The 60,948-nt window shown below is 37.4% G+C and overlaps 2 protein-coding genes and 3 gene segments (V, D, J or C); 3 read left to right on the top strand and 2 right to left on the bottom strand.

The window, feature by feature from the left end:
• Positions 1-6,518: 6,518 nt before the first annotated feature.
• Positions 6,519-7,557, bottom strand: LOC129411081 (immunoglobulin kappa variable 6D-21-like). The segment is given in 2 exon segments: positions 6,519-7,151; positions 7,235-7,557. Coding segments are annotated over 2 exon segments (408 nt in total).
• Positions 7,495-9,155, top strand: LOC110154997 (Ig kappa-b4 chain C region-like). The segment is given in 3 exon segments: positions 7,495-7,527; positions 7,922-8,021; positions 8,696-9,155. Coding segments are annotated over 3 exon segments (447 nt in total).
• A 595-nt stretch (positions 9,156-9,750) lies between these two features.
• On the bottom strand, positions 9,751-10,339 carry LOC110154968 (immunoglobulin kappa variable 6D-21-like). The segment is given in 2 exon segments: positions 9,751-10,102; positions 10,186-10,339. Coding segments are annotated over 2 exon segments (348 nt in total).
• A 2,908-nt stretch (positions 10,340-13,247) lies between these two features.
• Positions 13,248-22,902, top strand: zgc:101744 (Receptor expression-enhancing protein 6-like). Of its 2 annotated transcripts, XM_055159487.1 has the most exons (7): positions 13,248-13,394; positions 13,476-13,607; positions 19,129-19,222; positions 20,747-20,885; positions 21,721-21,889; positions 22,359-22,411; positions 22,630-22,902. In XM_055159487.1, exons 2-6 carry the CDS (start codon positions 13,493-13,495, stop codon positions 22,394-22,396), a joined length of 555 nt encoding a protein of 184 aa, XP_055015462.1. In that variant the 5' UTR covers positions 13,248-13,394; positions 13,476-13,492; the 3' UTR covers positions 22,397-22,411; positions 22,630-22,902. The 2 variants fall into 2 exon arrangements, with proteins under 2 accessions (XP_055015462.1, XP_020774679.2); XM_020919020.2 differs by having other exon boundaries at positions 13,249-13,394; positions 22,359-22,902.
• A 7,076-nt stretch (positions 22,903-29,978) lies between these two features.
• On the top strand, positions 29,979-60,202 carry diras1b (DIRAS family, GTP-binding RAS-like 1b). Its single transcript, XM_020919055.2, has 3 exons — positions 29,979-30,128; positions 51,664-52,005; positions 53,260-60,202. The coding sequence occupies exons 2-3, from the start codon at positions 51,697-51,699 to the stop codon at positions 53,545-53,547; spliced, it is 597 nt and encodes a 198-aa protein (XP_020774714.1). The 5' UTR covers positions 29,979-30,128; positions 51,664-51,696; the 3' UTR covers positions 53,548-60,202.
• Positions 60,203-60,948: the final 746 nt, after the last annotated feature.

Here is a 60,948-nt window from a genome sequence, read left to right on the forward strand (position 1 = left end):
ACATTCTCTGAGCACCTCATCTGCCGGGGCCTTGTCCTTGATGTACTCAAGGAGCTTGGATGTTTCATCCTGGACAGTGGCTCCCACACTCACTAGTCCTCGGCCCCCTTCCTTCCGGCCTGCGTACAGTCTCAGGGTGCTGGATTTGGGATGGAACCCTCCATGCATGGTCAGGAGCTTTCGTGTCTTAACATCTGTGGTCTGTATCTCCTCCTTGGCCAGCTTACATCCCTGCAGGGTATCTGATCACTGGCAGGGTGTAGCTGTTGATTGCCTGCACTTTTCTTGCCATTGAGCTGGCTTCTAAGGACTTGCCTCACTCTTTGCAGGTATTTGGCCGTAGCCGCTTTCCTTGTTGCCTCTTCAAGGTTGCCACTTGCTTTGTGGGATACCAAGGTACTTGTAACTGTCAACGTCTGCTATTGTTCCCTCTGGGAGTGACACCCCCTCTGTGTGGACTACCCTTCCCTTCTTTTGTCACCATCCTGCTACATTCTCAAGCCCGAATGACATCCCGATGTCTGTTACTGTAGATCCTTGTGGTGTGGATCAGTGAGTCGATGTCTCGCTCACTCTTAGCGTACAGCTTGATGTCATCCATGTAGAGGAGGTGACTGATGGTGGCCCCGTTTCTGAGTCGGTATCCATAGCCAGTGCGGTCGATTATTTGGCTGAGGGGGTTCAGGCCTATGCAGAACAGTAGTGGGGACAGTGAGTCTCCTTGGTATATGCCACATTTCTTGGACACATGTGCAAGTGGCTTCCCTTGGCTTCAAGGGTGGTTTTCCACAACCGCATCGAGTTTCGCAATGAACGCCCTTAGAGTCCTGTTGATATTGTACAGCTTCAAGCACTCAGTGATCCATGTGTGTGCATTGAGTCATAGGCTTTCTTGTAATCAATCCAGGCAGTGCACAGGTTGGTCTTACGGTTCTGCAGTCGTGGCCGACTGTTCGGTCAACCAGGAGTTGGTGTTTGGCTCCCCTGGTGTTTTTGCATACCTCTCTCTCTCTCTCTCTCTCTCTCTCTCTCTCCTCTCTCTCTCTCTCTTATCTCTATATATATATATATATATATAAATTTATTTATTATATATTTTATTTATTACTGAAGTTGCAATGAATTTTCTGTTTACTGTTTCATATTGATTGTGGATAATAAATTTAAAAGAAATGGCCCTCCAGTCACACTATTGCCCATTTAGTATGAAATGTAGAGCTAAATGAGCTTAAAGCATTAGTAATATATTTAATCTTTTCTAAGTAAAAATATTTTTCTTATGATATTCCTGTATTAAATTGAATCTGAAAAAAATGTACTGAAATGTGTTAATGAGTTAAAAAATCTGCATTACCATTATTAACAGTTTTAATGAATATAATATCAGTTGTCCACAGTTTGTTGGTCAGACTTACAGTGAACAGGAAGTGAAAAACACAGATGTAAATGTCTCTAGTCTTCATCAGTTTGTGCACTGACTGTTTTCTGATGTATTGATTTAACACTGTGTTGTGCTGCCCCCTGTCTGTGTGCAGTGGGAGTACAGCGGCCCACCCTGACCGTCCTGCCCCCGTCCAGAGAGGAGCTGCAGAGGGGCAGTGCCTCGCTGCTGTGTGTGGCCAGTGGGGGCTTCCCCTCTGATTGGACGCTGGGCTGGAGAGTGGGCGGAGCTTCCACAGAGGGTCCCACAGCCCAGAGGTGATGAAGGGATGGCCTCTAAGCCGCATCAGCGTCCTGAGGCTGTCCACAGAGCAGTGGACAGACACATCAGTGAGCTGTGAGGCCCATCGGATGGACGAGCCCAGTCACTCAGAGCCCTGAGTCACTGTCCTGCTCCCAGTGAGACACGTCCACATGAGGACACACTTCACCTGCTCTATGGGACACTCCCTGGGTTTGACTGAGCTCATGGAGGCTCAGGGATAAACATGTGACTCTGCAGCTTCATGTTTTGTGCTAATAAAGCTTGTGCTGATCAAAGCATTTTGTCTTTTGTCCAGTGAATCATGTGGAGTATGAAATATTTCATCTAAGGCTACATTTTGATTAATTACTGTGTATACAATGTTGAGACTTACAATGTGTGTATTTGATATTTGTACAGGAAAAAACAAACAAACAAACAAACTACTGCAAAAAAAATAGACTGTCTACAATCCAACAGATTTCAGATTTGTGACTCAACATGTCCACAATTATTTAATAAAAAAAAAAAAAAAAAAAAAACCTGTTACTTTTAACATTTAAATCACGACTTTGTATTTGAAATTTATGACTCACATAGAGCACGAGTAAATACACTGTGGGAGGGATTCAGATATTATAACATGGTGCCCATGAACTTATGTCAGAATATTTGACTATATGACTGGTGCTTATACATTTCATATTTCTTTGCTGCATTCGGTTAAAGCACATGTGAATTGTGAAGAATTGTCTTGCAAAATAAAGTATACCTGAAATAGCTCCTGCTTCCAAATATTTTTCAGTGGGCCTCAATGCTTCACAGATCTGGGACAGTCTGTTTTATCTTACTCAGCAACACACTCTTGGAATGATTTAAGAATTTAATGGAATCTCCAGAGTCTAGTGTGACCTCAAGAAAAATGTAAAAAAGAGTGTTGACAAAAACATGTATATGCTTTTCTTGAGAGTGGAATTGAATTTACAATCTCATAATTGGTGATTTTCTCCTGGAAAAAAATATAATTAATCACAATGGCACATCCAGAAAAATTACTATACACATTCAAGAATTAGAGATAAATGTTTAGTGTAACTCCACACAGATCAGTGATGTGAGTTCCTCTTGAGCAGCTGCAGTTGTTTCCTGCTCTGGTCTCACTCTGAACAACTCACTGAGGGAGGTTTTTGTACGAGCACAAATCACTGTGTGAACACTGGGGCGTTGGAAACTCTGACAGTAATACGCTGCTGCATCTTCAGCCTGAGCTCCAGTGATCGGTCCTTAGAGAAGTCACTGTGACTCCCACTGCCACTGAACCGAGATGGAGTTTCTGACAGACGTTGTGTAACAAGTTTTAACCAGAGCTTTGGAGATTTACCTGGTTTCTGCTGATACCAGAATATATCCCAAGAAGACCCACCATTGTGATAAACATCTTTGTTAGTTTTACATGTGAGAGTGACTGTGGATCCTGGAGTAACTGTCTGGACTGGAGGCTGAGTGACTGTGACCTGACCACTGCATCCTGTAAAAAACAATATACATTTATGAGAAGAAACAGAGAGAAAAAAGGCAGTGTGTTGTGTTTCAATGTCACTGAGAGTGGAACCTGTGGAGCAGCAGCAGGCCAGTGTCCAGATGAGGATGGTGCAGCCCAGAGCCTGGTGTGTTCACTGACACATGTGAGTCGTGCATTCTTCAGCTCACTATAAAACTTCAGAAGGATCAGCTGACCATTGACCTTTAACCTGCTTGTGCATTTGAAGTAGGAACATCATTTGCATTCAATCATCCAAGGGGAAACAGAAGATGACTTGGCTAAATTAAACATCACTGATATCCTCAGATCTCTTATGTTAGTTTGCATTAGGTTTCAAGATGCAGAAGTCGGGGATTTTCACACTGAAGTGTCATCTTTGTGTTGACAGCTCTTACAGTATAGCTCCCTCTTTTGATGGACCATATTAACAGCAAGTCTGTAATTGTAAATTGGAATAGGCTCTAACATTGTGAACAGAAGGACTGAATCTGACATCATGTTTGTGGAGTGGTGATTTTGTTGTTTTGTCACCGCAGGGTAAAATATGACTGTGCTGTTTGGATCAATCTGTACAGAAAATGTGAAAATATTTAAAATCAACATTTGAATATCTTTGTATTTTTTTAAATAAGCAAGGAATTAAAGGTGCATTGTGTAACTTTTGTGGTGGAGAGTCTGTCATCTGTTTTTCTCATGTGGCAGATGCGAGTGGGTCTACCTTGAGATCTTGTAACTACTGGCTGAACCAATAATTAAACAATAATTAACAATTACAGTAACATAACTCATAATAAAGGGGGGGGGGAAATAACAACGCCATGTGGGAATTGGCCCAGGACCAGTTCATATAAAGGCACATGGGTTTGTTGTTGATGAATAGAGGCATAATTCACATGTATCAAAAGATACAGTTTATTTTATAATTTTTCCTTATGTGGCAAGACCGCTTGAGGGTCTAGCTGCAGTGCCTTACCTGCGTTCCGTGGCGCTGCGCTGGTGGGCTATTTAAGCGCTCCCTTCTCAGTCGTTCCCCCTTCTGGCTCACACGCTCTTCCGGGCCTCTCCTTGTGGCCGCTCTGTCCTCCAGCTCAGGTAACTTTCACTTTGTAAATTCCATACCCGTTACATCAAATTTCCTATCACGTTTCCTTTTAGTGTCGCTGCTTGGCCGCTGCTTGGCCACTGCTTGGCCGGTGCTCTCACCACATCTGATCCCTCGCGTCTCCGAGTCACAGAGCACCTAGGGCGCGCTTTCGTCTCTGGGGATTACGCACTGTCACCTTCAACCACGTATGTTTAGCCCAGATCCTTGCACTGCAGGCTCCGATTTTAATTCCAAAATTTAATTTTCTAGGTGTCAGCGGGGGCCTGCAGCGGCGTGAGGACACCACCTCTGCTGTTTTGTTTGTTCCGTTTTGTTTGCTGTTTGTTTTTGTTTGTTTGTTTGTTGTGTTTTGTGTTGCTGTGTTTTGTTTGCTGTGTTTTGTTTGTTGTGTTCTGTTTTGCTGTGCCTCTGCTTCACATTTGCTTTGTTTAGTTTTATCTTTGTTTTATGTCTGTTTTGCTGTTTTGTTTTGCTTCAGTTTTGCTTTGGGTTTTGGGGTTTCGTTTTGCATTTTCAATATTGTGTACTCGTTCTCTCACTGTAGTGTTTTACTGTTGCTGATTTTTATGGACGTAGCTACTTTTTAAACCACTTAAATCTGTCTTTTAAAATAGAAAGGAATAAAGATTTGTGTAAATGATGGAACCTGGCTCTCTCTCCCTTAATGATATGCTTACCTGTGGGCCTTACATTTAGATTTCATTTCCCCAAACTAGATTTGGGGTGGCGTTGTTGCAGCAAGTCACCATATAAACTTAACATTTCCCGGAGTGTTGAACCCCTCGGTTGCCACACTTAAATTAGTTCATTTTGACAGTAATGTTTCCAGGTGTCGGTTCACAGTTTACTGAAAGACTTTATTCCTAAGACATAAATCCAGTCCAAGCTCAAATCTCTGGAAAACATCAGTACACAGAAACAGCAAGGAAAGGCAAGGCAGCAACAGTGCACTCAACTCCATGGTTCAAGATCTGTATTAGTAGCTGGACGAGTGCGGCGAAGGGCAGAACCCAAACAGCTTTCCTGCCCACTAGCCGGCATGACAGGCAGTACACAGATGCCGCAGCAACATTGGCCCATGGCAGCAAGCACTGAGACTGGTGGACAAGCGGCATCAACGGGAAACCGGAAGCAAGAGTGTGAGGTCAGAGGGTGAGGGGACGGAAAGGGAGCGCTGTTATAGAATGACTGATGTCACTGCCAACCAATAGTCAGACTGCACCCAAGTTGTAGAGCCCACCCACAGGCCTACTCTCACACTCATATTATTGTTTTCTCTGGAATGTTTCACAGTATGGCTTTAAACATTTGTGTCTTCTTGGAAACCAAACCAGGACAAATTATCAGATCTGTGGAGAGGCAAACTCACTTATGGTCAGAATGCCTGAAGTTCTCGGTATTTTTGAGCAATAAAACCCCCTGTAATTGAATAAATGTGAGGCAGATCTGTTTAATGTTACACTGTGGAACATTTGAAGTAGAGCAATGAAGCCCAACTGAAAAGCTCAGCTGCTCAGCGCCGACTCTCCACAGGACACCAGTGTGAACTGGGAGGTGGACAGACAAGAGCTCAAGTTACACAAGACAAAAACTACACTCATCACAAACCAAATGGAACTAGACTGGTGAAAAAAAGAATATATTTACTTCATTTACAAATATTTTTCCTCAAATAGAGGTAAATGGCACCATGGGAAAATATACTGTGAATTTTTTATATTTCCATAAAAAGAGAGGTGTGTTTAAATTTTCATTTATAATAGCACATTTTGTATATGTTTTCAAAATAATATAAATATTTTGAAAGCTAGCAAACTAAACTGGAGTAAAAAAAAAAAAAAATGTATTAAATATTTCTACTAAATTACCAAATAATATAATAACAAAAATAAGTATTGAATGCAGTCTGAGATTTGTAGTGACAGTTTGATGTCAATAATAATCCATAGAAACAAGCAGGTAACGGACCCCCAACCAAAAAGTTACACAGTGCACCTTTAAAGTCTCAAATACATTAGGGTACATAAGATTTGTGGCGTAACATTTCCATAACTAACTTGTAACTGTTCTTGTTGACATATGTGTATGTAAATGTTTGTAATATGCTTACCACTCACATGGAAAGGGAACATTTCACTTAGGGCAAAAAAGGAACAACAAAACATGATAACAATAAAACCATGAGCTTATGTCACAACATTTGTTTTTAATAACTGTATTTTATAACTTTCATGTTTCATTGCTGCATTAGATCAATGCACATGTAAGTGAAGATATAAAAAAATTAATGACAAATGTTATCTATTAATGCTAACTGTCCCACCCTCAAATAAAAGAGAAATATAAATATTGATGAGAAATATAAATTAGATTAAGCATAAGTGAATATTTGGTGTAACTCCACACAGATCAGTGATGTGAGTTCCTCTTGAGCAGCTGCAGTTGTTTCCTGCTCTGGTCTCACTCTGAACGACTCACTGAGGGAGGTTTTTGTACGAGCACAAATCACTGTGTGAACACAGCACCGCTATGATAACTCTGACAGTAATAAACTGCTGCATCTTCAGCCTGAACTCCAGTGATGGTCAAAGAGAAGTCACTGTGACTCCCACTGCCACTGAACCGAGATGGAGTTTCTGACAGACGTTGTGTAGCATATTTTATCCAGAGCTTTGGAGTCTGACCAGGTTTCTGCTGATACCAGTGCATGCGGTCATTGCCATAAACATCTTTGTTAGTTTTACATGTGAGAGTGACGGTGGATCCAGGAGTAACTGTCTGGACTGGAGGTTGAGTGACTGTGACCTGACCACTGCATCCTGTAAAAAACAATATACATTTATGAGAAGAAACACAGAGAGAAAAGGCAGTGTGTTGTGTTCAATGTCACTGAGAGTGGAACCTGTGAAGCAGCAGCAGGCCAGTGTCCAGATGAGGATGGTGCAGCCCAGAGCCATGGTGCGTCCACTGACACATGTGAGTGGTGCAGTCTTCATCTCACTTTAAAACTCAGGAAGGATCAGCTGACCATGTGACCCTCCTCTCTATGGAAATACTGTCTCTGTACTCAACTCTACACTGAACCCACATGTATTAATCCTATTGGAATCATTTGAAATACACACATGTCAACAACACTTTTTTGTCGGACATAAGTATAGTATGAAGTATGAAGCAGTCACACTAGTCACATCAGTAATTAAAAGTACTGCACCTTAAAGACAACATTAGCACGTCACTGTATTATTAAACTTACTACTGTCAGCTCTGTACACAATTCATGCAAAAGGTTTTGCAACTGGGCACAGTTAATTATTCTATTATACAAAATATCACATCCCATTTCTTGATTCACAGTGAGTTTAAAGCACAGAAAATAAAACATGTCTGGAGATAACACTAACTACACCAAGTAATATGAATGCCAGAAAAAAATGAAGAAAAATTTGTTTACAAAAATACTACATTTACACATTTGTTCATGTTTTCAATCGTCCAAAGTAGAAATATGTACAGGTTTCAAAAAATGGATGATATAATGTTAGAAATAGTAAAAGGTGAGTGAATGTTGTGAGTGAAGTGAGAGCAGTGTGTGGAGGAGAACAGAGCAGAGGTTTTTGTACGGCCTCTTCATTACTTTGTATCACTGTGGTACACGTTTGGAGGAGGAACACAACTCATCGTGGACTGTGAGTACTTTTTACTTTATAATTTATCAGGACTACTTTATTACTGGTATTTTAGTAGGATTTTGGTTTTGTATATAGGCTGGTGAATGTTTATCTTTAATTTTTTATTTTATAGTTACAGTTGTATAGGTCAGTGCTAAAGAAACAATGCTCTCAAAAAACACAATTATTATTAGTTTTATTCAGTGTTGATAATGATAAAGAAACACAAAATATGTATAATTAATTTACTGAATTTTCCATAGACTTGCTGATTATGATTATGAGTTTTGCTAGTTTCCTTTTTGTGTTTTAAATTCATGTATTTAACATAAAAGAAATGACTTTCACTTAACACCAATGTCTGTTTATGAACTCAGTCATTTTTATGTTTAATTGTATTTACAACAAGTGAATTAGAAGTAATAAAATAAAAATAGTAAAATAAAATCAGCCCAGTTCAAGTGATCCCCTAAAAAATGTATTCATATTTTTCATGTGTAAAAAATCAACATTACTTCTAACAGTTTTTATGAGTATAATATCAGTCGTCCACGGTTCGCTGGTCAGACTTACAGTGAACAGGAAGTGAAAGACACAGATGTAAATGTCTCTAGTCTTCATCATTTTGTGCACTGACTGTTTTCTGACGTATTGATTTAATGTTGTGTTGTGCTGCCCCTGTCTGTGTGCAGTGGGAGTACAGCGGCCCACCCTGACCGTCCTGCCCCCGTCCAGAGAGGAGCTGCAGAGGGGCAGTGCCTCGCTGCTGTGTGTGGCCAGCGGGGGCTTCCCCTCTGATTGGACGCTGGGCTGGAGAGTGGGCGGAGCTTCCACAGAGGGGTCCCACAGCCCAGAGGTGATGAGAGGGGACGGCCTCTACAGCCGCATCAGCGTCCTGAGGCTGTCCACAGAGCAGTGGACAGACACATCAGTGATCTGTGAGGCCCATCGGAGTGGACAGAGCCCAGTCACTCAGAGCCTGGAGTCACTGTCCTGCTCCCAGTGAGACACGTCCACATGAGGACACACTTCACCTGCTCTATGGGACACTCCCTGGGTTTGACTGAGCTCATGGAGGCTCAGGGATAAACATGTGACTCTGCAGCTTCATGTTACTGTGTTTTGTGCTAATAAAGCTTGTGCTGATCAAAACATTTTGTCTTTTGTCCAGTGAATCATGTGGAGTATGAAACATGAAATCTGCACTTGGCTACATTTAAATTTATATTTGCAACTTTGAATCTCTCTGATCATTTAGTAAAGCAAATACATTAATATTCAATATTTAAATTCAAACAACAGCCAAACTTACCAATCAAGTTTGTAACTATTTTAATTTTAAATGTTTGATTTGATTGAATTGTGTTTTGTTTTTTTTTCTCACCCACACACATTCTAACAAAGTAGATGCTTTTGACCTGATCTCAGTAAGTGTGTAACTCTCATCATTTCCTGCTACAAAATCCCAAATTAAGGTTATTACATAAAGATGAACACATGTAATATTATATGGATGGATTGAACTGGTGGGTTGGTTGTGATGGTGACTGCTTTCTGAGACAAAGTCTAACTCCAGACCCAAATGAACATTTTCTACTTCTGCCAACATGAGGCAATTGAGACTGATAAATGCAGATTGAGAGATTAAAATAATATAAAGGTGAATGTTTGGTGTAACTACACACAGATCAGTGATGTGAGTTCCTCTTGAGCAGCTGCAGTTGTTTCCTGCTCTGGTCTCACTCTGAACGACTCACTGAGGGAGGTTTTTGTACGAGCACAAATCACTGTGTGAACACACCACCGCTATGATAACTCTGACAAGTAATAAACTGCTGCATCTTCAGCCTGAACTCCAGTGATGGTCAAAGAGAAGTCACTGTGACTCCCACTGCCACTGAACCGAGATGGAGTTTCTGACAGACGTTGTGTTGCATATTTTATCCAGAGCTTTGGAGTCTGACCAGGTTTCTGCTGATACCAGTGCATGTAATTATTGCCATAAACATCTTTGTTAGTTTTACATGTGAGGGTGACGGTGGATCCTGGAGTAAACATCTGGACTGGAGGCTGAGTGACTGTGACCTGACCACTGCATCCTGTAAAAAACAATATACATTGATGAGAAGAAACACAGAGAGAAAAGGCAGTGTGTTGTGTTCAATGTCACTGAGAGTGGAACCTGTGAAGCAGCAGCAGGCCAGTGTCCAGATGAGGATGGTGCAGCCCAGAGCCATGGTGCGTTCACTGACACATGTGAGTCGTGCAGTCTTCAGCTCACTATAAAACTCAGGAAGGATCAGCTGACCATGTGACCTTTAACCTGCTTGTGCATTTGAAAGTAGGAACATCGTTTGCATAAACCTGTGCAAGGGGAACAGAAGATGACTTGGCTAAAACACTACTTATTTCCTCAGATCCCCTATGGCAGTTTTCTGAATGATTTACGTTAGATTTCAACATGAAGAAGTAGGGGATTTTTGTGCTGACAGTTCTTACAGTATAGCTCCCTCTTTTGAAGGAACATATTGACAGCAGCAGTAGACCCAACACTGTGAACAGGACTGAATATAACATCTTGTTTCTGGAGCAGAGATTTTAATGCTTTGTCACCACAGGCTAAAATATGACTATTACTGCTACTACTAGTACTGGTTGATAAGCTGATTACATTTCAAATCAATTCTTCACTATTTCTTAAGAAACTTACAAAACAGTTGTGTTGTTTTGCTATGTCTGTTAAAATTTTAGCATATGAGGGAGAAGGGGAAAAAAATCTATCAGAGCAGTGTGTTATAATGGTGCAGGGCATGCATGAGAGATGTTGGTCAGAGGTGAGGTGAGCTGTAGGTGAAACAGAGGGTCAAGGTGGCTAGTCCTCACTCTTCACAGTTCCTGGTTCAATCCCTGTGTTGTCTGGGCATTCCTTTACAGAGTTTGCATCGTCTCACTGGGTCTGGGTGTGTTTCCTCATCAGCCGAATACATGCACCATTGGTAAAAATCCTCTAGCTAAAGTAGTCCTGACAAAGCAATCACGGCCATGGAGATGGGTCGTCAAGCACTGTGATGTGATGCTCATTACTCCTGAGAGGCACACTGGTGAAACAGTCAACCTTACATGAAACAGGCTTTATTGATTTGTAGTTCAGAAGATGCAATTACATTTTCAGTTCTGTTCTTTTTTAAATAGAGCAGGCATTTTTGGACATTTTTGCACTAAACACCATTTCATTGCTTTGAAATATCTGACCTCAACAGCGGTTGAGGGAGAAGCAGTGAAGCTTATCTTTTACAGTAAACACATTTGAATGCACCTGCCTTTGTGGAAGTGAAAGACCTGAAATAGAACTCAGATGTGTAGTTTAAGTCCCCATTGTCTTTCCCAAAATGTGTCACTTTTGTAAGTAATTTGCATTAACAGTTTGGGTGCAGTAATTATTCTACGAAGCACTAGCTACTTTTTCTTAGATGGATGTAGAACTCCCTCTGCTGGGTCAATGCTCGTACTACAAACCAACAGACTTAAGTCGACTGTCAGAGCCACAAAGCAGAACAGATTGTTTGATTTTAAAGAACGAGTGAAATGCAGAAAACAGCTTCCCCACGGAAAGTAATAAACTGAACCCTACTAACAACTACTCCTGAGTGCGGATATAAATCCAATATTGTTACTCAATGCATCTGCCAAACAAGATTTTTTGAAAGATGTTAAACAGATCATAGTTTTAAAAGCATAATATAACGCAATTTGGTTTGAATTCCCACCTCCGTCCACTTATTGAAGCTGAGGATTACTGTAAAAACAATATAATAAAACTTATTTCTGTCCCAGCTTCAGCAACAATAATTCTTTTCCTCACTGATTTAAATCACATAAATGTTTGACTGATTTTTGCATTTGACAGATTTCAAGTTTTTCAGGAAAATACAAAAATAAACTGCATATGTCAATTATGTTTTTTTGTGTTTTTTTTTGTTTGTTTGTTTCTTACGAAAGAGCATTGTAGTCAGTGAAAAAAAAATCTCGTAATTACGAGATAGTATCCCCCCCCCCTCGTAAAAAAAAAAATGTCGTAAAAACAAAATAAACTATCTCGTAATTACGAGATAATTACTGACTACAATGCTCTTTCGTAGTTTCTTTTTGGGCTGTTAAAATCTTTCTGATTTCCCAAGGACAAACCTACACCTACAGATGCAGCAGGGTCCGGGGAGTACAGTGTTACTCAAAATTAAATTTGAAAAAGGTAGCAAGCTGGCAAAATGTGAGATAAATAAGGTTTTTTTTTTTTTTTTTTCAGAAATGATTTCAGTATATGATAAAAAAAAAAAAAAAAAAAAAAAAAAAAAGATCTGTTCCTCTATCAGAGCAATTTTGCTGGTGTTTCATGAATAACTGATTTCAAGAACAAACATGTCCCCCTTCTGGTTGTCTGATGAGCATATTTAGGCCACTGTCTCCAGGTGGTCATACCTACTTTGTCCCACTATTTAACTGATGTAGCATTATTACCTCCGCCAAGGAGGTTGTTTTTGCCGGCGTTTGTCTGTTTGTTTGTTTGTTTGTTTGTCTGTTAGCAACATAACTCAAAAAGTTATGGACCGATTTTTATGAAATTTTCAGGATTTGTTGGAAATGTGAAAAGGAAGAACTGATTTCATTTTGGGGGTGATCCGGAAGAAATCCTGGATTCTGGATCACTTTGAAATTTTAGTTAACATTGTGGTAAATGGGGCCAAAAAATTTGTTTCTCAATATCTCGGTTAATTATTTACCAAACCGCATGAAATTTGACTCAGGGATGGACAATGGGATCCTCTTTCATATTCCAAAGGCTGATCCGGATCTGATCCAGAAGACTGATTTTATCGCAATTTATATAAAAATGGGGGTAGTCCTTGGCGGAGGTCTGCGCTCTCTGAGTGCTTTTCTAGTTTGTTTATTTGATGATGGATTTACGAAGAAAACATGACACACACACACACACAAAAAAAAAAAAAAAACTCAGAAAATGTAATTTTTAGGGGTGCTGCTTTTACTAACTTTCATGTCTGTCCCTTCATTATTTCACCCCTTACATATATATCATTATGCATGCCTACTAAATAGTGTACCCAACTCAACTATGAAGAAATAAGGCTGAGTTAACTGTCCAATACATTAAATTGGCAATAATCACAAAATGCCGACGGTAAATATCCACTTCGACCATGGACTGTGTGACTTCGGTGCGCCTTTTTAATCACCTGCTGTTCATACGTCATCCAAACGGATCGCTCTGATTGGCTAGCGGTCATTCAAACCCCTCCCACCACAGCTCGGCTAACAGTCAGCAACAGCCTGCCACCATCAGCAGGCAGAGCAGCGGGGTAAAAATACTTATCCAAGGTTAGCAAAACGGCTTTTAACTCTCCATGAATCCATCTAAACTTGTATTTAACTTTTGCAATGTCTGATTTGATCCTGCAGGAAGCGAGAGCCCGAAAATGAGTCAGTACAAGGAGCGTTTCGTGGCTCTGCTCCACGAGAAGAACTTTGTGACAGATCAGCTGGCTGTCCTAGAACAAAAAACGGGAGTGAAGAGGGAATATATCGCCTCGGGTAAGTTAACGACGAGTAACCGGACACTGGTGCTTTTAAAACTGTCAAAGCATGCATTTTACACCGCGTACGATCATCAGGATACGAAAACAATCACCCTGAAACTACGCGTATTGTTTTGGTTAGTTGTGCAAACTTTAAAATGACATTTAATGGTATCCACGGTTCAGTTAAGTTTATTTGCTGACATCAAACCTCTCAAGTGTATTTGTAATGTAATGTTCCAGAAGGATTATTTATTTAATGCATTTAACAAAAACGTTAGCTCCATAGTTGGTTCAACGTTTCGTAAAGTCTCACTATTTAAATAAAACATAAAATGAAATGATAATGGGTTCCCTATCCAGAGAATTGGCTTAATAAAAAGATTTCAGAAGTACAAGAAGATCACTTTAAAGGTGTAATTTGTAACTTTACAGGTGGAGAGACTTTCACCTGCTTGTCTCCATGGAGATGTTTTTGATTTGCCGGGAATGTTGCACAGTATGAATTAACATTTAACTTTAGCTGTGTCCGATCACAAGGTTATTCAGAAAGATCACAAACTAAGAAGCTGCTTTTGATGCTTTAGAGTTTGTTTCAAAAATAATCTTTGGACTGGAATTAAAACATTTGAAATAAAATAAACGCAAGCTAAATAAGATTAATGCAAAGATGAGCAACATTCCAGACAAGACAACAATATCTCCATGGAGACAAGCAAGTTACATAGTGCCCTTTTTCATATTACACAAACTGGGACTTCATTATGATGTGACACAAGATCCATCCAGACACCACAGAGGGAACTACCAAACTAAATACAATGGGGCATGTTTAGTATAAAAAGGAACTGAAAGTCTGTTGGGGAAAATGGGATATGATTAGTGTTATGTCTGCTCAGACTTCAGTAGTATAACCTAAGCCTGTCACGATATATTGTTGAAGTAAGCAAAAGATGTTCATTTTGTCTTCTTATAAAGAAGTTATTGTTGAAGTAAATATAGATGATAAACGATAATATTAACAAATTAATTCCTCTGACACAATGACCCAAGGGCAGATTTAAAACAAAAAACTATTCAAAATCTACAATTTTATTAAACAAATCATGAGCTGCATTAAATAGCAGAATTAAACACTTGAGTCCTTAGTTTGCATCTGTAATGAGTCATAGAAGTTATTAATTCAACATTTTACAGCTTAAATCTTATCATATAGCCAAAAAAATAACCAACAATCTCCCATTAGAGCAAAGACAAAGTACACAAGATAAACGCTGAAGAGAAAAGGTAGAACTGGGTCATAAAAATTTTTTTAAAAAAGCAGTACAGGTGCTCTAAGTACTTTAAGTATATTCATTGTCTGTGTGCCTCGGGTTTGTACCTTTTCCAGTAACGGCTACATTCTGTTGAGTACACAAGATAACTATTGACCACCCCAAAATATATTGTTCCACCTTTCAAATATTGAACAATATAGTAATTATCGTGACCGGTATTGGCACTACCTTCTGATCTAATTTCACATCCTGTCGTCACTTTTACTACCCTCCTCCAGTCTGAATGCCAAAGTTCATTCAGCTCCAACCTTTATTCTACATTTTTAGATTAGAGTAGCCTTGTAATCTTTCTCACATGCTTTTTCAACGCACTTTTGCCCTTTGCTGTAACATAGGCAGCGTCCAATCCCATATGAACTGCCACAGCTGGTATTTTTGTCAGGTCCTCAAGTATCAAGCACAAGAGAGGAAAGGGGGTGACTATTTGGGAGGACTGGTTATTCAGCTATATGTGTTTCATGTCTAGCTTGGAGGTTTTTGGCTCTGGTGAAGCTGAAATACAATCAACAGATGCCAGTCTAAACAGGCGGACGTTGATAAGCCCTGCCAGTAGCACAGGAAATGGGCCAAACCAGAGTGACCTAGTTTTAAATTAACAATCGATCTGTTAAGTTTGTGCAGCAGTTACGTTGTTTGACATTCATGTTCAAGTGCAAAAAGAAGCGTGTGAAATGTGTGCAAATGTTGTGGCTAAGGTTGGTTAGATCAGGATCAAACGCTACCATCTGCAAATAGCTCAGGGATAGGCTATTTTCAGTGACTGCCCGTTTCAATATAGCAATATGAACCTCTGCATTACTCACTGTAAATGTAAGTAAGACTGCAGTGCGTTTTTTAATCTGAATCAAAATTAGAGTTGTTAAAAAATTTGTACCAGATAATAAGTGGTACTAAAGTTGATATCAAAACTAAACAAGTATTGATTCAGAAAAAAGGAAGTGTACATTTTGACTTTCTTCTGAATGTTACAGAATTCTCAGAACTAGTAGAAGGCCACAACGTAATGTTAAAGAAACAACTTTTTTGTTTTGAAAATTACATTCTGTTGTTAAAAAGGGATTAGTGGTGTTGAAACTTGTAATGAATATCAAAGCCTTTACTAGGGATGCCTATGCTGGTATCGAATATCGGCACAGATACTGTAAAATCTGCTGGATGATGTATTGGTTCCATGAAAAGGGTTTCAGCCAATACCCTGGTTAGGCCTTTAATTGGATGTAATAAGACTATAGTATTTTCAGACTGATTTTGTCCTAGAACATCTCATTAGATTTGAATTTTCATTCATACAAAGCTAATTTGAAGACAACACAACTGGATCTCTTGTTTAATACTGCACATTAAAATTCAAATAAAAGGGTAATTCAAACAGTTTATCAAATTGTATTCAAGATTGTTGTGCTAAATTGGAAGAAAGCTCCATTTTGTGTATCTGTTATACTTCTCATTTGGTGGCTAAGTTGAAGAAAGCCTGTGACTCAAATTCATCATGACTTCACTTTAAACACACTGTTTTTGTAAATTCCCAGTTTTAAGTCTCGCCCTAGTTTACTCTCATGATTATTAGTGCACCTCCATACACAAACACAAAATGGGCTGTTAAGCAAATATCTCAACTCCTGAGTAAATACCAGGAGCATGAGTCTGCTCTCTGCATTTAACAGGGCTGAGTAAATTATAGTGGTCCTAACACAGCCACTCCAGTACTGCGTAGTTCAGTGAGTTAAAAGACAGTCATTTGTCATTTTGGTCACTTGAACAGCTTGTACACAGAATAGATTACAGGTTACATAATGCAATGTAAAATACTCAGCTGTTTGCTCATTGTTGTGAGCTGTTTGTCAAGTTGAAGTCAGCTCTCAGTTTGTTTTTGTGCAGAATTTTTCTCAACATCACAGGTCTATGGTGCTGAAGTGTAAAGATGAGAAAAACGGTTTCTGTCTTGCCTCAAAAAGGAATTTCTGATCAAACCAAAACACACACACAGTGTAGCACTTCCTGTATTACCACATGACATCACATGGTAGAACTGAGTGTGCAACATGTAACTCTTTTTTTTTTTTTTTTTTTTTTTGTCCAGTTCAAATGTAAACACTTGGAAAAAAAAATCACACAAGATCGTTTTTCTTCGTGAGTGCACAATCTTGTGGCAATTTTGTCACACCATCCTTAGGAAATGCATATTGCTGGTTTCAGATGACAACACAATATTCTATAGGCCAATATTATTTAATACAGATGGGGGCTGCTAGCATATTTATTAATAGTTACGATGTACTTTGTAATTAATAGTTGAAATCTGGCTTGTGCCCCAATCTGAGAGTATGATAATGACAATAATCTTTGCTTTGTTTCACTTCAATTTATATGATGAAATGACTTTTTAAGCACTTTTAGATGTTAGTTCTTTGGATTATGACAGAACCAAAGGCTTGTCCAGGCATTTTAAAAGGAAAAAGTATGTATATTGTGAAAATATCATATCAAGTTATATCCCTGTTTTTGGAGCTGGAAAACCAAATCTTTATACAGCTTGGGATCTAACAAAACTTTATTATGTACCAAATGTCCCTAGAGATGCATTGGGGGAAAAAAAACATGTAAAAATTTAAACAAAAGAACCATGGAACGACGTGATACAGTTAACACTATATCCATGGGTTTCAGAATGATGTGAAATTAGGACCGTTGCCATAGCAATACAACTAAATTAAAAACTAAATATGTACTTGACTTATTATTGATTCCTTTTTTTTGTTGCAGCTCATGTCTTTTTAATGACAGTGTATTTAAAAATCAGTTTACTGGAATGATCTTGCTTTGTGTCAGTGGTATAAAGTAGTTTCAGTATTACAATTTATCACAATATTTATCTGTAGCAATATTTCATATGTTATCATGACAGGCCTACAGATAACATTATGTGACTAATAATTACATAATCCTTACTCTGCTAATGTGATGATTCAAATTGCAATTTTAATTCAATTGCACTAACTTCTTGCAGCCATCCTCTGGATCCTACAGCAGATATTTGGATACGCCTTAGCACGTGCAAATTACATGCAAATAACCGGTGTCGGTTAGAGCTTTGTCTCAGTTAACCCTTCATGTACTGATGTTGTTTATTGCTACTTTTAATTGTTGTTGCAATGTATGTATTAGATTTGCGTGGTACACTATGTTATCTTTTCAGCTCAGTATGGACCACTGAGACCTTATGGCTGGCTTGATAATATTATTGACTCAGCAGGGTTCACCTATGGAAAATAATGGTAATACGCTGACCTAATAAAATAGCTGGTATTTTGTGAAGTCAGCAAGCTAGCCTTTATTTACTGCAGTGAGGGCTTTGTCTCTGCTGCAAAACTCTATTTAAAACCATAGCTTACTCATTGATGCATGTGTCTGCTGTTGGTTATGGTGTGGTTATTATTATAGTGGCTGGCTATGCAAACCCTGGTTCTTATGAGGAATCTTTCACTGAATTGTCAAACATGCTTAAGTCAGGGTTATAGCAGCCACGTGCAAAATGTGTACTCAGATAGAATATCCGGGAAACTGTGTTTTGCTAAGACTTAAAGGCATTATATTATGGAAAATCGACTCTTGTGAACTTTAATCCATGTATAATGTTGTTACCTCCTGAAAAACATATCTGGAATTGCTTTCTTTCATTTACATGATTGAGTAATCTTTTTATTTTTATTGTGCATCTCCAAAGCTCAAAATGCTCTGCTCCACCTTGTGATGTCATGTTTTGGTTATTTGTAAGCAGCTACTTTTTACCTTTTAGTTCAGTAGAAATGGGCAATCCTGAGGCTAAAATTGTACAAATGATTATAGTGAAGGTTTGTGGAGTTTAAAAACAGAGTGGAGCATTTCCTGTATTACCACCACATCACATGGTAGAACTAAGTGTTTGAGAAAATAACCTAAGTATGCAGGGTTTGTGTGTTAAATGTATGAATGAAACAAAACACAACTCCAGGTATGTTTTTGACAAGGAAAAAATATTAAAATATATGTCAGAAAATAGTAATAGAGAGTAATATGGCCCCTTCAAACTAATGCCTCTTGTCACCTGGCAATGCAGTGCTCATACATCCAGCTCTTACACAACCTCACTTGATATAATTCTCAAAATAAACATCAGCTGCAGATTAAAGTATTGGTATTGACTAACCTGTTTCTCTGTAGGTGGCCTGGGATTAGTCGGACTGTACCTTCTCTTTGGATATGGAGCCTCGCTGCTCTGCAACCTGATTGGCTTCATTTATCCTGCTTATTTCTCGTATGTATTGCCACACTACAGTTTGTATGACTATTTTTTTTATTATTATATTATAATATTTATTATTATTTTTTATCATTTATCATTTGTTTAGTCTTAGTTTAGGCACTGGATATTTCTGTTTTCCATTGGTCTTTGTTTATTTCCCAAAATATGTTGTTAGAATAGATTAATTTATACATTTATTCATATGGCACCTATATATATATGACACTGCAAAAAACCTTACTTTTACTTGTGATTTTGTTATTATCAATGGAAAACAATGCAATTTTTTTCCTTGTATTCATTACTGTTTTCCATTTTATTTGACTAATTTTCTTTTTCATCATTACTGTTTTTAAACAACAGTCAAATTTAATCCTTGAAAATCCAAACTGTGCTCTCAATAACTTTATTTTTCTGACAGAAGTTTGGCTGTAGACCTATTTTTTAAAAGCTCCAAGATGATCACTGACGATTTAAAACGATTGGATCTCAATTTGATTGAGATTTAGTTAAAGCCACCGCCCTGGTAAAATGGAATTACTTGAAACTCAATTTTAAAAACGCTGCTTTAATAAAGCATGCCTTCCTGTAAAAGTACCTTTTCTGTTTGAATAAAGGAGGGTTGTCAAAATAAATTGATACCTAGATACTCATTGATACTAAAACTACTATTGACACTGGACCCCTTAACCTAGAGCAGCACATAGGCCTGTCATATAATAAATTTTGAAACATGATATTTTGCTACAGAGACATACTGCAATAAACGATATACAGCAACTCCTGTCATAAAAATCTTAAAGCAGGATTATCCCAGTAAACAAATTTTAAATGGACAGTATCACTCAAAGGCCTGAGCTGCAACAAATACAATGCAGAATGAAGTTATAATTAGCCATAGAAGTCACTTATATAACCTTTTTAGAGCTCAAATGTTATTGTATTACAACTAAATAGTCATTGGTTACATTTTTATATAGCACTTTTCCACCTTCAAGGCACTCAAAGCACTTTACATTAAGGAACCACTCACCCATTCACACACACACATTCATACACCAGTGTACACAGACACTAGGGGTGAGGTGGTTTAAGTGTCTTGCCCAGCGACACAGCGGAAGCTGTGGGAGCTGGAATCACACTGCTAACCTGTGGGTCTGTGGATCTGATCGATCAGCCAGTGATTTATGTCGAAGTTTCGAACCGCCACCCTTCAGAACCAGTGGGCAAACACTCTACAACCTGAGCTACTGTACCCCAAATTTCCCAAAATTTATAAATAAATTGTCCACATGACAAATACTGAACGCCAAAATTTCCAGCTTTCATATATTAATCGATATAGTAATTAATTATCATGACAGGTCTAGCAGCACAAAGGGCCCATTCCACTAAACACAGTAGCTACTTCTTTTAGACATTGTAGTAAAAAGAGGAGATGTTGTCTCCTCTGGCACAGCTCTGTCCTTGTGTAGAATCACACTGAGTTTGCTGGTGCCCCCAGAAGCTGAGCTGGCACCTGTCTGTGTGTTTCAGCATCAAGGCCATCGAGAGCAACGTGAAGGAGGACGACACCCAGTGGCTCACCTACTGGGTGGTGTACGGCCTCTTCAGCATCGCAGAGTCCTTTTCTGACATCTTCCTGTCCTGGTTCCCATTTTACTACGCTGGAAAGGTGCACTCCCTTACACTAAAGTGTCTTACGTCATGTCTACTCCTAATGTTTTTGTTTATTTTGATGTATCTGGTTTTGTCTTACTTGGATAAACTTTTATATAGTTGACAGAATTATATTTTCTTCTGCTATGGATCCTACCTCGATGATGGCGGGATTACACAGACATTTTAGATAAACTTTATTTAGCCACATGGACACAGTAGTTCATTGTAAAAGAATCCTAAAAGCCCTATTAGTTACAAAATAGAATAGATAAGTAAAAGAAATAATAGAGCTGTTAGCTTAGTTGTCACCAAAAACCCAGAAATGTATTTTATGGTTCATGTCACCTCACAGCAGTGAAAAATCATTATTCATAGGTGGTGAGATGTTGACAATATAATGATTTGACTGTTTACCTGTCCATATCTTTGTATCTAGCTATAGGTTTCGGAATGATGAAAAATTGGGATTGTTGTCATAATTATTAACGATTTGAAACAAAACCGATTTTTTGAATGGGAAAAATGTTGCATAGAATAGGAATCTGAAATGCAGATTTCTGCACTTAGTGCCAGTTCTAGGGTCTAATTCTAGGGTCTAGTCACTACTGGAAATGAAAAGCTTCAACATTTATACATTTTTTGGATATTTCTTATGAGAATACCAATTAATCAATAGGAAAAACTGCATATTGCCCCCATCTGGGAGTACGACATCACCACATTCTAGTACACCAAAACAAATACCTGTACTTTTATCCATTTCCATTTTCGACATGCTTATATCTCTGTTTAATATTTTAACATAGTTGTCATTTGTTAGTATGTGTTCACTTTTGTCCCTGCCCCAGTGCCTGTTCCTGATCTGGTGCATGGCCCCTGTGAGCTGGAACGGCTCAGACATCCTGTACAAACGTGCCATTCGCCCCTTTTTCCTGAAGCACCAGGCCGCCATGGACCGAGTGGTCAACGATCTCACCAACAAAGCCAAGAACATCACTGACACTGTAGCAAAGGAAGGTGAGGAGACATCGTAAACTACTGTGCTCTTGTCACAGAATTTTCATCATTTTTAAAGCAGACCTATAATGCCAAATTGACCTTCAGAGTTGTAGTTGTTTCCCTTCCCTCTAAAAGTAGTTTTAGAGTGATTCCTGCATAGTTTTATCTTTATTCAGCAGCATCACATGGTCATTTTGGTACAAATAATAGGAAAAAATCTGCTATTCGCTAGTGTGATCTGCAGCTATCCATTGGACTTTTTGTTGTGATGACGTTTATAACAGTGTCTGCTCCTAAAACCGGTATTTTCAGAGCATTTTCATCCAGAATGCACTAGACTAAGGATCACTTGGATCAGTCACTCTACAAATTAGAATCAGTAAATGAGAAGGGAAAATTATTCAGACATGTCTTCTTTAACACATCTCTTTGACATCAATGCATGCTGAAATTCATTATTCCTTTTTTTTTTTTTTTATTCGTCCAGCTGTTAACAAGGCTCTAAACCATGACAAAGACCAGTGAAGACGTCTGAGGAGTGTGAGTGCGAGATAAAGTTTGTGTCTTTTCTTTTCTGTGAAGATGGTGGATTTCTGAGGCTTCACGGTCCTGAAAATAAAGAATAAAAACTGCTCAGCAACACCATTTTACCTCTGTTGGTACTGGCAATGACAATTAAGTGAAAATGTGACCTTTGTATAGGAATAACTTATTTTTTTGGAAACACTAATCAGGTACTTGATATTTTGAATTTTCAGGTTTTCAACAAGCTGAGCCAAAAGTGACCCCAAATGACACTTGAATTGACAGGGTTGCCTTTATTTTAACATTTTTACCATCTTTGTTAAAACATTTTAACACTGCTGTGAAATAGCCTTATTATTTCCAACTGTGCCAAGTAGCATTGAAGGTCTGAGGGTTTATGAAGGTTTCATCTTTTAACTGGAAAGTCTATGTCTTTTGTATGTCTTAATTTATCGACTTATTGTGCTAATAAAAATAACAAAACTGGAACTTGAATAACTAAAGAAGTGTTTCATGCTTGTTCTGTTTCCAAGTGTCAGTCTTTGCACATCATGTTTTTATTTGCACCAAAATACATTGTTCACACACCACAGATCTCCATAATTGTGTTTTGTGGCTGGGGACACAGAAGGAAATTGCATTTTTAGATCTGTAACCTCGGCAGATTTGGCTCTTCCTTTTCCATTAAATGTGTTGCTGAACAGTTGTTTGCTATACATCTATCCCCCTCAGTGCCTTGGGGGGGCTATAAAGTATTAAACTAAAACATCTTTAAACTGTCTTGTACTGAACAGCTGTGAACGCATCCAATTAGACTGTCACAGATGTAAGTTCAGGCTTGCAAAAAAGACACTTCAATTAACTTTTCCAATCTATTTAATTTAGCAGTTTATAAGAAACAATGTGACAAAAGATGATCATTATTTAAAGGCCCCATATTAGGCTGTTTTCTGACCTATGTTACAATGTTTCCATATCAAAACCTTAGTCTGAGTTGTATTGACACATGTTTAACACTTGTTTTAAATTCTCTGAAACAGAAAACACTCTTTCATGTTGTGATATCATGTGTTAATATAGGAAGTACTCCACTGTGTTTTTGAAGTCAATACATACGCCTTCACTTGAGTGATTTGGACAATTTCAACCCTGGAAATGCCCATCTGTACTGAACAAAAGGTAAAAGGTAGTGAGATGCAGACAGACTAATAATACTTAAACTTGTGAATAAAACAAAACACCAGGTATGTTTTTTGAGAAAGTAACATAAAATAGCTTACAAGAGTCAAGTTTGTGTATTGTAGGGACCTTTTTAAAGTTTTATTTTTTATTGTGATCATTTTAAACTAGTTCTATGTTTAGCTCTGTTGGGTCTAGTTTGGTCTATGCACCATGTAATCGTAATATTTAGTCCTGATTTTGGCTATTCATCTGTATTTATTTATTTATTTTATTTTATTTATTTATTTATTTATTTTTACTAATTTATTTCAATTACTTTTGAGATCTCCCATACAAAGGTCTAATCTTAAATACCTTTAGCAGCTGCTGACTCTTATTAAAACCACTATTCATTCTCTGCACTTGATCTTTTAACCTCATCCTTTGGTGTATTTACGCACATTCATACCACCCATCCACCCGGTCTTTAATCTGCGTTTGGCGCATGCTTTATGCTCGAGAGCCCCCGAATGAAGGGCCCTTTATGTCTGTGCACTGGATGTATTACATGGACCACTTGTATCTTCCTACATCTTTTGCCGAGGGGAATTTAAAGTGCGTATGAAAGGTTTTTATTGTGTTTTAAATGTCACTTGGTATGGTGGAATAGTACCTGTAGTAAATATTTATCATAGCATTAAGTCAGTTACGTAGTAGTTTGTAGGGAAAAAATTTGAGGAAAAGGAAGTTGCAATGAGATCTAAACAGAATCCCTTTACCTATGTTATTAACACAGAACATTTTTTCCAAGCAGGGACAGTTTACACACAAGGATGACTTTAATTATCTGCCAATATCTGAAATTAACTTATACCGAAGGGCAGAGACAGAAAATATGATTTTTTTTTCTTGTAACACAAATGGTATGATTAAATATTACCCAAATGTGTTTTGTAATTTATTCACTGAACCAATATCTTGGAATATATACAATACATCAAAATTGTCAATATTGTATCGTATTGGTGCATCCCTAGTTTAATCCAAAATAAATGTGTTGTCATATATTTATTTTTTAATATTTTTTAAAGTATAAAATATTGTGCCAGGTTTTGGCCCTTGTTAACATTATAGTTGCCAGGTAAAGTTTTGGAGTCAACTCTGTCATAAAAAAGTGAAATTATAAGTCTAACCTGTCACTTTAAGGCTCTTGTCTCAAAATCTTCTGGTTATGATGAAGTGCTGGTGGGATTTATGTGTGACTTACTCATGTGCACTCCGAGCCGCTGGTGCCCAAACAGGTATTGATCTGAAAAGGTCCCATGCACTGGTCAGTAATTACATTGTTCTGGGTGATGCTTTGTCCAAAGCCCCTGAGCCGAGAGCTGGCTTGCATTCTTCTTCATACCCTGTTAAAACACTAAAACACCTGCCATGTAATGTTATTTATGTTGCTTTGTTTGTACTCTTCAAACAATGCTAATTTCTCATTTTGGAAACATTTTAGTGGCTCAAAAAATACTTGTCATGTATCATCTAGGTCTATTCATGGTTTTCAGTATCCTGTTATTATCAACATTTTAAGGACTTTTTGTCAATCTCAAGATATTATATTTTGTTAGTGATATTTAATATTCCTATGAGATTTTACATAATGATTCACCTCCCTCACTTTACCTTACATCTTCTTGTCCTTTCTTGCAACATCTAAAAGTCTTTTGTCTACAATTATAGTCTATTATAGTGTCTTACTCTAACCAATTTATTTCTAAAACATCTCATATAAGCTGTCTTTCTAATGCACAGACTGACATCTAAACTCTTTTAAACATATTTTGGTCATTTGTATTACACTTTAGATCAAAACTGCTGTGTTTGATGCTCTGCTCAAAATGTTGTTTCTGTGACAATGACAGTAAACTATTAAATCTTGAATCTCTTCAGTCTTAACCAGGGGTGGAAAGTAACTAATTACATTTAGTTTATTATTTGACTATTGTGAGCTTTAAGACATTCTATAATGTTGTTCAGAAACATACCTGGAGTGTTTGTTTCATTCACATATGTTTAAGTAATCCTGCATTATTGTCTGTCTACATCCCCAAAACTCAAAACGCTGTGTTCCACCCTGTGATGTCATGAAGCTTTAGGTTTTAAGTTAAAAGCTACATTTTACCTTTAGTTTAATAGAGTTTGACAATTCTAGGGCTGAAAACATTCACATGATTAAGATGTATGGAGTTTAGAAACACAATGGAGCACTCCCTGTATTTCCACAGGACATCACAAGAAGAAGTGTAGTTTTTTTTTTCTTTTTTTTTTTTTTTGAGAGAAGAAATCGGCCTAAATATGCAGGGTTTGTGTGTTAAACATGTGTGAATGAAACAAAAAACAACTCCAGGTATATATATATTTGTGATGAGGAAAGAACATTATAACATAGAATAGAAAATAGAGCAATATGGACCTTTTAGTACACATTATCAGTATTCTTCCCACCGCTGCATTTGACTTATTCTTAGTTTATAACACTCCTAAATCCAAATGCCACGTTTAAACACTATACTATTGGAAATCCACTCCAGCATGATCCCTCTCCCCTCTGATCTTCAGTCATAATCCCTGCCACTGAGTCGATCAATTCTAGTTGTAATCACCTCGTCTCCTCTGCGGCCTATCTCAATGTGAGGGCTGCGGTTTTTCGTGTCGCCACTAGAGGGAGACACACACTTTACGCCGTGTCTCTGGTGAGTCATGGACCGTCACGTTACTGTCGACCGCAGCACAAAACAAGGCCTGGTTACAACAATGCTTATTTATGAGCACATGGGGACATTTTATTCACTGCTGGTCGTCACTGTAGCGGAAAATCTAACAAGTCAATCAACCGTGCGTCAAGAAATGAACGTCATAAAAACACGCAGATCTACTTCCTGGATTATAAACCTCGACATTCATTCTACCCCACTTATAGCTACATTTAATACATTTGCACTTTTTTTTTTTTTTTTTACACATAAGTGCGTCAGTAGTTCTGTGAATGCTTGCTTTGCTCGTCATGGCTGAAATTCAATACTGGAGCTGTCCTTGGTGCTGAAACTGACTATACAAGACTGTGATTACGCACGTGCCGAGTTGTTCTACACAGACAGAAACCATGACAATTTAAGTCCAAAATTTTGACTGCTACTGTACACAAGAGTTGCTAGGTGTCGCCATTTTGTATTTGACAGGTAAGGGAATAAGGGGAATTCCGTATATGCTATATTTGGATAACATAAGAAAAAAAATACTGACGTCAAAAAGCGGCGTAGTCTCCATAATGTAGAGCCTATATGGTTTAAAGGGCCCTTCTGATTCAGGTTATAATGTTGTTTCCTCATAAAAAAAAACTCACTTGGAGTTTGTTTTGTTTCATTCACACATGTTTAACACACAAATCCTGCAGATTTAGGCTGAGTTCTTCTCTCAAACAGAAAACACCTTGTGATGTCATGAGTCAATACAGGAAGAGCTCGATTGTGTTTTTAAACTCCATACACCTTCATTAGAATCATTTGGATAATTTCAGATCTGGAATTGCCAATCTCTACTGAACAAAAGGTAAACTGTAGCTGTTAACTTTAAAACTACCGCTTCATGACATCACAAGGTGGAACAGAGCATTTTGAGCTTTGGAGATGTAGACAGACTAATAATAAAGAATTACTCAAACATGTCTGAATGAAACAAAAATACAAATCCAGGTATGTTTTGAGGTAACAACATTATTACATGGCTTAAAGCTGACAAGAAGAATTTTGTCTAATAGTGGATCTTTAACATACATTTTGGAGTTGTGATCATGTTATATTTTTTACTAATCACACAAGTCAGTATCAATCAATCTGTGCTAATACAAAGTTAAAAGGCATCCCGCTTCTCTATACTACCACTGTATTGTGATGCAATGTAGATTAAACTCATGTACGTAATAATTTCTAACAATCCTAACAGTTTAGGAAATAGGCAGAAGTGTAAAATAAAAACTTAAAGGTGTGTAACTTTTGTAGTGAAGGGTCCACCACCAGCTTGTCTTAAAGGAAATGTAATTGCTTTGCCTGGTATGTTACACAGTATGACATTAAGCATATCCATTTCCATAGCAACAGGCATGTAACGCCACCAGACCAAGTTACAGGTCAGATCTATGGCAATGTTACCCTGCCTACAGTATGAATGCATGTTTTTTTTTTAAATGTATGAATGAGCAACCAAATCACCTGTAATTGTATTAAATGTAATGGGATATTCAAGGCAAAGCAATATCATCCCCATGGAGACAAGCACATGGCAAACCCTCCAGCACAAAAGTTACACAGTGGATCTTTAAAGATGTTTTGCTGATGCAGAACAAAATGGCACTTATTTGGCATCTTTAAAGACAGTGATCAATAGTGGATATCAAGATCTCTTTTCTTTTTTGGCTTCTCATCACTAGGAAGTGTCTGAAGAACTGAAGAAGAGTGGGCAGAATACAGGATAAAAAGAGTAAAACTTAAAATATATTTAGGCTATAAAGAACTGCGCAAACAAACTCCAAGTCCCAGTATATTTGGCATCTAAAGATTACTGTGGTCAATACCGGATATCAAGGCATTACATAGTCTCTTTTTCTGGCTTCTCATCATCAGGAAGTGTCTGAAAAACTTAAGAAGAGTGGGCAGAATACAGAATGAAATGAGTAAAACTTAAAATATATTTAGCGTATAAAGAACTATCTGCTTAGACAAAGTGCAAGTCCCAGTATATTTGGCACCTAAAGATTACTGTGGTCAATACCGGATATTAAGGCATTAAATAATATCTTTTTCTGGTTTCTCATCACCAGGAAGTGTCTGAAAAACTTAAGAAGAGTGGGCAGAATACAGGATAAAATGAGTAAAACTTTAAATATATTTCGCTTATAAAGAACGATGTGCATAAACAAACTCTAATTCCAAGTATAACTGGCACCTAAAGATTACTGTAGTCAATAATGGATATCAAGGCATTAAAATAGTCTCATTTTCTGGCTTCTCATCACCAGGAAATGTCTGAAGAACTGAAGAACTGAAGAAGAGTGGGCAGCATACAGGATAAAATGAGTAAAACTTAAACTATATTTAGTGTATAAAGAATGATGTGCGTAAACAAAGTGCAAGTCCCAGTATATTTGGCACGTAAAGATTACTGTGGTCAATACCGGATATCAAGGCATTAAATACTCTCGTTTTCTGGCTTCTCATCACCAGGAAGTGTCTAAAGAACTGAACAAGTGTGGGCAGAATACAGGATAAATTTAATATAAGAAAATATTATGCCTATAAAGAACATGCGTAAATAAATTGCACGTTCAGGTACATTTGGCAACTAAAATGTCTGTGATACCGGATATTAAGGCATTAAATAGTCTCTTTTTCTGGCTTCTCATCACCAGGAAATATCTGAAAAACTTAAGAACTAAAGAAGAGTGGGCAGCATACAGGATAAAATGAGTAAAACTTAAAATATATTTAGCGTATAAAGAACTGCGTAAATGAACTCCAAGTCCCAGTATATTTGCACCTAGAGATTACTGTAATCAATCGCGGATATCAAGACATTACATAGTTTATTTTTCTGGCTTCTCATCACCAGGAAGTGTCTAAAGAACTGAACAAGTGTGGGCAGAATACGGGATAAATTTAAGAAATTAAGAAAATATTATGCCTCTAAAGAACTATATATGTAAACAAATTGCAAGTTCAAGTACATCTGACACCTAAAATGTCTGTGATACTGGATATTAAGGCATTAAATAGTCTCTTTTTCTGGCTTCTCATCACCAGGAAATGTCTAAAAACTGAAGAAAAGTGAGCAGAGTACTGGTTAACATGAATATAACTTAGCCTTTGAAGAACTGAAGGAGAGTGGGTAGAATACAGGATAAAATGAGTAAAACTTAAAATATATTTAGCTTATAAAGAACGATGTGCGTAAACAGAGTGCAAGTCCCATTATATATGGCACCAGTATGGCTGTGTTACTAGATATCAAGGCATTAAGTAATCTCTTTTTCAGGCTTCCCATCACCAGGAAATGTCTAAAAACTGAAGAAGAGTGGGCAGAGTACTGGTTAACATGAATATAACTTAGCCTTTGAAGAACTATGTGAGTTAACAATATTCAGGTCCCAGTATATTTGGCACCTAGAGATTACTGTAATGAATCGCGGATATCAAGGCATTAAATAGTCTCTTTTCCTGGCATCCCACCACCAGGAAGTGTCTAAAATTGAATAAGTGTTGGACGAGGAAAAGGGAGCGGGCATCAGAGCAGCGCCTCCCCTCCCACGTCCTATCTGCGCGGAGTGAGGAAGCGAGAGAGGGAGAGAGAGTCTGCCGATCCAAAGCCCCACTGCTACCGCTGCTTCTGCCGAGCTTTTCCTTTCGTGTTTTGGAAAAATCGCGTACATGAGCGCTACATGAACCGAGTAAAATGCACTACGAGTCTCTTACATCCGTCTGAACCAAGGACTGAGCCTGAAGCGGACTTTTCCCATCACAACCAGGTAAGATTTTTATGGATGCTCAACAACGCGGCTGCTCCATCTGTGCCCAAACATACCGTGCATATAACCGCGCGCTTTGACGGTGTCTTGCGTCTATCTCGTTATCAACTATGTCAATTCCCGTCATGCATTTTGTCCATTTGTGTTGTTTTTTTTTTTTTTGGTTGTTTTCGTTCTTGCTCGGGAGTTATCAAACGCAACGTAAAGAGCTTTATGTCCGAAGCCATATTGTCAGGGGAAGATGCTTGGATTATCGTGTATCGCTTTGAAGAGTAGGCGAAGGAGAGGGAGAGAGGGGAGCGAGGAGAAAGAGGAGGAAGAGGAGGAGGAGGAGAGGGCGTCTGGGCTTGGGTAGACTAGTATGGTGGGGTAAACGCCGCTTGCGAGATCCCGATCCTCTGGTATTTATGAATGAAACTCTTATTATGACAAGGGGTGGTCGCGCGGGTGCTTCGCTCTATAATGGCGACGCGTGCGCCAATCTGCAGCAGCCAGCATCCCTCGCGCTTGTCCCCCCCGTGCTTCCTTGACTATAGCACAACATTGAGCTATACGGTGAGAATGACGCCAGCGTGACGCATAAACCCCCGTTTCAGAGGCAAATGCCACGGCTTAAGGCTCCATCTGGATTCGTTTCTCTCCTCCATCCGACCGTAGTCCATCCATCCATCTATCCGCTCCATGTGTTATTGTGGTGTTGTCGAACGAGAGGTGTGAATCACGTAGGCCTTGACTATGACTTGCTTATACGTGTGAAAATGTATGTGAGTCAACTTCCTGGGTGTGTAAGTGACAAGAGGAGTGGACCGACGCACTGTCTGTTATAGCTACACGATAAGCCCTCCAGTGTGCATGATGAAAGTACAGGAAAAGCAGAGGTACAGTGGAAAAAGCAGAGTATATTCGTCTTGCATTTCAGCAGTTTTGACCAGTGTGTTTTTAAAGGTCCCATGTTATGCTATTTTTGGATCTGTTATAATGTTGTTGTCACATTAAAAACATACTTGGTGTTTTGCTTCATTCACACATGTTTAACCCTGCATATTTAGACTGAGTTCTTCTCTCAAAAAGCACTCTCAACACTCTGTTCCAACTTGTGATATCATGTTGTGATAGAGGAAGTGCTCCACTGTGTTTTTAAACTCCATACATCTTCACTAGAATCATCTGGATGAGTATCTTCAATACAAAATTCCAGATATAGTTGGTAAAATTATATATTACCCATCTCTAGGCTATAGCCACATACCAGTGATAGTACAAGACTACATTTAAAGGGCCCATTTAATGCTATTTTCTGACCTGTGTTATAATGTTGTTTCATCAAAAACAAACCTGAAGCTGTGTTTTGTTTCATTCACAACTGTTTAACACACATATCCTGCATATTTAGGTTGACTTCTTCTCTCAAACTTAAAATGATGTTTCATACTAATATTAAAGGGTTAATCAAACATGAATGAATGAAGCAAAACTTAACACCGGGTATGTTTTTGATGAGGAAACAACATTTTAACATGGATAAAGTCATGTCAGTTTTGCATAAGATGTGGCATTTAAGTAGTAGCTTTTGGTTATCTAACTAGTTTGATGCATATTTCTTGTTTTAATCAGATTCAGAGCAATCTTTATTATTGTTGTCATGGAAAATAATTCAGCAAGTATGACTGTTCTTTGGTGCAGACATAAAACAAAGAGTAAAACCATAGTGTAGTAGCAATGGTCAGGTATAGTACAATTGTATTATCAAGGAGAAAAAGACAATAATTCTTGACTATTCCAAGCAATAGTCTGAGAATGAAGAACAAAATTGCTCTTGGCCGATTAATGGACAACTACCTGAGCTTGAAATTTAAAATAATTATAATAATTAAAAACTCCTGCCAAAATATCTTCTAACCTGTACAAATTCTAACCTAATGACTAAATACCACACTGGTCAAATGAACTCCAATGCTTAATATTCGTTTTACAGTCTTATATAGTATTGCTTTTTGCAGTGACTAGTTGCATAAGAATACTTGACGAAAGACAGAAATGACTCAACTCGTGGTAACAAAGGCAAAAATAGGTGGTTACTGTGGAGATGGTGACGTGATTGGAGTGTGATTGAAGTGAATGTAACAGCAATATATATATGAGTGTTAATGAAGGAGAACTGAGACAAAAACACAGTGTGAAAGTCATTTTGGAGTTAACAGCTACCTTTCACCTTTGGAAATTCCAAGGCTGGAATTCCCCAAATGATTTTAGTGAAGATGTATGGAGCTTAAAAACGCAGTGGAGCGCTTCCTGTATTATGAAAGGAACAGAGTGTTTTCAGTTTGTGAAAAGAACACAGGGTAAATATGCAGGTTTTGTGTCTTAAACATGTGTGAATGAAACAAAACTCAACTCCAGGTTTGTTTGTAATGAGGAAACAACATTGTAACATAGAACAGAATCTGGGACCTTTAAAAGTACTCAGAACTTAAATGTTGTACTGAGTACTTACTGTACGATCATGATATTTGGTTTTAAATGTGTGGGTGGCTGGTTTATATAAATTTAGCTTTATACAAGTAATATTTCATGGGCTTCAGCTTTCTGTTTACAGGTGACATTTTGAGGACTTTTGACTATTCAAAAGATAGAATATTGTGTTTTGAATTGTTAATTGCTATGGCTACTGTTTCTCATTACTTTAGACCCCATTTAGACTGAAACAAATCCGCGTATAACTGTATTAGAAACGATCAGCGTCCAGACACATGGTTTCGGTGTCCGCAGTCCTTCGCTATTCACACAGCTTTAAGCATATTTGTTTACGTTTTACAGAAATGAAACTTAAAACCGCATGGCTAATTAAATAAACTAAGCGCTCAAAACAGCTTGCTAATGTGCGCTGATGCGGTTCAGCTTCTGTTGGACTAAAGGACACGACTCAGTGGATTATATGTGTTCTTTCTGTGGCAGAGGGGTGTTCTGCTAATGGTGAGTCTGTTCTGTGTTTCTATCGTGTTGGAGATGGCTCATGTTAAACTTTTCAGAGATTATATATCTGCAGGTCATACACATAGACGTATATATGAATGGACATATATTCTAGCCTCTTAGCGTTTTGGCGGTGAATTACTTTGTGGCTCATAGACCTACATCAGCGTTTCAGCTTTTTCAGGTGTCCACACGGTGCCGGATCAGATCTGTACTCAGATGAATTCGTGGGACCTGGCAGCACCAGATCATTCCGTCTCTGGAGCCGTTTTCCATCGGATTAGTGTGAACGAAAACTGCAACAAAAACGATCTGAATACGTACCAGTGTGGACAGGGACCTAGAAACCCATGGATACTTTTGAAACCTGTACACTACAACTATAATACTGTGATATACGCTGGTCCAATAAGAAAAACAACCTAAAACTATAAAAACAATATAAACCATTTATTTATTTAACCTTTATTTAACTAGGAAAAATGCCCTATTGTCTTGTCCTATTTTTATTTATTTATTTATTTTTTGGTTAAATAAAAGTTAAATAAATACATAGAAATGTGTTTATATAGTTTATTGTTTGTTATTGGACCAACACATTTCACCGTATACTTATACTATTTTTGTAGTATACTTATATTTTGTAAGCAAGCCACAAATTTTTTCACATTTTTACAGTGCAGAAGCAGATATGGTTAAAATCAGGGGCAGTGGAGCTGTTCCTGCAACTGTGATTCAAATAGAAAGTCTGTTTTTAGATTAAGGTAACTGGGGCATTTTGGAACAAGATCTTCAGGGCATTAGTCTGCCTACATCTCCAAATCTTAAAATGCTGTCTTCCACCTTGTGATGTCATGAAGTGGTAGCTTTCAAGTTAGCATTTACTGTTTACCTTTTTTCAGTAGAGATTAGCACTTCCAGGACTAAAATTTTTCAAGTGATGTAGTGAAGGTTCATGGGGTTTCAAAACACATTGGAGCACTTCCTGTATTATCACATGACATCACAAGGTGGAACAGAGTGTTTTAGTTTGAGAGAAGAACTCATCTTAAATATGCAGGGTTTGTGTGTTAAACGTGTGAGTGGAGCAAAACACAACTCCAGGTCTGTTTGTGATGAGGAAACAACATTATAACATTGATCCAAAAACAACGTAATATGGACTCTTTAACAAAAAAATACACAGGGCAAAAGTAAATTTAATCTGTAAATGGAGAGAGCATTATAGGCTTTTTCCACATTGTCTTTTCACTGTTATTCCACCATGTGCTCATCATAATCCGTGGAAAGTTTTCATGGAAATTAGTAGAGGAATAACCCAAGAGCTCGAGATTAAAAATGCATTACAATAGCCACAGCGGCCTCTCAGTTATTCTGACACTGTAAAGATGCTCAAGTCATTTTAGCACATGTGAATGTAGTTAAGTCCAGACTGGCTTTATGGACTGCACATGTAAATACTAGTGTGAATGTGACTGGGTTTAACGGTATGGCATAAAACTTGAATTTTGAAGCATAATAAGAAATGGTCTTGTGGTGTCACATGGAAATGTTTCTGGATTGGATAATACTGGTTTATTCAATTTCCTGGATGGACATATGCAATAATGTAATAAGACTGTTAGTGCGCCTACTAGAAAGTCTCACAATATTTGAATTTTGCTTATATAAAGTTGATCTGTAGTTATTTGAGAGATAAATAACAGCTACATAACATCTTTGGATCAGTTTAATCTTATTTTATTTTTAAAGGATGCTGTTCTCAGTCTCTGCACTGGTATCGGAAATGAAAATGTTGGATTGCATCTCCAGTGTTTAATGCCACCCTCTGGGATCATTCCAGACAAAGCAACAACATCTCCATGGAGACAGGAAGGTGACAGACCCTCCATCAGAAAAGTTACATAGTGCGTCATAGTAGAAAGAAAGTGCAGGCAGTGTCTTACGTTCAACCACATTTATTGGTTATGGATGACATTTGCTGAGTTTGTTCACATGTAGTTTAGCAGTGTATTTTCTGTGCTACCTGTTGTTGTGTCCTTGAGCAAGACCTTGTAAAAAAAAATATATATATATATCTGTGTGCCTTTGTGATTGGTGGTTGTTGGACAGGTTGTAGGAACATATAATGAAAGCCTTGCTATATTTTATTGTATGTAGACATCACTACTTTAGTATGAGAGATAATTTTAAGTCTAAGATATGCAAAATAATATTATGTATGTTGTCTAAAATATAAAAAGATCTGTCAAAAGGTCTAATGAAAGAAAAAACTAATTGTAATGTTCAAATGTGAGTAAACGTGTGGTTCATTACAATTCATTTAAGCACATTTCTGATTGCAAAACATAATTTAATCATTGCTGTAATATAATCTAAAAAAAACTAAACAAATAATAAATATTAATGGATTGTTTTTTTCAGTGTTCACCCTATAGAACCACTCAAATTAATTCTTGCCTGCAAAATAAATGAACAGTAAGCTACAGCTCTGCTTTGCTCATGTTAGTTAAATATGCTGTTATGAGTTATGGGAGCCCAGTGCACAGTATGTAAACAAACATATCCTTTGTGCAGGTGAGCTGGAGTTTCGTCAGGGGAGCCTTTCAGGTACTCAGTGGGATTCCCCAGTTACTTTTAGTCTTCTGTGTTAGCCTTGCCTCTGTGTTATCTTTGGGTGGTGTCAGCTTCCTAGCCTGATTCATCAGCCGGTTTCACTTCATAGAAACCGTCGGACCTTGCAGTGTTAGAATTCGTTCGCTTGACAGTAGGTGGGTACTTTTTATCATTTAACCAATCACTGCTATTTTGTAGTCACTGGTATATTACGCTTTTCCCAAATCCCTTAGGAAGAAGGGCAATAGCGACTTTCCCCTTGATCAAATTCACCAAACATTCTCTTTATTCCGGCTTTAAATCCTCGCTCTAGGGAATGGTTGACAGCACTGAATATATGGCTCTTCCCTGATTGGCTGGTGCCCAAACTCACACTTGCTGGGTTTTTGCAAACCGTCTGTATTTGGATTCCTGATCTAGTAGCTGAAGAGAAATGAAATTGAAATTGCTATCAGCTTCCTGTCTGCAAGTTAAATTTTGAGGACTTTTGACCATTTAAAAGACTACTACGCTTTTGAATTAAGGAGCTGTACCTGGTTTTAACTGTTTTACAAAACTAATTTATTTCAAGCAGTTGCCTTGGTCCAGAGTTATTCCTCAACTATCTTCATTCAGACCATCCTAATTATTCACCGAATTATTCATTTAACAGTGCAGAGACAGTAAAGCTACGACTACAACTAGAATGCTGACCTGCACTTCCTGATTACTGGACAATAAAGCTCTTTATTATCAACAAATTAAACTAAACTAACTGGACTTACTTGCTTTTTAAAGCTAATAAACTGAATAAAGCTCTTACTAATGAGATGCAGACCGCACGCAGCATGAGCAATCTATGCTGTCTGTCTAATATATCTGTTACGTTCTGTATTTTTTTTAACGAAGAAATCACTTTTAACTTCACACATTTTTTAAGCATTGCCTCTGTGTTACCATTTCCTCTATATTATACATATCTAGCAGTCACAAACCTGCTTAAGTGGTATTATAGAGAGCAGCGTGTGCTTGAATGTACTCACTGTGTCCCTGTCACCATCTGCCACTTTGAGCTTCTCCTCCTCCTCTGTGCTAATTAGGCTCCAGTCAAGTACCTATATGTGAACAAACAGAATCCTACACAGACAGGAAATTAATGTGGATTTACAATAGCACTGCGCAATTAATTGTACTCGAATCGAAATCGCAATTTAAGTAGGTGCAATTATCAAATTTCAATTGTGCTGCAGTTATTTAGATAATAGAATGTCCTTTCCAAAGAACAAAAATCAGGTTGTAACTACGAATGCAACAATAGCCAAGTCTCTGGATATGATATTTTCACGATATACCTCGCATGGTACAATGTTTATTGAGATATTTGGTGGAGGCAAACAAAACTGTAAATATGCGACTTTTTCCTTTTAAAATGTTTGACTTAATCCAAAAAACTAAGATTTCAGGGTGCTCAGAACAGTTTTTTCATGCAGTCTGAAACGGAGCAAAGCATCATGGTCTATGTAGTTCTGTTTTTTTTTTTAGCTCATGCTGCACTATAATTGTTAATTTAAGCAAAGAGACTTGTAATTTTATATATTATGATGGCCTACAATATTATTGTGAGATGATTGACAATTCAATACCACAATATTTCAGTTATTTTTACATCCCTAGTTATAACTGTAGGTTAGATTAGAACTCAACCATGTTCTGAAATGCATGGGATTCTTGTATTATCATATCAGATCATATTTCAGTCTCATAAATATTTATGGCGTTGTTTATAATGTGCACTGTGAAACACAATCCTTTTAAACATATACAGCAAATCGCAACTGTAATACTCGTCTAAAAAAAATCAAAATGATTTATTAATTCGATTTTTTTTTTTTTTTCTTAAAATTGTGCAGCCCTAATTTACAGTGAGTCCCTTGTATTATATTGTACATAATTTGTCAGGACTGAGTAAAAGGTTGAATAATTCTGTATCATTTTATATTGGATTTCACTAAAAGGTCAATGATAGGCCAAGGACAAACAACAATATTCTCTAAGTTTTCAAATCCATACAAAATTAATTATTAGACTAGTTTAAATGATTCTTTACAATTGTTATTCTATTGACAGGGTGACCAGATGTCTCTATTTACCCAGGACAGTCCAAGGTTTTGAGCCCTGTGTCCCCTGTCCTAGCAGATCTATACAAAACCAGTGATTTGTCCCAGTTTTATACAAGAAATGTCCCTATTTTTGACCAATTTGATACCTGCCGACAATAAAGAGGGGCATAAATTGTAATTTATTTAGGTAAAATACAAAAAATCTGCTTCAAAACAACCAAAAGACAAAGAAAATGTGACTATACTGGCTCACATGTTAGCCACGAATGGTCTCTGCACAACAATTTTCCTTAATTACGCACCCGTTTCACAGTTTTATTATTCCTAACCACCAAAAAAACGGGGACGTCCCATGTTTTTATTTTGAAATTCTTGTCACCCTATCTATTGATCCTGTAGTAGTACACATTTTTGCTAAGAATATCCCTAGTATAGATTTTCAATGCACAGGTAGAATTTTTGCCCATCAAATTTCTTAAAATACTCTTAATAATGCACATAATGATTCTTGTTCAATGTATCAATGCGGTTAACCTCCACATTACACCAGATTGTAAGGCCTAAGTAGAAGCAGCAGGTGTTATTAAAGCCAGACGGTGCAAGTCAGGGATCCTCGGGTCACGCTAATTCCAACCCAGCAACACGCTACTACTCAAAATCTGGAGTTATTTTAAACCTTCTGTATTACACAAAATTGACTCTTGTGAGCTTTAAGTCAAGTTGGACTGTAGTTACTTAATCAAAAACATACCTGGAGTTGTGTTTTGTTTCATTCACACATGTTGGAGTAACCCTGCCTGTATCACCAAAGGCATGTAGTAGTAGTAGTTTTCAAGTGAACAAAACACAACTCCAGATATGTTTGTGATGAGGAAACAACATAACATACAGTTTAACATACTGTATATAGAAATACATATGCTACTTCCTTCTATGTCTTCCCCCTATGTTTAATATATAATCATAAAGCTATTAAGAGACATTAGAACCCACATTCCAACCGACAAGACAGCCACAAGAAGAAGTCCACTCACAACAGTTCAAGAACTTAACATCAAATTAATTTACTGCTCTGAAGCACCAATATTGACCCTCTCTTAATTACAAGTGCAGAGCCGTGCAGTAAGTCAGATCTGACCCATCGTTATTCACAGCGTCTCTCCTGCATCTACTACAAAATAAATGTCTGAATATTTATGATGGTGTCAGTTAGAAAGAGTCCAGCGTAAGCCTGCCATGATAAATAATATATAGACTTATTGTTCGATTCATGTTAGAAGGAACAATCATTTTTGCAGGTCAATAATTATTATAGGAACTGCATAGTACCAGTAGTATTTCTTGTTATTTTTCTGTTCTACAATAAGAATTTGAGCTGCAGACCGTTGAATACATAACTTCTATCTATGACTCATTATAGATGTACACTAAGTTCATATAGGTGCATTGTGTAATTTTTCCATCACCTGCTTCTTTCTATGGAGAGAGTCATTGCTCTAACTGGAATGTTCCACAGTATGACAATAAACACTTCTACCTTACATTTATTCAATTACAGTGGTTTTATAGCTCAACAATACCTAGAAGAACAGGCATTCTGAATGTGAGCAGAGTTGCCTCTCCTCAGATCTGACCTGTAATTTGGTCTTGTTTGGTCTCCATGAAGAATAAAGATAGAATGGCTTAACCGTATAAAGCCTGACACATGAAATAAGAGACAGAAAATTCTGATTCTTTGATATTTAACTCTTTATTAGACCTTTGAACAAATGTAAAAAAAACAACAACAAAAAAACATAATAATGATAACATTGACAATTTTATAAATAAAAACTGCATCATATTTGATATGTTAGGCCTTCATGGTCATTTTATAGAACCCAACCATGTTTATTTTATTTTAACATGATTTTTCTACAAAATGATGTAACAATATGAAGGATTAATCTAAGGAAGTAAATGTTCATATTGAAGAATCACAAACAATATTTAGGCAATTCTTTCACTAACCTTTTCAAAATTTACAAAGTTGTTCCTCCAAAAACAGAGAAAGTTACGTCCACCAATGTGGCCATTTTGAAAATTGTTTCCTCTGAGCCTGTTATTTACTGACAACCATAGGAAGCCCACTAAAGGGCAGCTGACAAGTATTTAATTGTATACAACAGGTTTTTCAGGAAAAAAATATTGATCATGTGGATGGGCAGACATCTCAGAATGTTGTGTATCAAATATGATACAAATGGCTTGTGCCATACTGTGAAACATTCCAGACAAAGCAATAACCTCTCCACTGAATTAAGTATTCAGCTATTTATTTATTTATTTAAAGCTTTTTTTTCCTTTTTTTTTTGGAGATAGTTCTACTTTAGGTTGACTGTGTCAGAGGCATAATTTAGTTCCAGTATTATCGTTTATCATCTATATTTTCTTCAGGAATATATCCTACTTCAAAATGTGTTTCTGTGACAGGCCTAGTCCAAGGCAACAGCTAGCTAGAGGAGCCTTGTAAGCCAAGTCTTGGGAATTGGGTCAATGTGGAGCAGGCTAGTACTACGAGAAGGTTAAGCTCGATGATTAGCTTCTAAGCCAAGACCACAGTGGTGCAATCTCCTGGACAGAGCAGTGGGACATGTACACGCTTCACTCTCTCCATAGATTTACACTGATGAGAATCTGGCGGTCATTATGAAGACTTAAGACTTGATTAGTGTGAGCTGCAAGTGAAGCAAGAGGCAATAAGAAGAGAGCTGATATATAGACTTTATTTGGAAATGGATTCAATAAACAGTCATGCAGTTATTCATGCAGGTTGCGAGATTTCAGTTTCGGGTGCTATTTTGGGGACTTTTGACTAGGCCTGAAATGAAATTTTGAAGTACGATGTATTACTACAGTGCGAAACAAAAAGAGAGCGGATATAGGCTTTAATAGGAAATGGACCCAGTGAACATGCAGTTATTAATGCAGGTTGAGGGGTTTTAATTTTGGGCACCCTTTTGGGGACTTTTGACCTTTCAAAAAATACATTTTTAAGAACAGAATAGAATAGGTAATATATATTAACATATTAGGGTCTTAGGCATTTTCGGTGGCTTTTATCATTTTCAGTGGAGTTACTGTTACTGTTACTTAGTCTTGTGGTACTCAAGACCAAGACACTTTTTTGCGGTCTTGGTCTCGTCTCAGATTCAAGTGCATTTGGACTCGGTCTCGTCTCAGACTCGAGGTCTAACACTCGATGAGTGCAATCATATTTCATCACTGCAAAACCAATAAGATAATGTAACTGTAAATGTTATGAGCTTGAAAAAGCCCATTTGATTAACGTTGAAGCTGTTTTCTGTAAAGTGCCAGTGGAAGTGGGATTAAACTGTGGGTGAGGGTCCAAAAAAGGGGTGCAGAGTGTTTCAGTGTGGTACAGTTTACTTATTTTAAGCTTAAATGAACATTAATCAGATCAAATGGAGATAGATTTATTTAAAAAAAACAAAAAACAACAACATTATAACAAAACATATAAACATATAACTGTGCCAAAATAACAATAAAATACAAATAAATATAGAAAATGACAAAAATGGTTGTGATTTGATCTTGATGGGCTGTGGTCTTGGTCTTGTCTCGGTCTCAACCTTTAAAAGTCTTGGTCTTGGTCTCAATTAGTGTGGTCTTGACTACAACACTACTGTTACTGTTCTGGTCCATAACATTTTGAACCTCATCATTAAAATCATACTCAGAGTTGTGGTTGTTTTCATTCACATATGTTAAACACACAAACCCTGCATATTTTAGCTGAGTTCTTCTTTGAAATGGAAAACAATGTTCTGCTTTGTCATGTCATGTGGTAAGACAGGAAGTGCTACGCTGTGTTTTTAAACTCCACACCGTTTCACTAGAATCATTTGGATGATTTTACCTTTAGTTCTCTTCTGAACTAAAGGTAAAAATAGCTGTTAACTTGAAAACATCATAACGTGGCATCACAAGGTGGAACAGAGCATTTTGCATTTTGGAGATTTAACCAGACTAATAATAAAGGGTGACTCAGACAAGTGTGAATGAAACAAAACTCCAGGTATGTTTCTGATGAGGCAACAACGATTTTGTGTATAATATGGGATCTTTAAAACCATAGGAGCTTGTAAACATCATGATGACATATACCAGTGTAACTCCCCCCACTCTGTTGATGTCCAGACCTTCTCGGCTTCTGACTTTATCTCTAAAACGAGACCTCGGACCAGCGCTTAGCAACAAGAAATGTACACAACAAAGCCCGGCTGGAGGAGGACGGCTATCTGATGGGACCAGCTGGAGCACAAGAACAATAAGACACAAAAGATGACATTATAGACTGGCGCACGCTAATTATCCAAGTCCCCAGTCTGGAAACAGCTTTGCGAAAACCTCCATTCTGTTGGTACTAAAATAATTCAATCACAGAAATGAGCTTTTGTTGGAATAATTGAAAACTATTATTCTCAAAATGATTGTTGCCGATTCTAAACACAGTTGGCTGCTTTAAATGTTCTTTTTTCAAATCTCAGATCTTAGAAAAGGTAAAAGTGTTTTCCAAATAAAAACAGGGTATAATTTAGTTTTATGAAATTGAGAAGCTGTCATCAGCACACCTACCAGGGAAAAAATATCAATAAAAATAGCATCTCTCCACAGATCTTTTCTGGTGTAAGGTCTGGCACCTGCTTGTCTCCATGAAGATGTTATTTCTTTATTTCTTTGTTCCACGTGGTTGGTTAAGTTACATATTTGGACACTCACATTAAGCATGATACATACATAATACAGGATTTTCAAGGTATGTTTTAGAAAGACAGATATATTTAATGTAATTTTTAAAACATTATTATCAATCAAAAAGAGGAAAAATCTTGATTAATTTTATTGCCATATTGCCAGGCCCTGTGAGCTGTTGTTTTTAGCCTGTGAATGTTCTCTGTGGGTGTGAACAAGGCAACTTTCTAAACATGTGAGTGAAAGTGTGAGACTCGCTGGTGTCTCTGTGATAATATCAGATCTAAAAATGGCTGCTTGGCTTTGTCTGTTAAAATTCACTTTTCTTCATCTCAAGTACAACTAGCTCTAACTATTTGTGTTTGTTTTTTAGCTATAAAAAGGTCCATGGAGACAAGCAGGTGCACCAGAAACGTACACAGTGCACCTTTAAAATACCCAAATGTGTATATATTATGTTACTTTTTATTTAAATTTTTTTAAGGCCCTATATTATGTTAAATTGGCTCTTGTGAGCATTAAGTCATATTAGAATGTTTTATCTCATCAAAAACATACTTGGTGTTGTGCTTTGAGTAACCTTTTAGTCTTATTCGTTACATCTCCAAAGTTCAAAATGCTCTGTTCCACCTTGTGATGTCATGAAGCCGTCATTTTCAAGTTAACAGCTACCTCTTACCTTTTGTTTAGTAGAGATTGGTAATTTCAGGGGCTGAAATTTGAAATTTGTTAGTGATTCTGATGAAAGTATACGGAGTTTAAAGAAACAGTGGAGCACTTCCTATATTGTAAAAGAATTTAAGTAATTTCTCTTCCACGTACATCTCAGTTTTACATTGATTCACAAAAGCTATATTTACACCATGATCTTCCCTTGGTATACCACTGGCGCACCATTATCCAAATAGTGCCATGTTGCTGTCTAACCGGTGTCTACTGGCCTTCATAATCTCACCACTTGCTTTATAAGCCTCCTCCTACAGAAACATAGTCAAAGGAGCTTGAACACTCAAAGATCATACTATGTTCACTTTTGAAATCATACTATCATCCCTGGGCCCGTATTATTGATGGTAAATAAACTTCTCCTGCTTAAGACATCCAGTTGGTCTCCAGTCTTTTACTTCGACCCTTTCTCGGCCAAGCTGAAAACTTGGATGACAGTTATTATCACATGACATCACCAAGTGGTTTGTGCTTGAGAAAATAACGCAGCCTATATGCAAAATTTCTGTGTTAAACATGTATGACTGAAACAAAACACAACTCCAGGTCTGTTTGTGATGAGGAAACAACATTATAGCACAGATTTAGAAAAAAACGTATTGCTCTTTAAGTTATTTGATGCATTAGAGGTTTGTATGTATGTTTGTATTTTGTATTCTATAAGTTTCCTTGGTTTAGGTGATACTCTGAGGAGATCAGTTTTGAATTGCTATTTTTTATTTTATTTTTTTACAAAATTAATATCGCTCTAAACCCTATCAACACACATTAACTGGCCTGGATGAATATTAGTTTGCACCAAATACCTGTAAAGCTCTTGATCCTGTAAACTCCTCATGGTCCAATAGCCTGAACATTCCTCTAAAACCGTTTTTCACATGAGATGCCGACAGTACAAGGCTCTGCGAGTGGTGCCTGTATAATCAGCCTCTTGATCTGAAACCCCTTTGTATTTAATGTGGGCTAATGTTCTTCCATTGTCCTGGGGTGTAAGTGGCTCTCTTGGGTAAATTATGTGCATATTTTCAGCTAAAGGTGACATTTGCTTTTGAAATGAACAAGGAGCGACGGCGTTCTGTGACTGAGAAGAAGTGTCTGTGCCAAAGCTGTATCCGCTAATGTAGTTTGGCTTTGGGGCCAATAGTGTTGCATTAATTCATTAAGGAAGTGCAAGTCGGAGTTTTTGTGTTGAATTAGAAAATGGAAGGAGGGGGTGTGATTTAAAAGAAAGGAGGAAAGGAAAGTTTGGGAGGAATTGCTTTCAAGATAAAAATGGAAGTTGTGTTTGGAGACAAAGTTTGAATATTAGTATTATAATATTATTGAGTCAACCATTTTTGACATCTAACAAAAAGAAAGAGCTGATGAACTTTCCGAAAAGAATACTGAGGTTAATTTTACAGGTGCACTGTAACTTTTTGGTTGGAGGTCCGTCACCTTTTTGTTTCTATGCATATGATGCTCTGCCTGGAATGTCCCACAGTATGACATTAGACAATTCTACCTTATATTTATTAAATTACAGGTGGTTTTACAGCCCTAAAAGACTTGGTCTGGTTTGGGCTCCATGAAGATAGAAAAGCCTAATTCCATACTGTGAAACATTCCAGACAAAGCAATAACATCTCCAAGTAGAAAAGCATTTTACAGAGCCTCCAGCAGAAAAGTACCGCAATGCACCTTTAAAGCTATACCATGTAACTTTTTTCTAGAACTGTGATTGCTTTTATTGTACTGAAAGACATGTGTTCTTACCGTGAGTGGGCTTGCATCTCACAAACCAAACTCTTATTTCTTGTTCTTGTTCCCGTGGAAATGTTCTTTTGGGTATAATTTTACAGTGTGGCATAAAGCGTGTATTGTGTTGCTCCTTCCAGCACACAAATATAAGGCATTTTGATGGATTGCAAAATACAGATATTTGTATTAGATTTTGACGTCTTGTTACTGGTGACATTTTGAGGACTTTGGACCATTTAAAATACAGAATATTTTGTTTTGAAATGGTAATTATTCCAGTGTATAATATAGACAGGCATGTAATGATATGTAAATCACATGGTATGATAGTTACAAAATTCATTTCACGATACGATATTATAGAGATATTGTGGAGATGCTACTTCTTCCTTTTTTAAAAAAGGCTATATTAGTGTCATAATCCAAAGAATTAAGGTAAGCAAGTTCTTTCTGTTACATCCCTAATATAGACATGATCATCTTGTCAGTTTTACCCATCCCAACAGAAAAGAAAACTGCATTTGAGAGAGAATTATTATCTGTGAGGTTTGGTGTCAAGGGCAAAAGCGGAGCGGACAGTAGCTGCATGTACTGTAGCGTCTCACAGAGCAGCCTCAGCTAATTTTAGTCCAGGTGAAACAAAGGGAGCGAGAGGGGGAGGGGCAGAGAGAGGGGGCTGAGCTAAAATACATTTTACACTGTTAAAAAAAAAAAAAAAAAAAAAAAGAGTCTAGGTTGGTTAAAGAAAACACATTAAGATAAATTGACTTTTTTGTTTTTAACCATGCTATATTGCTGTCCCCTCATCAAAACATACCTGGAGTTGTATTTTGTTTAATTCACACTCTTTTAAACTAGAGTTATCTGAAAATGCTCTGTTTGTATTTTTTCAGTTTAGTCGCATCATAGATAAAAATCTGAACTTCTTCTACATAGTTTTTAAGATAACTAATCTATTGTAATAGCATAGTACTCACAGGGGATAATTCCTTCATTTTTTTTTTAAACTTTCTGAGTATTAATTTTTGTTGCTGACAGTAGAGGGAGCTCCAACTCCTAAATACCACATTGGAAACAGAGGTGAAGTTTTTGTTTCTAGTTTTATCTTCCCGGTGTATTATTTTAAGTTAGAAAATTTGAAATATTCTAAGGTGACCTAAAGCATGTTCAAAATAAATGCATAATAATATGTTTCAATTTAATGTCATACTATGGAATATTGCAGGCAAAGCAACAATATCACAGTTACTTACCCATTTGCTTTTTTCCTGTGAATGTTAGTTAATCTGCTTATCTTTTGAAAGGCCCTATATTACTTAAAATTGACTCTTGTGAGCTTTAAGACATGTTTTAATGTTCTTACCTCATCAAAAAATCAGCCAAAATATGCAGGGTTTGTGTGTTAAACATGAATGAAACAAAACACAACTCCATGTATGTTTGTGATGAGGAAACAACATTATAAGATAGATCAGAAAATAGTGTAATATGGGCCCTTTAATGACCAATGGCTATTTCACTGCCTCTACAAAAACAAACTTGATCTCCATGGAGACAAGCTGGTGGCGGAAAAGTTACTCAGTGCACCTTTAGACTCACCTTAATGTAGTTTTTGCAGTGTGAACATGTCAGGATGAAGGAGAGATGACAGGGGCCAGACGGACAAGCCAATCGATCAGAACCAGAGGATTAGTTTATTGGCAGCGCAGTGTGAGACCAGAGAGACCAGAGCACTGCAGAGGAGAGGGGGACAGCTATATGGGGATCTATGGTAAACTCAGATATGTTTAACAATGATTTACTGTCATGTTCTCCACTTGAATATTGTAAGATACCCCATTGATTACAGTGACAAGAAGGAATTCAAACATTCAAGGCTCACACACTTTTTTTCACCTAACACTAAGCCTAACCCTTAGTCATGATAACAAATTTTAAAGCATGATATATTGAAACAGAGAAATACTGTGATAAACAATAAAAGGGAAACAACTTTATGCCACTGATACAATAGCAATAATGCAAAATAATCCCAGACAGACAGTATCATTAAAGGGACAGTCCAGAATTTTCAACATACGACCTCATTTCCTAGTTTGCCAGAGTGTTGGAGATGTGTGGAGACACTTTTTTAAATATTCCATCCAGTCCTTGTATTTGCAGAGGTTGCTGGTGCTAGGCTAGTGCATGTCAATGGCCATAGTTATCCTGCCACTAAAACCAGTCTTACCCACTGCACAAAACACCTGAAGCAAATCTATTATGCCAGACTGTCGATGTGAATGTCTGTTTCGATAAAAAACAACCTTGCATTTGAAGGATTTATGTCTGAGCAGCAGCAGCGAGTTGTACTTTCTGATAGAAAGCTTGGCAGCGGCGGACTGATATCACCTAGCACCTATATTACCGGCAAAGTAAAATTCTGCTGCTGCTGAAAAAATAGTCCCTCAACATGCGACAATTCATGCAATGCAAGGTTAGTTTTATTTCAAACATTATTCTATAAACACAGACATTTACATCGACAGTCTGGGGTAATAATAGATTTGCTTTGGGTGCTTTGTGGAGTGGGTAAGACAAATTGTATTGTATTACAACAAAATACCCCGATTCTCCCCATTTTTGCAAGGAAATAGAACAAATGGTAAATACTGAGCCCAAAACATATTGTTTCAGCTTTTACATATTGAGCGATAAGATGCCTAGCCAACACATTCTGACTAATGTAATTATATACACCAGTAATTACTTTACTTGAGATATATTGATCCCATGTGAGCATATGGGTCAAATCAATTCACACTAAACCTGACCCAGTTCCCCATAAGAATGCATAAAAGTAAATGGTACTGGTAAAAGATAGGTAATAGTTTTATTTTTTCAGTGGATGGTAGAATTTTTTGTGACATGTTCTTAGAAAGTTCCATAGTATGGCATTAAGCATACCTGTCTTCTTTTTATTTTATTGCAACAATTGTATTGCTGAAGAAATACCTTGAAAAACATGCAAGCGTGCTCACCTCTCCACAGGTCTGGCCTGTAATATGGCTTAATGTTGCCACCTGATTGTCCTCATATAGAGATGATAAAAGTTTAACTGCTTTCTTTTATTGCCTTCCTGTGTAACACTAGACAAAGCAATAACATCTCCATGGACACAAGTAGACAACAGAAAAGTTGCGCTCCATTAAAATGCTCCTTGGACATTATATCATGATTAGATTGAATTGACAAAGTTGAATTTCATTACAGTATGCAGGAACTTTAAACTGACATAAATAGTGAAAGACAGAATCCACACAATGTGCCTATTCTCTTTTGTTTCAACAATGGACCAATGCAGTCCCATAAATCACTATTATGAATGTGCTCGTATTGTATTTTTAGACAGCCTATGGAGAATATTTGCTTGTGTGAATCATTGTTATTTTTTCACAGTCTGTATTGATGTAAAGTACAAACATATCCCTCTCCGGTAGCTCAAAGCCATAAGAGCCACTGCTGTTTCTCCACTTTTCACTTTCATCATAGGAAAAGCCTCTCGCTACTGGTATTGTTGTATATAGGTGACATTTTGAAGTCTTCTGACCATTGAAAAGACTGAATACTTTTCTTCGCTGAAACCCATGGATAAAACTGTGCTAATCCTGAAGTTTCAAAATATACATGTTCTGAAAAGCACTGGATTCTTGTATCATCTGTCACCGCCTTATTTCTATGGATATGTCATTGCCCTGTCTTAAATGTTCCACAGGATGGCATTAAACAGCTCTTACCTTACATTTATTCAATTACAGGTGGTGTTATAGCCTGAAAATTCCTAGAAATAGAGATCTGACCTGTAACTTGGTCTGATTGGTCTCCATGAAGATAGAAAGCTCTAATTCTATACTGTGAAACATTCCAAACAAAGCAACAACTTCTCCATGGAAAAGCATTTGATGGACCCTCCACCATTAAAGTGCACTTTGGATTGAATCATAATAATTGTCAGAAAAAAACAGAATTACATGTTTCAACCATAGATTCAAGATAAAACACAGAAGCACTTCCTGAGTTTCCATTTACTCCCTCTTCTCGACAGTACCTCAGAGTGACCAATGCAATTACAACATCCCACGCCATCGATACTTGACGACAGTGCAGAGGGAGTGTGACAGAAATCCACTTATTCCATCCAGTATTGATGCCAATTTACACTTAAGAGACAAGCAGGGAACTATCATAGTGAGTTTCTTGTTATGGAGATCTAAAAGTCCTAAAGGAGCGAACTGAGAACTGCAGAGGTTATATAATTCAGAATACAAGCCTGTAATCGCTCCCCTCTGAAAGATTATACTTTAAAGGTTCTATACTAGGTCATAAATCTTTGAATAATCCCTTTTTTATTAGTCTGTCTACATCTCCAAAGCTCAAAATGTTCTGTTCCAACTTGTGACGTCATTTAGTGGTAATTTTCAAGGTAACAGCTGCGTTTTACCTTTAGTTCAGTAGAGATGGGTAATTCCAGGCCTGAAATAATCCAAATGATTTTAGTGAAGGTGTATAGAGTTTAAAACACAGTGGAGCACTTCCTGTATTACCACATGACATCGGTTACACACTGCCATTCAGACATACCATCACTCCGACACTGATGTGTTATTGCCGGAATGGGGGCATCAAAAAGTGTCGGAATGGGGGCCTGTCGGGGTGGAGGGTTGTTGGAATGATGGTATGTCGGGGTGGGGATCTGTCGGAGGGACGGTATGTCGGAACAAGGGTTGCCGTCCCATAACATCACAAGGCGGAACATGTGTGTTTTCAGACTGAGATAAGAACTCTGCCTAAATATGCAGGTTTAATGTGTGAAACATGTATGAATGAAACACAAGTCCAGGTATGTTTGTGATGAGTTAACATATTGTAACATAGATCAGAAAACAGTGTAATATGAAAAAACAGCAGAAGCCCTTAAGAGCACCTCAACATTTTATTGCAAAGATGTTTATAATTTTGTTTTGGTAACTGCACAACACACAGATGTATACAGTTACTGTAAGGGACTAAGAGATTTTACACACACACAGTCACAATAAAGATCTATTTATCCCCTATATTATTATATAATATTTACAAATATGGCAAAAGTGTAGAGCAGTGATAGTAGCTCTGAGGAAAGCAGGAGTGTGTCTAAACTATTCCCCTCACACATTCATGTAATTTAGCCTGAGGGACTGTCACAGCACTTTTGAATGGGATCCATTTACATGTTCAGATATTCTATATGTGTTCACTGTGCATGAGTCGGCACATTTTTACTGTCTGCCTATTTCAAATGTGCAAACGTAAAGAGAAAGAGCCTATAATGAAAATACATTTGAACTCGATTTTTTACTGTGTCAGCAGAAGGACATGTTTGAGTGTCTCTCCTTAAAGACGCACTGTGTAACTTTTCTGGTGGTGTGTCTGTCACCTGCTTTTCTCCATAAAGAGACGTTCCAAAGTGTATGGCAATATGCTTATTTATCTCTACAGACACCATAGGGTTACATGTCAGATCTGTGGAGAGATGAGCCGGTTTTTAGGTCAACAAAAACCCATATTACTGATTAAATGCAAGATGGATATGTTGCATGCCACACCAGGACATTCCAGACAAAACTATAACATCTCCATGGAGAGAAGCAGGTGGTGGACCCTCCATCACAAAGGTTACATAGCGCATTACATATCGTGATCACTTTTAAAACATGTAGTCTTACTCAAAAAATATCTTGAAAAACCTGCCTTTATAACCTTACCTAATGGAATGACCTTCTTGTGTTCAAAGGTAGATAAGTTTAATGCCATACTGTGGAGCATTCCAGGGCAGGCAAAATAATGACATCCACTTACATCAGAAAAGGGAACTGTATTCTGTCTTTCGTCTCTAGCCTTGATATCCTGTCTTCTATTTTTGGCTTGAAGCTCCTGTGCTGTGTAAACTGTGCCTTAATGCTATTGATTACAGAAAAAGTGTGTGTCAGGTGAAAATCCTGGAGCTTTACCAAACTCATCTCCTTTAATTTGTATTCTGGCCTGCTTTACTGTTACTGCTACTGCTAAAGAATCGGAGTGTATCCAAAAAGAGATCTAATGTATACTATCATTGTGTCCTTTGGCAAAACACTTCACCCACATTGCCTATAAATATGGTGTGTGAATTTATGGAGGGGATTAAAATTGGCAGCCTTGCTTGTATCAGTCTGCAAACAGTAGCACCTTATCACGACCAGGTGTAGAGTGAGTGAATGTGCTTTGTGTGTCTTTAAAGTCACTCTGAAAATCCACTGCATTGTTAAAAATGCACTCTCTAACTTTTCTGGTAGAGGGTCCATGGAGATGTGATTGTTTTGGGTGGAATGTTCCACAGTGCTGTGTTAAACTTGTCTATTTTGCATTTATTCCATTACGGGTATGTATTGCTTAAAAATACAATGACAAGATACAATACTGACCTGAATCTATGTCTATATTACTGATATATTGTAGATTTTGTTTGGACAGGTTGTAGATGACGTTTGGAATAAGCTGTGTTGAAAATAAATTTCTTTTCTATGTTGGAATAAATAAACATGTATTCTATTGTCTTCTCTCCGCAGGTGTAACCCAGTGCAGACCCTGATCGGGGCAGGATGCCGGAGCAGAGCAATGACTACCGCGTGGTGGTGTTTGGGGCAGGGGGAGTGGGGAAGAGCTCCCTGGTGCTTCGCTTTGTCAAAGGCACATTCAGAGACACGTACATCCCCACGGTGGAGGACACATATCGTCAGGTGATCAGCTGTGATAAGAGCGTGTGCACTCTGCAGATCACAGACACCACCGGGAGCCACCAGTTTCCAGCCATGCAGCGCCTCTCCATCTCCAAGGGCCATGCGTTCATCCTGGTCTACTCCATCACCAGCAGGCAGTCTTTGGAGGAGCTCAAGCCCATCTACCAACAGGTCTGCAACACTAAATAATGTCCAGTGGTGAAAATATGGGGTGGGAATTTCAATTTCTTTGGGTAAATTGGGCATACTGTTGTTGTACTTCACAGTATGGGTTCAAGGTATGATTTGCAACAGCTATAAACCTTAAAACTGAATGATTATGAATTTTGTTTGACAGAGGTTTAACTATAACATAAGGGTGAGGTTTTGTAGGAAAAATGTCTGTGTCTAAAATCCAACAACTACAACCAAACAGTGTTACAACGATCACCTTTTTCAATCAAATCAGTGCACAGTCAGTATTCTCTGCTCATAGTAGTACACTGTTTTTGCATTCAGATTAGTTGTAGTGTGTCCATTTGTTCTACCCCTTGGGAAATCACACTTGGACTGACGGAGACTTGACTACTCAGCGGCTGTCTCACACTGAAGAGGTGGGCAGATAAATGCTCTGTGAGTTGCTTTTTCCTTAAGCAGGTGAGTTATCATGGCCTTGTTTATGTTCAGAATCCACTGAATGAGTTCTGAATGAGATTGGAAACTGGTTTAATGTAGATTATAGTCATGCTCTCCAAAAGTACCGATATAGTAATTACTGTAACAGACACGACTATGACACCCACACACAAAACAATCGAACAATCCTATTGTAGCACAAAAATATATGAATAAGTTGAAATCTGTGGAGTTCAACAGTCTACAAAGTCCGCAATGCCTTTAAACTTTGGGAAAATGAAAAAAAAAAAAAATGTAAAATTTACTTCCAGAACCAGAGGGTGGGTAGTCACTGTTGAGCTCTATTGTGATTATTGTACAATTACCTCCAAAAAAATTACAACCAACTAATTTACTTGCCTAACAGCTAGTCCCTTCTATATTCTGTTTGAATCCAGAAGGGACTAGAATCGGACCATAATGTAAAAAAATTGTCCAAACTTATCTCGCCTTGAAAGATATGTCCTCTCAAAAATTCTCGTAACATCTCAGAACAAAAAATATAACTTCTTTTACCCATGAGAAGTAGTTTGGTGCTTCGATTGATGATTCTGTAAAAATCCTTGTTGTTTCTCTGTTCCTTTTTTCTCCTTTTTCATGTGTAAACCACCATGTTTCTTTCTGATGCAAATGTTAATTAATCCACCTGTCAATCACGCCTGAATTAAGGGAGACAGGATACAGCTCCAGATCCACTCGTATTTGTAAAGTTTTGTGGTTCTGGCTGGTCAGGTTAACCAATTTACAACACCTCTCATTGTCTAATTACAGATCTTGGCCATCAAGGGGAATGTGGAGGCCATCCCGATCATGCTGGTGGGCAACAAGAGTGACGAAACCCAGCGAGAAGTGGAGACCAAAGATGGAGAAGCCCAGTCCAAACAGTGGAAGTGCGCGTTCATGGAAACCTCGGCCAAAACCAACCACAACGTCACCGAATTGTTCCAGGAGCTCCTCAACCTGGACAAGAAGAGGAATATGAGCCTCAACATCGATGGGAAGAGGTCCGGAAAGCAGTCCCGTGCCGAGAGACTGAAGGGGAAATGCAGCGTTATGTAAAAGTCAGTGAGAAGTTTACCAAGATGGCCACGGGATAGCATCACCGCAAGCGTTTTCATTTGACTCAAGAAGGAGCTAGCTGTCTGTTTGAAGTAAATGGAAGATATTTAGCCATCCAGAACCAAAATTTTCCATCCACCTACGTACTTTGAGCTGACAAATTAAAAGGAAATCACTGTTAACAACCATGGAAAACCGTCAAACATTATAACGTATTTAAATTCGAAATAGTCTCTAACATCTCGCACAAGCCAGTCATTATAAACCTTTTTAATTAGATTTATAAGAAGGGGCTGTCTGGTTGATATTTAGCCATTCAAAATTAATCTCTTTCATCCACCCACCTATCTACTTTAACTGACAAATTAGCCGCGGAAAGAGAAAATTTGTGTGGAAAAACATGGGAAACCATCAACTCCAAAGCATTTTAATTTGACATTGCAATTTTGTTTGTCGCCTACCTAACTTGTTTTAAAGCTGCTTCGTGTAATTTTTTTGGCTGGGGGTCCATTACCTGCTTGTTTCTATGGATATGTCACTCCTTTGCCTGGAATGTTCCGCAGTATGACATTAAATAGCTCTACTTTACATTTATTACATTACAGGTGTTTTTTTAGCTAAAAAATACTGAGAAAAACAGGCATTCTGACTGTAAGCGGGATTGCCTCTCCACAGATCTGACCTGTAACTTGGTCTGGTTTGGTCTCCATGACAATAGAAAGGTTTAATGCCATACTGTGAAACTCCAGACAAAGCAATAACGTCACAGAGAAAAGAATTTGACCCTCCACCAGAAAAGTTACACAACATTTCGGACAACCAATGGATAACATAAGACAAGCATTATAAAGCATTTTAATTTGACAAAAGAAGGAGCTGTCTAGATGTAAATGTAATATATTTAGAACTGATGTTTTTCACCATCCATCTACGTACTTTGGGGTTGACAAATGAGCTCAACGAAGAGGAAATTTTAGCTGGAAAATCACAAGAAAGCATCAGTCAAAGATTATAAAGCATTTTAATTTGACATAAGTAGGACTTCTCTGGAAATTCAAAAACATCTGTCATCTTATTTTTTTCATATATATATTTTAAAACATTGCCTCCAAAAGGGAAAGTTGGTAATTTTGCTCAACCAATCTATCAATCACGAATAATTGTAATTTGACTGGAGGAAGAACTGGAGGAGGATCAGCCTTTCAAAATGTCTACTTTTTTCTCCAGACACCCACTTACCTATTTTGAGCTGACAAATTAGCTCAGAAAAGTAGAAATTTGTCCTCAAAGCATTGGATATCATCACTCAACCATTATAAAGAACTTTAATTTGACATTTCAGAGCTAGAAGGCTGAAGCAAGCGGAAGAAATTCAGTCATTAACATATTTTTAGTCTTCATCTACGTAAACAAAAGCCAGGCTAACCAGCTAAGTACACCGACGCATTCACGATCGAAGTTTAAAAAGAAAACTGTCGAATCGGTCACGCTAGAATGCTTTTGAACTCACTGCTTTGAGAAGGCCAAGCTGGACCCGCAAGTCAACTGGATGGCGTTGTAAATAGAAGTATCTACAGTATACATAACAAGGCATAGTTCTTCATACAACACCCATATGCTCCAACTACTACTACTACAAGAGACTCATCCATCTTTGTTTAACTTGTATCTCTGCTTCATAGAAATCTTATTTAAAAGTGGAGAAATATTCCGCGGCAGGGCGTGTACACACACACAACGCAACAATCCTTTTAAGACTCAATAGATGTAGAATATGTAACATTGTGGGATTTCCGCCTGCCTTGAAATTGTACTGTACTTGGATAATCATTACCAAGAACCAGGGACGAAAGCTGAGAATGTCATTTGGCACTTTGAAGGTGTTTTATTTTTGCCTTTTTAATTATTTTTTACGTTTTAAAGACAGAAAATAATCCTACTGAGAAGCACACGAGCATGGACGGTATAAATACTACGATTTTGTTGCTTTTACTCAATGTTTTTGTATTTGATTTTCAGGAAAATGTCAATCACACTGCGGAAATAATATCTATCATGGGTTGAAATGACTTGAATTTTGAATCTTAAAGGTGCATTATGTAACTTTACAGGCTGGGGGTCTGTTACCATGGAGATGTTATTGCTTTGTCTGTAATGTTCCACAGTATACTATTCAATTATGGGTGTTTTTATTGTTTAAAAATACCTTTAAAAACCTGCATTCTTATTGTGAGTGAGGTCACCTCTTCACAGATCTCATGCGTAAATTGGCCTGGTGGTGTCTCCTGCTTGTTTCTATGGAGAGTTTTAAAAGTTTTATGCCATACTTTGGAATATTTGAGGAAAAGCAAGAGCATCTCTATGGAGACAAGTAACTGGTAACTTCTACCAGAAAAGTTAAACAGTGCACCTTTGAACTTGATTTTAATAGTTTTGACTGAGTAATATTTTACTTACATTATTTGTTTCTTATCATTTATCCCAGTTTCAAGATAATTTAGTGTGAAATAAGAAGCTATGTATTGTAACCACTGAAAAACATCTCGCTTGACAAGTCGAGACTACGCAAATTCAGTTTCAAAAATCAAAATCACGTCATTTAATTCATCTAGATAATATTTTTTGCAGTGCACTGATACTCAAATGCACACGAGAATTCATGCAAAAATCCACAAATCGACTTACTGGCTAACGCGGCCTCTTCACAAAATGCCCTCACATTGCACTTTAATACTATTTAAACAAACACGTAACACGCATCATTGCAATTCGCCATGTTGTTTGCCTATATATTGTGTTTTAATGGTCTCCGCTTCTAACACTATAAACAAGTCCACCTGGAGCATTCATCCGAAGTGCTTACATAAATCTATTGTTTGAAGCTTTTGTACAGGACAGCCAAAAGCACAATACTTTTACAGACATATCTAATGTTTTGTTAGCTTTGAGTTCTGTCTTCCTGGTAAATTTGTTTTTCCACGTTTCGCCATTATGTCCTCAAACACAGAGGAACCAATCACACGGCAATTATAGATGTAGAATTGTTGGTAGTTTTACAGTGTCCAATTTCAATGTTTTTTTTGTTGCTAAATGGCACAATAAGGTTGTGGTTCTGCTGAACAACAGGGTATTGTGACCGGTAGCTGTGGTTTTGCAAAATGATCGCGAATTGACGTCTTTCAATTGCCCTGATTATAGACCTGAATTAAAGGCGCTGTACCTGATTTACTGTCTTAAAAATGTGACAAATAGAAGAGTTTTAATGTGTTTGTAGTGGTCCATAGTTATAACTCACTTATCTTATGCATCCTAATTATTATTATAAATTGCCTATGACACATTAGACCACTTGTTGTACTAAAACACAGATTATACTTAAGAGTTCACAAAAATTTTACTATTTCTTTTCAGTTACGAGGGAATTCTATAACAGTTTCCTAGCAACCATTAGTATACTGGGCCAAAACACCCCTGATATACACAGAAATTATTATTAGGCAATTAAAATGATAAGAAAGCACCTTTATTTTGTTGAAATCATGTTTAAAATATCAGAAAAAAGTTGTTTCTTAAGTGTAATTTGTGCAACGTTTGGATAGAATTCTCCCCAGTGCGAGGCCGTATAGGAATCTGTAAAATACTTTCTACTTCCTATATTTTTCAATAACTTTCTCAACTTTTCTTCACCAACTGCTTCTTGATTGGTGTAAAACTATAATTTATATTTACAACAGGTTTCATCCCACCAAAAAAATAAATTCTTTTAATAAAAAATTAAAAAATGAGAATCATCAAAACCATCATGCACTTTAATTGTATGAGTTTAGCACTTTTCGTAGATCCCAGACACCGGAGCAGACTCGCACAACCTAACAACAACTAGCATGCTAAAGTGCACTTCCTGATTTTCTGACAACATATTACAATTAGACAGCACACAGCTATCATATTTTGACCCCAAGAGCTGCTTAAATGCAATATAGCTGGGGAAAAATACATTTTGCTCAAAGACATGGGACAAAATCTGGTACAGGACCTTTTAACAACGTAAGCTGCATGCACATTTAAGGAAATTATATAACCAAACTGCAAATTTGGTTAGGTGAATAAGTTAGAAATCAAAACATGTGTGAATGAGTTGGTTTTGGCATCAGAAATGCAATGTTAAGTATAGAAAGCAATAGTGAATTTTGTGTAAATCAGCCACAAAATGTTAAATATAAATCCATAGAATACCAAATGAGCCACCAAACTTTCTACAGTGGCCTATTATTAAACTAAAGGTTAAATTGCTCCAAAATTACCAGGTTTCTCAACAGAAATAGACAATCTCTTAATCAGATAGCATACATTACAGTAATAGTAAGTACTTTGCCTTAACAACTACAAGTGTTATTTTTAACTCACTTCATTTAGTCACATCCAAAACAACCACCAATTCCGTAGTCTGAAACCTATGATTTTGTTTTCGTTCTCAAAATGAAGGAAAAAGACTACAATTTTCATCAAAGTGTGCACGCAGTTTTAAACAGAAAAGGTCTATTTGATGAAAACTGTTTTTGATGAATTCCCTCTCCATCCCTCAGGCTTTTTTAACCATAGTTTCAAAGCGGATCATCCAGTCCTGTACAGATAAGCCCAAAGACAAAGTGAAGCCCCTTTTAACTGTCTATCTCTGGAAAACTAAAGAAGCACAGTAAAGACTCTTCCTTGTTTCTCTGTTTAAATCATGTGCAGCAGAATCTACAACTGGCACTTTAGGGGGACATTTTATCTGAGGTCTTATTTACCAGCAACGCCTCATTTTTACACTGCAAAAATATACACTGAAAGACTTAAAGGTGTACTATGTAACTTCTCTGGTGTATCCATGGAGATGTTAATGTTTTGTTCATTTAATGTCTGAAATGCTCCACAGTGTATGCCTGTGGACTTTCCTATCTTGCATTATTCAGTTGTTTTTATTGACACAAAATAGCCGGGAAAAATTCTTATGCTAAGTGGGGTCGCCTCTCGACAGATCTGACCTGTAACTTGGACTTGTGTGACATTCTGACCTGCTTATCTCCATGGAAAAAGATAAGTTTAATGACATACTTTGGAATATTCAAGGCAAAGTTATAACATCTCAAAGAAGTTACCAGAAAAGTTACCTTTAAAATATTTTGAGTTTGGGTTTGTTTACTTGATGAACATAGATTATTTGATTAATTTCAGTTAATTTCACATTTCCAATTTACAGCTACACCCCAAAATCTAATATCCTGGACAGAAATTTCATGAATGAGTTGAGATTTTACTTCAAAATCTGAGAAATTAAGATTAAAATGTACCCAAATGTTGTGTAATATGTAAATGGAACTTACCTTATTGATTTATTTTACTTATTTCAAATCAGAAATATCATAATGTAGGACCTATTCATAAATAATGTAGTATTTTTTGCAGTGTAGAACTATGCTGCTAATAAGCACCACGTGAAATGCCCCTTTCCTCCTCCCCACCCATGTACTTATACTGTAAATACACATATTATAGTCCAATGTTTATACCTTCAATTAAGATGTTACCCCATGTAAAAATACATTGTCATTTGTTAACAAGAATCTAGGGGGTTTTGGTGTTGCTATTAACTGTAATATATTACTGAAACTATATTCACAGACAATACTAGCAAAATGTGAACCATGTAACGACCCAACTTTTATTTTGAAAACCCGAATGATTCTCAGTGTGTTGTTCTTTGCACTACTGTGAGGTCCTGTAAAACTCAAAAAATCACATTGTAACAGTACCCTTTACTACTATAGATGCCAGGGATATTCATTACTTTGTGTGTACTATACTTTATACTACAATACTGGGTTGATCTTTGAGGTTGATTGCTGTTCTGTCATGATCAACGCTGGCTCAAAAACAGTTGGGATGCTGTGTGAGATGTAATTTTTGTATATACGTTATAAAAAACCTTCACTCACACTATTTTGGGGTGTTTATCATTTCAAGGGCCCATATTACTATTTTCTAATTTATGTTGTAATGTTATTTTCTCATCAAAAACTTACCTGGAGTTTCATTTGCACGTTTAACACAAATCCGAGTTCTTTTCTCAGACTCTGTCCGCTTTGTGTTAAGACAGAAAGTGTTCAACTGTGTTTTTAAACTCCATACACTTTCACTAAAGTCATTTGGATAATTTCAGCCCTGGAACTGCCAATCTCTACTGAACTAAAAGTAAAAGGTAGCTGTTAACTTGAAAACTACCTCTTCATGAAATGTTTGCGATGAGGAAAAAACATTATAACAGATCAGAAAACAGCGTAATATGGGCCCTTTAAGTGAGAGAATCCTATCTTGTTTTATATAGATTATCAGATCGTATTTATTCACATTTTACACAGCATCCCCACTTCTTTTTCCGGGTTGTGGTTCTGCTTTACCTGGGTTGATAAAGGACTTCTAGCTTGAAGGGTTTACGCTGTGAAGCTTATCTACTGCAGTGGCCGAACGCAGTCTGCATAAAGATCAGTTGGCTCCACGGCGAGAGGGTGCCAGATCGGACGCGCATGTTGGTGCAATCTGCTGTTGTCGTCGCCACGGTGACGTCCATAAAGCAAATGCGTAACATGATGGAAATGATATACGGAGGAAAAATGATGAGGGAGGGATGGAAAGAGAGAGAGAGGGAGGAAGAGGGAGGGTGGGGTAGAGCGAAGAGGCTGCGTTTCTAAAAATAGCAACACAGAGAAAAAGGAGTGTTCTGAGGCTGTGTTGAGACTGCAATACTCAATATAGGATTTATCTGATGTACTCTGTCTTCAGAACTGACAAAACATATTACTAGCGCTCCATTTGTAGTTATTTGCATATCCATTTGGCAAATACATTTCACGTCAGATGCCCTTCCTAACATATTGCATTATCCAGGCTTCGGAATCCACAGTTACCACTCACCAGCCTGCTTTTACTGGAGTGATTTGCATATCCATTTGGAAAAATAGTTGCCATTCCTTACATATTCCATTATCCGGACTTGGGAGTGGCAAGAATGCATGAACTTGTACCCCCATGTGCCTGAATAAGGTTAGATAATGCTAATTTGTATACTTTTCGACCACCTTTTTTTACATCAACTGGCTTCTCGTGTGCCATAATTTACATTTTAAAATCAGGATTAAGTTCACAGTGCATATTTTTAACTTGTCAAGGAGCTGAGAGAGGACAGGTATATGAATTTATAAACTAATACAAGAATTCCATGCATTTCACAACTACAGGGTTAATATAGCCCAATGGATATATGTTACAATCATCCAAATTGCACTTTTTATTAACCGTGTAGGCCTAATTCGCATTTTCATCGGATTAAATCTTACTCCCAATTTACCAAGGCTTTGGAGT

The sequence above is a fragment of the Boleophthalmus pectinirostris genome, unplaced genomic scaffold, assembly GCF_026225935.1.
Source record: "Boleophthalmus pectinirostris isolate CB_2022bp ecotype Guang Dong unplaced genomic scaffold, ASM2622593v1 HiC_scaffold_10, whole genome shotgun sequence".
Lineage (NCBI taxonomy): Eukaryota > Metazoa > Chordata > Actinopteri > Gobiiformes > Gobiidae > Boleophthalmus > Boleophthalmus pectinirostris.

Coding starts and splice junctions, on each gene's coding strand:
- zgc:101744 (XM_055159487.1), top strand. CDS start 13,493: ATGAGTCAGTACAAGGAGCGTTTCGTGGCTCTGCTCCACGAGAAGAAC. Junction 13,608..19,128: donor GAGGGAATATATCGCCTCGG/GTAAGTTAACGA, acceptor GTTTCTCTGTAG/GTGGCCTGGGATTAGTCGGA. Junction 19,223..20,746: donor ATTTATCCTGCTTATTTCTC/GTATGTATTGCC, acceptor TGTGTGTTTCAG/CATCAAGGCCATCGAGAGCA.
- diras1b (XM_020919055.2), top strand. CDS start 51,697: ATGCCGGAGCAGAGCAATGACTACCGCGTGGTGGTGTTTGGGGCAGGG. Junction 52,006..53,259: donor TCAAGCCCATCTACCAACAG/GTCTGCAACACT, acceptor GTCTAATTACAG/ATCTTGGCCATCAAGGGGAA.